The sequence below is a fragment of the Mytilus trossulus genome, chromosome 2, assembly GCF_036588685.1.
Source record: "Mytilus trossulus isolate FHL-02 chromosome 2, PNRI_Mtr1.1.1.hap1, whole genome shotgun sequence".
NCBI lineage: Eukaryota > Metazoa > Mollusca > Bivalvia > Mytilida > Mytilidae > Mytilus > Mytilus trossulus.
Genome location: NC_086374.1, coordinates 81,988,034 through 82,052,364, shown reverse-complemented (window position 1 = coordinate 82,052,364; position 64,331 = coordinate 81,988,034). Strand labels below are relative to the sequence as shown.

The 64,331-nt window shown below is 33.4% G+C and overlaps 4 protein-coding genes across 5 annotated transcripts in view; all 4 read left to right on the top strand.

Annotated features, from left to right (window-relative positions):
- The first annotated feature begins 3,813 nt into the window (after positions 1–3,813).
- On the top strand, positions 3,814–14,540 carry LOC134708132 (uncharacterized). Its single transcript, XM_063568440.1, has 2 exons — positions 3,814–9,279; positions 11,362–14,540. Exons 1-2 carry the CDS (start codon positions 4,875–4,877, stop codon positions 11,373–11,375), a joined length of 4,419 nt encoding a protein of 1,472 aa, XP_063424510.1. The 5' UTR covers positions 3,814–4,874; the 3' UTR covers positions 11,376–14,540.
- A 5,679-nt stretch (positions 14,541–20,219) lies between these two features.
- On the top strand, positions 20,220–23,218 carry LOC134708131 (5-hydroxytryptamine receptor 4-like). Of its 2 annotated transcripts, none has more exons than XM_063568438.1 (2): positions 20,220–20,355; positions 21,983–23,218. In XM_063568438.1, exon 2 carries the CDS (start codon positions 21,983–21,985, stop codon positions 23,018–23,020), a length of 1,038 nt encoding a protein of 345 aa, XP_063424508.1. In that variant the 5' UTR covers positions 20,220–20,355; the 3' UTR covers positions 23,021–23,218. The 2 variants fall into 2 exon arrangements, with proteins under 2 accessions (XP_063424508.1, XP_063424509.1); XM_063568439.1 differs by lacking the exon at positions 20,220–20,355 and adding an exon at positions 21,282–21,351.
- A 7,489-nt stretch (positions 23,219–30,707) lies between these two features.
- On the top strand, positions 30,708–46,756 carry LOC134708130 (transcription initiation factor IIB-like). Its single transcript, XM_063568437.1, has 10 exons — positions 30,708–30,817; positions 38,113–38,223; positions 38,718–38,805; positions 40,547–40,651; positions 40,859–40,945; positions 41,772–41,901; positions 42,924–43,033; positions 43,872–43,966; positions 44,401–44,477; positions 44,914–46,756. Exons 1-10 carry the CDS (start codon positions 30,798–30,800, stop codon positions 45,045–45,047), a joined length of 957 nt encoding a protein of 318 aa, XP_063424507.1. The 5' UTR covers positions 30,708–30,797; the 3' UTR covers positions 45,048–46,756.
- Positions 46,757–58,499: 11,743 nt separating this feature from the next.
- Positions 58,500–64,331, top strand: part of LOC134708129 (uncharacterized) — an 11,665-nt gene continuing 5,833 nt past the window's right edge. Inside the window, exons 1-2 of the mRNA XM_063568435.1 lie at positions 58,500–58,682; positions 62,012–62,183. Of these exons, the coding sequence (XP_063424505.1) occupies positions 58,665–58,682; positions 62,012–62,183 (190 nt within the window). The 5' untranslated portion in view covers positions 58,500–58,664. The remainder of the gene's footprint in view (positions 58,683–62,011; positions 62,184–64,331) is intronic.

The following is a 64,331-nucleotide window of genomic DNA, read 5'->3' as shown; positions in this document are numbered from 1 at the left end:
ATGTATATAGGAGTGATTCCAGAACAATAGCGTGCACATGTTAACTGTGAGGAATAAGCCTGAAATCGAAGTGAAATTGATGATTTACCCCCATTTACCTTCTGGAGACAAAACGCATTCGGAAAAAATAGTATATCAAACTTGCTTGAATGAAAAATACTATATCAAACTTGCTTGGATGCATTATTTTCAAGTTATTATACTACAACGGAGATATATGAACATACTGATATGCCTTGACTGTGAATAAGACACCAGGGTTGGGGTACACCCCTTTTTTTTCTGTTGTATCTAATACACATTTTTTTTCTAAAACTATCTTATCGAAAACAAAATCCTACTTTTGGGGACAGGTTACACGTGCCTGCCCTTTTCTCTAATTTCCTATGAATTAAAAATCGCCGAACAATTTAAATGAAGAATCGTGTATAATCATATGGGGACCTTCCTTTAACCAAACTTCACAGAAACAATAAATTCAGGATCTTTTGGAATCATAGATAAAGCCAATAATGATTGGCCCGACTATTTACCTTACATGAAATTCATAGGCAGAACTACAAAAGAGAGAATCATCCCCCCTCCTACACAAAATCCTTTAGAATCTTAGAATAAAAAATTCTGAATCAAATGTATAGTTTTTTGTTTTTTTTGTTAGAATGAGTTCTTTTTCATAAAACGATGTTTGACAAAAAAAATTAAATCAACTCGTGCTTTATTTAAAACCTTCAAAACACAAAGCTTCATCTTCATCATTATGTTTTTGGCCGGACAAATAGCGAAAAACCGTAAAAATGCTATTTGTCCGGCTTGACGGATGAATAGACATTTTTGACTATTTGTCCGGCTAGCCGGACGAATAGCCACTGCCTATAATATATATAGCGAAGTTTTAGGATGATTCTCTATTCAGTTTTCAGTTTATAATTGATTTTCGTTTCGAGTTGTGTAAAGATTACTTTGATAATTTCTAAATACGATGCCATCAATTTAAGATTGCGTCCCAACAAGTTTGGAGATTTTTAACGTATAAATCAGCAAGTATAAAAAGAAATATGTGGTTGAACAGTGAAAACTGTCATTCCCAATAACTTTATAGAAATAGCATCTGCGCTCGTTGCTAATTGGTTAACTTGAAGTCCTACTTATTTCTGCGCTATATGCAAAACAAGTATACAAAATAACGAGTCTAAAATTTAATGATAAGTGACTTATTCCGTGAAAGATATAAAGTGACCATCATAGATTCAACAGCCTGAAATCATCCATTTAAAACATTTCATTTGATATAGTTTGATCAAAATATCTCTGCTGTACCCGTTTTCTGTTATCGGGAATTTGTTTTCATTTAATTAAAGTGAATGTTATCAGTCTTGTAAACCTTCCTTGCTACCATCATCGTTTCTTATCGCCTTTTAATGTAAATCATGTTAACAATCAGATTCTCGTCATCCCCTGGGATCTCCATAGATCATGATAGATATTAACGATGTTAAAACCATTATCACGGCGGACGTCGGAGAAGAACATAAGTGTTGAGTTGATGAGGACGTGCGCGTGACACCTTCTAATAATGTGTGTCTGCAGATGTGTATTCTTCTTATATCTGAGGGACGTCAGGCCCGACTGAGATATGAGAAGGCTACATTTGATGTAGATGTAATATATTCTTCTTATATCTGAGGGCAGGCTCGAAGATATGAGAAGGCTACATTTGATTTACACAGAAGTATAAATACAAAAATATTTTATGTTCCCTTTTGTTTTAAAAAGAGCAATAAAAAGGAATAATGTCATATTTTTTCCAGATGCAGTAACACTTTTAGAATATGTTTTATAGTTATGTATGAATGAAATACTTATTGGGTCTATTTTCTGTCACCAAATTGATATATTTTCACTGCTTTAATATGGCATTATGAATCGATGTACTATCTTTTATTTTTTACTGGTTTAATAGGCAAAACCTGATTTTTTTGGCTGATGATAACACTTCTGAACTTTTGCTGATAAATGATAACACTTCTGAACTGTTTGCTGATAATTGATAACACTTCTATACATGTATACATGTATATGTAATACAATGGGGACTTGCGTCACTTTGGTATTGGGTGATTCGTGCATAACAGTGGAAGCTCACCCGGTGTAAAATCTGATTCGTTTTTTTTGTTAAAGGCCATTCTTTCTTCAGTGCATCAGTCCATGGAAGTACTGACTATGTAAATATAATATAATCCTTCAATTAGGTCTCGAAAGTTGCAATGCTACTTTACAAATAAGGACAAAGGACTATAAATAGTAACACACTCACTGGGTGACCAACCCTTTTTTTTTGTTTGAAAAATATATTAAGGTGTTATTTCAAGCCCCCCCCCCCCCCCCCCTAAAACGTCTAGGGAACGAAGCGCACAAGACTGTACAATGTTTCACGATTTCACGAATATGAAATACCCGAAGTTCACGTTTATTGATCTTGAACACATTGAATGTAGAGTGTCTCGCTCTTTCTCTCCATCCCAGATGATGTGTCACATATTGACTTGTACAGTAAAACCCTATGATATATCGTTATCTTTTGTTATCCGATTATACAGTAAGTATATTTATACCTATAAATCGATGAATTAACAGGTGTTGCATTGCATTGGGTTTCCTTGGTAAAATCGATTTAAATGTATATTTTTTTTTTTCATTGAGTAATATATAATGTTTAGATGTAGTAAGTTGACAGAGAAGTAACCGATCCATATCAAGCTCATTAAGCACAAAACCTTTTGTCATGTAATGGACGATCGTTAATTGTACCATTTGAGTTGCTTATAGTTCAATAAGACCATGCTTTGCCTGTGAAACATTCGAAATAGCAAACGACTCGGATAGTCAATATACAGCAAAAATCTTGTATGACACACCTAAATACTATTGACTTCGGATAACTTGAATTGTTTTGTTTAATAAGAGAGTTGTTCAATGCTTATTTCATCGATGAGAAACCGAATGATGAATCAGGAAACACGAATCTTGACTGAATACTGTTGACTTCGGATAGCTTGAACATGTTGAATTATTTTGCTTAACAATAGAGATCTTCAATGCTTATTTCATCTATGAAAAACTGGAGTAAGAATCAATAGAAGGCACAACCGAAATACGAAACTTGACTGCATACTGTTGACTTCGGATAACTTGAACATGTTGAATTATTTTGCTTAATAAGAGAGATCTTCAATGTGTATTTTATCTATGAAAAACTGAAGTAAGAATCAATAGAAGGCACAACCGAATTACGAAACTTGACTGAATACTATTGACTTCGGATAACTTGAATTATTGTGTTTATAAGAGAGATCGTCAATGTTAAATCATCGATGAAAACTATAAGGATGAATCCGTAGATGGCACAACCGAAATACGAATATTGACTGAATTCTATTGAAGATCGGATAACTTGAACTCTTTTGTTTATGAGAGATCTTAAATGGTTATTTCTAATCGATGAAAAACCGAAGGACACAACCGAAATACGAATCTTGACTGAATACTGTTGACTTCGGATAACTTGAATTATTTAGTTTCACAAGAGAGATGTCCGATAAACTTTGTCAACGAAAAACAAAGGATGAATCAGAAGAAGGCACAAACTAAATACGAAATTTTAATACTGACAACATGAATGAATTGTTTATGCATATCCGATTCTTCGCACGTGTTATGCATGTGAGGTGCACCTATAGATAACAAAGGAACTAGAATAGAAGTGACAAGTACTGAAATACTTTTTCATTAACATATGAGTCATAAATATAAGTTATGCGAAACATTAACATTTCGATAGGGTAACAGGGCGACACTGGCATAAAACTATTCTGTTTGATAGCGGATATACATATTTTCAAATCACTAAAATAAAAAAAATACAAATGATACTTCAAGAAAATATATATACATGCAACTGATTTAAGCTTTTAAGTTCGTGAGGATTAACACAAGAAGCATATACAGAGAGAAATGGAACTTGAATAGGTATCTTCTATATTTCGAATTTCGATACTAGCAAGTGCGCATAATTATTTAATTTCGTGTCCTTGCAACTGCAAGTAATATACGGACAATTAACTGATACCGCCTCCTCCTAACTGCAATTATGGATAGTTGATCAAATTACAATCAACTGCGACTTCTCTTCATTTTCGGACACCCTGTGGTCAAATTAACATGTGGCAGTTCACATTTGTAGCTGGAAAATACTGACCGTTTTTGTGAAGAGGAAATATTATATAGACAATCATATTGATTAGAGGAATTGGACTATGCAGCCACCAGACGTAAGAATTGACTGTTAATTGGATACCGCTAATGTTATTATAGTGTCAAAAGACATTAAATGAAATTACGGTTAGGTCAGTGAGGTGACAAATTGACCAATATAAACAAATTACTGTAATTGTATACAAAACGTCAATATTTCTATACAGAATGTTTATGTGTTAATATATAATTACACGGGAGATTTAAAGTCCAAAAATACTCGACATGCGACACGCCCAATGATCCGTAGAAGATTACGCCACATGACTGCAGTACACCTTTATGATTGGTCATTTATTGATTTAGGAATTTCACCGTGAGCTAAATTTGTCGTCTATACAGTTGTGTGGGATTTACCTGTGTGTTTTTGTTTACCTGTAAAAAGTAAAAATGGCGACACATCAAAATTAACCTTCAGATTTATGAATTATGCTCAAAACATGGATTATGTATGAATGTGAAAAATAATGGAATAACTTTTAATGGATTTTCGTTTATGAAAGGTATAGTAAACAATACACCTGTTCGACATAACCGGTAACTTCAGGTAGCCGTTATCATCTATGGAAGGCTCTGGATCGCTTCCTGACGGGGCATTTGAAAGATTTGTTACCTCAGCCCTCGCAGCTATAATAACTATCGTGTTTTCCTGGCGACTTCTAGCAGAAGGTCAGGAACTAACTGACGGAGACACCCGCCCAAGATTCCCCAGAGCTATAGAAGGGGTACGACCGCCCAATATTGACGATAAAGAAAAACAAGAAACTGCCGAAATACCCATTGATGAAAATATAACTTCAGTACAAAACAGCGAATTGAACTGTTCTCAAAAATATGCTTCTCTAGATAGTGAACCAAAGAAAGATGACGACGAAACTCCCACATGGGGAGACTATAGCTGGGAGGAGGATATGTATGATACAGTCCACACCCGACGGAATGTTAAAGATTTTACATTAAAAAGAACTTCAGACTCTTCGTCATCTGACGAAATGGATCCCGATATTCAGTTAAGTCCGATACCCGCATCCCACGAAATGTTAGAAAAATTGTATATGAATCAAGAATACCAAAGTATAGTCGATGACGGACAAACCGAAAGTAGTAGTAGTTCCGACGAAGATGAAATGATTGAAGGGATTTACGAGCCACCTAATATAGAAGAGGATATGTTTTATTCCGGTGGGGGTTTAGAACCTATTATGGAAGAGGATTCGGACGATTTTAGTGACGACGAAAACGATGATATTGTTGAAAATGTAAACATAACATTTAAAGTTCCTACCGACAATGAGCCCGAAGGAACAAGTCAAGATCTTGTCAAACATCAAAGTGATAAAAATCTAACTTGTACTAGTGACATATTGTGTCAAGCTGATTTAACAGACGATCATCAAACTTTACTAGATAATTACATAGATGAATGTTTCGATCAGTGTGACGAGGAAAACGTCGACGGTTATGATTCGGATAAAAGTTCCGACAGTACTGACAGTTTGCCACCATCGCCGATAATTCGAACTCGTGCAATTGATGAGGAATATGCAAATTTATCCGATGAATCTTGTAGTAGTGGGTCTGTTATTACGGTTGTAAGCGTAAAATCTTATTCGAGAGACACCCCTGAAATTCAAGTGGTCGAGGAATCAAACAAGCCGACGTCTTTCATTTATACCGACAACGAATCGAATATATCCGACAATCTAAATGGAAAAGATATTATTGCTTTTATTCACGGAAGTGATGAAAAACCAACAAACAATTACGATCTTAACAAAACGCCGGAAAATGATGTATTGGAAAAAGAAATTGAAAATTCGAAAACGCCAACAAATTTAAATTACGAGGATTTTATAAAAGACATAAAAGCAGTGAGCGAAACTAACATTGAAAACGATCATGAGACACATTCGGATGAGGGAAATAATGAAACAGACGCAATCATTTCAGAACAAATACCAAATCATGTTGTTGAAGAATTAATTTGTCAAACTACATTTGCAAATCAAAAAACAGAACTGCACATTTCTGATAACAGTCAGTTTGATGAAGTACCAGACAAACAATTCGAAGATAGATTCGGTGATGACGTCGGACCCCGTGAATACAATCCATACGAAGATGATTTCGCCGAATTTGACTACTGTGATTCTGATGACGATTCATTTTATCTTGTTGTTGGTGAATCAAACAATTTGCCTGATTTCGCGACATTCAACAAAGCAGATAACGGTAACTTGCGTAATTTCGATACTTTTGAAAATCTTGACTCTATTGGATTAGCTTCTCCTTCACTTCAAAGTCCCTGTGAATCTGGCTTATCAGATGACGGAAGATTCATATTTACACGTACAGAAGAAATAGGCACCGAATTCAGATCGCGAGTATTCGTGAAAGAAAGAGAACCTGGGCCGATTACTAGTAACATTACGTCACATGATGTAGAGGCGAATATTAAAGAAGTGCAAGTTGTAGATTCTGAAGTTGAAAACAAAAACTCTTATAACGAAAGCAAATTACGAATTCACGAAGACTTTACTGACGGAGATCCTATAATTTCAGATTTAGAGAATATTGAACTCTTCATAGACGAGAATGATTTTAAGGAAAATTGCAGCTTAGATCAAAATGAACAGAAACTTATTGATTCTAAAGAGGATTTACAAACAAATGAAACTGTACCTTCTGATTCAAGTTCTGACATTAATAATTCACCGCCTCATTTACTGAATGAAGCCTGTGGAATCGATTTATCAATAAATTTGGGTCTCAAATCAAATAACGTTTCATTACAGAACGAGGAAAAAGATATAAACGGAAATAGTAGAACGGAAAGTGAACAAAAGATAACCAAGGTTAACAAAAACGAAATCTCTGAGTTAATGGCTGTAAGTCAGTGTACAGTAACTAACACTACACCAGAACTAAACGTCATAGTTAATGGTTTAGCAATTAATAAATTAGAAAATGACAAATTGCAAGAAAAAGAGGAATTTGAAAAATCGTTAGAGCCTTGTATAGATATTTTATCCAGAGCACACGATTCAGGGATTGATTTAGACTCGGAACAAAGTAAATCTAACAGCACAGAAGATTGTAACAAAAGTCCTCAACAAAATAGCAAACTTCAAATTTTTGACCTTTTACATTCAGTTAAAGGACAAATTGATAGATCATCGGCTGCTAAACCGTCATTTTTCAAAGGAGGAACCAAAGCTAGAATTCAACAACAAAAGCAACGTAGCAAATCGTATGTGTCTGTTTTACAGCAACCAATGTCTCCAGAAGATACCCGAAGCGTAGCGGTTGTGCTTCCGGAAAAAGCGTTAAAATTGCCGAGGTCAAGACAGCAAATTATTGCTTCTAGGCAGAAATTTCTAAGTGAACAGAATCTGTTTTCCGATAAAATGCAAGAACAATTTCAGCAACATAAAACTTCATTTGAGGAAGTTGCACAACGGAAACCGCGATACGTAAGAAGGGGAAATAGCCTGCCAAGGTCTTCAAGAACTCATAAAAGCTATGACAAACTAGACTTTAACTCATTAAATTCTTCTAGGAGTTCTGTAGAAAAACCGGATATTTGTGCGTTACATGAAAATTGCATGTTCACTCCCCAAAAACATCAAGAAATTATGGATCGAACACTCTCTATTGATAATTTAGAAACAAGTTTAATGCGCTATGGATCTGTTACTTCTCTCGTTGAAACTGATATTGATTCAGGTGAAACAACTGAATATCAAATTTTTACTGATTTTGAAAATGATTTTGAATTTCAGTTCCCATTGCAGAGAACAGCAAGCATGAGTGAGATAGGATCATTATCAAAGGCAAAGACCAAGAAAGAAATTAAAAGTCGTTTTAGTGATCGTAATGTTCCGAAATCAAAAAGTTTATGTACTTTAGAAACTAATATTGACGATGATAACGATGAAGCCCCGCGTCCGGGAACACTTGGACGCGTTCCGTCAGTACACGAATTACGAGTAACAAAATCTTTGCAGAAGCTTAATATACCCGATTGGTATAAAAAGTCAAGCGTCTCAAGAAGCGGAAGTACATGGAGTTTGTATAGTTCACCGCGCAAAGATTCGATTTCGTCATCATCATATGCATACCCGCCTAGTATTACCTCTTCACCCTGCCCGTCAGTAAGCTTTGTTTCAAATTCTGTCGTGATCAGAACTCGCGTTACGCCTTCAAGCGCTAAATTATTTCGAGCGCCAAAATTACAAACCACTCCAGAAAAATCGCCAACACCGATAAGTGTTCAACTGCCAAGTGATAAACTGAGACAAAAAGACAAGGCTAAGGAACTCATGCCAATACCGATTGTGCCTTTTTCTAAACTGCGTCTTATGTTTGAGGAAAGTTCACGAAAAAGATTGCCCACAGCGCTAGCAAGTTCGCCAACTAGTCCGTCGTCTCCAACATCCATTACTGCAAAAAGTATCGAGTCTGCGACAACTCCTATATCTCCGACAACTCCTATATCTCCTACATCTGTCACTCCGATAACTTCGCAAATAAAATCTACAGCAGCGCCGGAAACATCAGCTACGAAACCAATTATTCCCGCGAAACCAATACTGAAGAAGACGACAGAAAATAAAAATGTCGGACGTGTCGAACCCGAACTACGCCAAACAGCACCAGTAAGTGTTCAGTCGATGTCGACGTCACCTCGCAGTGGACGACGCGTGCAGACAACTTTCAATGGAACTGTCGGACAAGCTGAGGTACGTAAACCGAAAGAAACGACTTTTGAAGGTGACAAACCAGTCCAAGTCGTAAGACCGGAAATACAAGATCAAAAAGTAACCCCTCAAATATCAAATACGGCAGAAAATCAAACTGAGCATAATTCAAAATCTGGCAGGTATAGTAGTCTGTCGAAGAGCCTAAAATCAGCATTTCGACGACCTCAGAAACCCTCAACTGTAGAGTCTGGTGGAAGCAAAGTCGGTAAGACCTTTAAAATCTAATATTATTAACCCACGACTACCATCATAACATGTCTGCATGGTGTAATATTGGTAATACTAACACTGTGGATAACATATATATAGCATGCCAACATATAAAGGTTCAGTCTCACGGTGGTCAAAAATATTTTTAAACATCAAGTATTTTGTCAAATCTTAGGAATATGGAAAAAAGTGTTTTTTTATGACCTTAAAACGAATCGAGGACTTAATCGCCAACATTTATAAAAAAAAAAAGAAGCTAAAGATAAGGGTATTTTTGCCTGCGACAATGCATGTAAATTATACAACATTATAACTTAATTATTTTTAACCTTCTTTTTTGTTATTTCTCTCGTCTTATTGTTGTCAGACGAAAATCGGATAACTCTTGAACTTTTTTCATTCTATTCCATGTGTTCGTAACTTTTGGCATTATTAAGAACTACATTGTAAATAGTCTAAAGTGAAACATTTTGTAAATGGATCTGTGCTAGGGTAATTACATTAGATTAATCATGTTAATAGAGAAATCCATTTCTTTTTAAAGAGATCGAAATTGATACTTCTAAACACGGGAGGCCATTTGAAAATATATTTTTATAGATTAAAAAGTCAAAGATACTGATGATTTTCCAGGTGACTGATGTCGTTTAAAGTTTTAAGTTTGATGCGTCACAGTAATTCTGTTTTCAAGATCAGGATAAAAAAAAGTTACATTTTTACAAAAAATTATACACAATCTTCAACAATGGGCCATTATACTGTACAACTATAAAGAATTAAAGATAAATGTTCTTAAGTTACAGAAATAACTATAACTGAACTTTAAATGGGATAACTATGTTTAATATGTTTGTACTAAAAGACTAATGTGCCAATGTAAACTGTATGAAGAAAAGCCGAAATCAATGATATGAAGACATTGACATGTACTTTTATTAAAACGAGATTGCCAAACCTATACCTTCATTCATGCTATTTTTATATCTCAAATATATCAATTATAAGTGACGTCTGAAAAATATCATCACTTATTCTAAATATCAGATTTAAGTTTTAAAAGACGTAACCGCGCATGACACTTTTCATAAATGTTCAAGTTAAATTTTAATAAGGAGTGTTAAACTGCATGGATTGATTGTTGATAACTATACGTCCAGTGACAAATATTTCATAATGTTTTGGACGATTACTGCACGCATGCATGGATGCATACTAACAAATGTTAATAATTGTTAATTATGTCTCCCCTAACCTACATGTTGTTTTTAATTCGTTTATTAATAGACTTGAATATGATCCACTACATGTTCTCACAACCGAATTCACATGAAAATAAACGCGTCAAATATGTCAAAACAAACACTTGCATTTGAAAGCAACCGAATGGATCCTGAAGGGAGTCTGTTTGGCTATGTGGATTGTATACATACATACCAATATATATGCTAAAACAATGCAACGTGTATTGAGTGGCCATGTTCCTATCATCGACTGAAAAAAAACAATAAAATTACTCCAGGGATTCCTGGTGGCGACCGAACATCCAATAATCTTTTCCTATAGTGACAGTCGATACTTTGCTCATCTCAAGAAAACTATGAACTATATGCAACGGGGCGTTCAGCAAAGTAAAACTCCTTCCTTAAGTTAATCAGTCAGAAAAATGTGTATTGGCAAAAACACAGTCGATATGTGTTATATCGATACTCTTGGTCAAAGAAGAATTTATTTGGTATTTTAAAAAGTAGGATAGTCGAAGGAAAAACTTGACAGAGAAAAAAAAAAAACTCTAAATTTTTTTAGATATTTTACATACACGTTTGACGACTGCAATCTAGCTGCAATAGATAAACAGAATACTAGGAATATATAGATATTTGTCCCTGTTATCATGTAATATTATATATTGTCATAAATGTATATGCACTATGCCCCTTGAGGGTACCTCTTATGGAAATAAAAGATATTCTATTCTAATTCTATTCTATTCTAATATTCTATTCTATTCTGTAATGTTATTATTAAAAGAATTATAAGTTTTCGCCTAAATTGTAATACATTTTGTTATTTTTTTTAGAAACCACAGTATAGCAGGAGTTTTGATGATGCTGTAAGTGAAATAGTGAAAGAATGTCCCATTTACACCGTTAGTTCTCAACATTCCGATATGGTAGGAAACCTGCTTACAGTGGACACGCCCAATACACATTGTCATAAAACATTTACTGGAATACACAATGAAAGAGAAAGTTTACATAAGAAATGTAAATCCTTAGAGGATGTAATAGATGGATTATTAGCCATAGAGAAGAGGTCTAGCTCCTCGGGCGATATATTATCGAGACGGAATAGTGTTCCGTATTCACGAGAACTGGACTATGATATAGAAATATACAAGAAACATAATACATTTAACTCTCATCACGAAATTAAACGATTGGTCATTTATAATGATAATTTAAACACTGCCGGACAAACAGTATTTTGTGAAAACTGCCGGGAAGCTACTTATCTTCAAAATGCTAAGGACTATTTCATAACTTGTCATTTTTGTTCATCATACTACTGTAGCCGTTTTTGTCGAGCGGAGGACTGGCATATTCACAAGATTTCATGTATATACGGAAGGATATCAGATTTGTGTAAGCGAGTGATTAAATATTGTAACAAAAATCCAGATATGCAGTTTCACCTCTCTCAAATAGCGCGAATAGGATTTTCAGAAAATGGAAAAGGTTGTGTAAAATTGACGTTCCGTGAAAGTTGGTCAGCTGAAAGTTTTTGTAGTTTTGGACATCCAAACATACAAGACCAACCGACTTATGTCACTCAAAAGTGTTTTAGAGACGATGAACATATTAGTCAGTCTTTCGCAGAAATGAATACAGCCGTGGAAAACTATAACCCTAATCTAAAGTATATCTTACTTGTTTCAGTTTCTAATCCTACACAAAGTTCGTTTAATAAAAGGGGAAATTATTCCTCCTTTCAAAGATGTGCCAAATTGAGACTTTGTGGACCAACTTATTTTTATCCCAAGCTGGGAACGGATATGCATTCTGTTTTAATCTTACATTTTGTAACGGAAGTCAATGCATATTCATCTGAAAGTCAAATGGATGATAGACATGCACGTGAGACATGCTTCATAAACATTCAAAGAATATTGCGCGAGAGAGGGGTCATTTTACGTCATGGTTATCCAAAAATTTATAGAAAACTGATTGATTTTGTTGCAGACGGCAAACATTTTTCTCCTATAACATTTTATCCTTTTGATACAAAGAAGAAAAAACATTATTTATGTATTATAATACCGGAAACAGATCCTGAAATAGAGTGGGTTCCTGATCAATATTTATGCAGTGAAAATGGTGTGATGGAAATGTTATACGAAGATTTTATTTATAATAGACATGATACTTAGAAAGTTATATTCATTCAACTGTTACCTCCTTGTTGAGTATACTTATTATAGTGCCAATATACATTTTGTAAAAGGTGCAATTTTTTCCACAATACAGAACTGTATGTTTAATTTTATTTGTCTTCTTGAATATTAGGGATGAAATTTTAACTTTATTTTTAACGTATTTTCCTAAATTGACACAAATATATACATAGACTCCTAAATATTAAAATGTGTCCAGTAACAGTTTTGATTGTTAACATTTTTAATATGAACAAAATCCTTAAAAATAAAAACATTTTTTTTAATCCAGATTATTAAATAATAATAAATTCTCAAGGAAAGGGAGAATCCACAGTTAGGTAGAGTAATCCCCCTCACCCCGAAAAATGACAGAGAGAATTTGCGACCAATATTATAAAAATATAAGATAAAATATTACCAGCATCATAATCTCTTATATATATATTTTATTTGGATCATCATCTCATATAAACTCATGTTTGAAAATAAATGAGTCAAATTTTCTTCTCAGCCATTTTGTGCTGCAGTGTCGTCCATTTTTCTTCTCAGCCATTTTGTGCTGCAGTGTCGTCCATTTTACAGCTTTTCTTGTTGTCTTCCCTTAAGTGCAATCAAGATGCCACCTTATAAAGCATTAGGATTTTATGAAATTTACATTGAACTTAGTCTGTTCTTGTACATTGTTAATTATTTGATAAAAACGTGAAAAAGAATTTGTTTTTAAATTGTGGAAACTAATTATTTTTCTACATATAACATGTTTAGTTGGTATAAACGTTGGTTAATTTATACATGTATTTCAAATATTACTTCCATGGTTATACGACGATTCTCCTTTACATGACCATAATTTTGTTAAAGAGGACAAATTATTACATTTATGATATGGACATGGTCCTTGTATACTTTAACCATGTTATCTATTACAAACCATAACATTGTAAGTTGTAACATATGCTTTTGATATAGATTTTAAACTTTGGCAAGGGCGTACGTATATCTGGGATAACTTATTGTGTTCAATAAGAATGTCTTGTTTATTAATAATGTTTCAAGAATCAATAAGGCCCTTCATCGAGTTTTTAATACCATATCATTTTTAAGGCTTAATATTGCTTCAACTTTATTACTTATTTTCCAAAATATTGTTCGTAACAGGGATTTTATAACAAAGCTTCAAATTAAGATGTTTATTACCACGAAAAACCACACGAAGGAGTATTTAATAGACTTTATATATATTTTTAGTCTGTGTTCTCACAGCAAGAGTTGCTTGTTTGTTATTACTAGAGCGGGGCCTTATCATAAGTGAAATGTACTTTGTTATAAATACAAGGGACAAGATATATAAATATAAATAAGTAAAACTGGAGGGGGCAACTAGTTAATCAAAATCAATTATTCTCTTATTCTGTATAATTATTTCTGTCAAAAATATATTTATAGAATCTGTCTGATTTAATCTGACAATTGTTTTTTGCTTCTGTTTGAATAAATCTGATATATAATGTATATACTGAATATGATAAAAAAAAAATCGGATAATTAATGCTGCACAGTGTTCAATTTTTTTAAATTTCAGGTAAAACTTGTTTGTGTTTTGTACTTTTTTCAAATATATTGTGCTTGTGTTGTTAAAAAATCTCTTTCAAAGAGACACCTACGTTAGTATTATTACCCCTTAAATATGCAAGGTCAGCATTTTGCTCAGTTGTGAAAGAAAATAGGCTAAATGGTATATTTGTATCATGTATGTATATATTTCAAGTAAACAATATTTATTTTCTGTAAATGAATACATTTTATATGTTCCATTGTTTAAAGAGAAATACCGTAAAATTGATCATATTCGAAATAAATTGTTACATACATACATAAACTGTTGTTTACACATCCCATGGGCCAACATAATAACGATGTTTGAAAACTTTGGTCTATCCTCGTATCGCTGTCTGTCCAAACACATGCATGTACTTTACCTTCCATGTAACGTCTAAGATTATCAACCTTTGACTCAGTGAGACAGCAACCCAAGTAGAAAAAAACAAGAAATGCATCTGAATTTCTTCAGAGAAAACATAATCTTCATCAAAAGAAAGTGGTATGCATGCATGTGGTTTGGAGTATGCATAAGTTGTCTTTGGGAATAGAACTTTAAAGTTAACCCTGCCAATTATAACTTATGTGCTCTGGTAATACATGATCAATATAGAAGAAGATTACTAAGCATTTTATTCCAAGGAAAGGCACCAAATGGCGTAAACTTTTGACATACCAATAACATCAATAATTTGAAAAAAACAAATAACAAATAACATTGCTTAAAAGTAAAACCAAGCTCACGAGAAATGATATTTTGATATTTTGATGCAGAGTGAAACATCGGTGTTGTGTTCAAATATGATTTTAAGTTATGTCATCACCACCATTAGCCTTGCATAAAACTTTACAATTGGTAGATAAGAAATTTTAGAAATGCATTACATTTTATGGACGAAACCACATGGTAAACAGATATGCCGGCGTTCAATCACAATGCAACTAGCGGAGCAGACAAGCGTCCAGTCTCTATAACTAGCGGACCGAGTAAGCGTCAAGTCTGTGTTACTAGCGGACCAGGTAATAGGCGTACAGTCTGTGTATGTAGCAAATGGAACAGGTAATAGGCGTACAGTCTGTATATGTAGCAGATGGAACAGGTAATAGGCGTACAGTCTGTGCATGTAGCAAATGGAACAGGTAATAGGCGTACAGTCTGTGTATGAAGCAAATGGAACAGGTAATAGGCGTAGTCTGTATATGTAGCAGATGGAACAGGTATTAGGCGTACAGTTTGTGTATGTAGCAAATGGAACAGGTAATAGGCGTACAGTCTGTGTATGTAGCAAATGGAACAGGTAATAGGCGTACAGTCTGTATATGTAGCAGATGGAACAGGTAATAGGCGTACAGTCTGTATATGTAGCAGATCGAACAGTTAATAGGCGTACAGTCTGCATGTGTAGCAGATGGAACAGGTAATAGGCGTACAGTCTGTGTATGTAGCAGATGGAACAGGTAATAGGCGTACAGTCTGTATATGTAGCAGATCGAACAGGTAATAGGCGTACAGTCTGCATGTGTAGCAGATGGAACAGGTAATAGGCGTACAGTCTGTATATGTAGCAGTTGGAACAGGTAATAGGCGTACAGTCTGTGTATGTAGCAAATGGAACAGGTAATATGCGTACAGTCTGTGTATGTAGCAAATGGAACAGGTAATATGCGTACAGTCTGTATATGTAGCAGATGGAACAGGTAATAGGCGTACAGTCTGTGTATGTAGCAAATGGAACAGGTAATAGGCGTAGTCTGTATATGTAGCAGATGGAACAGGTTATATGCGTAGTCTGTGTATGTAGCAAATGGAACAGGTAATATGCGTACAGTCTGTATATGTAGCAAATGGAACAGGTTATAGGCGTACAGTCTGTGTATGTAGCAAATGGAACAGGTAATAGGCGTACAGTCTGTATATGTAGCAGATGGAACAGGTAATAGGCGTACAGTCTGTGTATGTAGCAAATGGAACAGGTAATAGGCGTACAGTCTGTATATGTAGCAGATGGAACAGGTAATAGGCGTACAGTCTGTGTATGTAGCAAATGGAACAGGTAATAGGCGTACAGTCTGTATATGTAGCAGATGGAACAGGTAATAGGCGAACAGTCTGTGTATGTAGCAAATGGAACAGGTAATAGGCGTACAGTCTGTATATGTAGCAGATGGAACAGGTAAGTGTTCAGTTTCTGTTTAACAGAGCAGGTAAGAACCGTACAATATCTTTGTAGCAAACTGATCAGGTTCTTGGTAAAAGCGGGCAGCAGGATATCGCTCAGTCTCAATTAGCGGTCTAGTGGATCAAGTACGCGTTCAGTCTCTTTTTTAACTATCAGAGCAAGTAAAAAGCGTTCAATCTAGAGTATCAGGTGGCCTTACAGTCTTCTTGTTACTATCAAAGAAGGTAAGCGTTCAGTCTCTATAGCTAGAAGGGCAGGTCAATGTTAATTTCTGTTTAACTAGCGGAGCAGCTAAATAGCGTTCAGTCAGTGTAACTAGATGGGCAGATAAGAATTGAGTCTCAATTTCAGTTCTGGCGGAGTAGATGGGCATTCAGTATTTGTGTAACTAGCGGATCACATATATATGCAGGAGTTCAGTATCTGTATTAGTATATATCATTCAGGATCATTGCAACTAGCGGAGCAGTTAATGCTGACTTGTACGGAACACATCAGTTTATCCACAGTTAATGTTGACTTGTTCGGAACACATAAGTTTATCCACAGTTAATGTTGACTTGTACGGAACACATCAGTTTATCACAAGGAAGCTATTAAACCAAGAGTTCCAAATGGTGAAGTTGAAATCATCCCTTCGTAAATTTTACGGACGCCATCACGAGTTGGTTGACCGTTATGGAATAACCGTTTCACAAATGATATCGGATATGTTCCTTACGTCGTAACTACAATCCCATTCCCTTTCATGAATTTGACCTACCGAATTAGACTATTTACCGGATTTGTAATCACATAAGCAACACGACGGGTGCCGCATGTGGAGCAGGATCTGCTTACCCTTCCGGAGCACCTGAGATCACCCCTAGTTTTTGGTGGGGTTCGTGTTGTTTATTCTTTAGTTTTCTATGTTGTGTCATGTGTACTATTGTTTTTCTGTTTGTCTTTTTCATTTTTAGCCATGGCGTTGTCAGTTTGTTTTAGATTTACGAGTTTGACTGTCCCTTTGGTGTCTTTCGTCCCTCTTTTATCCACAGTTAATGTTGACTTGTACGGAACACATTAGTTACTAGTATCCACATTTAATGCGGACTTGTACGGAACACATAAGTTTATTCACAGTTAATGTTGACTCTTACGGAACACATCAGTTTATTCACAGTTAATGTTGACTTGTACGGAACACATCAGTTTATCCACAGTTAATGTTGACTTGTACGGAACACATCAGTTTATCCACAGTTAATGCGGACTTTTACAGAACACATCAGTTTATTCACGGTTAATGTTGACTTGTACGGAAAACATCAGTTTATTCACAGTTAATGTTGACTTGTACGGAACACATCAGTCTATCCACAGTAAATGCAGACTTTTACAGAACACATCAGTTTATTCACGGTTAATGCTGACTTGTACGGAACACATCAGTTTATCCACAGTTTTCGTGTTGTTCAATCTTTAATTTTCTTCGAAATGTTTTGTGAACATATAGTATACTGTCATTGTTTTTATTTCGGTTGTGGTGTCTGTTATACATCTTTCTATCTGCAACCTATGATCTCGGTCAGATAACCCCCTTTGTATCATCTACTCACGTTCAGACACTTCATAATAGTGAATAAAAAAATATATGACAATCTTGGACTGCACAATGTTTGCATGAAATTTGCATTTCGATGTACATTTGCAAAATTAGTTACCGGTTATAGGTCACTTTGACCTATTTGCACGTATATATTTCGATGTACATTTGCAAAATGAGTTACCGGTAATAGGTCACTTTGACCTAATTACATGTATACTACGCTTTTGTTAGTAGGTTCTGACATCTAAAACATGGTAAATGAAAGTTAAAAGAAGCAAACAAAATTACAATTTTCTTCTTAATTACGACTTGTTTTATTTTAAAAACACCATTTGCATAAGTTTTCATTTTATCTAGTACATAGTTAAGCAGAACAATTAGATATCAAGTCGACGACATGGTATCTTTCAAGTTGGATGAAGAAAATGCATAACCCTCCATTTTTTGAAAAAAAATACCATGGACGGAAAACATATCAATCTATTAGTTCAGTAATTTTTGTGTCTGCCCTTCCATAATGTAACTCAAGAAAAAATTCCAAAAAATGGGTAACAATTGTATCGAAAAGATGAAATTGAGTGCACCTTTTTATGGTAGGGTGTGTTTGAGTTGAATATTTTGTCTTGATATCTTACACAATAAGAATATTTCATACATCGTCTCGCTTCAGATTCTATCGTTTTTATACATCAAAGCTACAGGTTGACTTTATAACACTAAAATATCACAGTTTTAAAAGATGAAACATATGGGTCCAGTGAAAAACCTATCTAATGAGTCACAAAAATAGAGAAGGTGTGTTCGAATAGCTACTTTTTTTACTGAAAGTACTTGACGACAGTCTTTCAAGTTGGATGATGAAAATGCATATCTTTGAAAAATTATAATTTTTTGTGTGTGATAACTAGGGTTTATAGTCTTCATACACTAAAAAAATCTAGTCTGCCCTTCCACGAAATATTTAATTATATTTTTTTTTAAATGTTTATGAATTTTCGAAAATTCCACCTGACAACCGATCAGACAATAGTTTTAAGTTGAATCAATGCAGACAAGATCATTAGCGGATGCTCACTAGCTAGTAGATACATTTGTCTTTTAAAATACAACTGACATATAAGAATCGTAATGGTGCAATGTGGATAAATTTATCGTTTTCCAAGAGCAAAATTGGTAGCGCGTCCTCCCTACAATGGCTTCCATTTCTACGATTGTGAAAATGAACTGGCGTAATGGGGAGATAATTTTGACAAAGTAGAGTCCTGACTGTTAAAAAGGTATTTTGGATAGGGTTAAAAATTTAGCATTGAGACTTACCATATACGGAAAATTAAATCAGTTGTTGCAAGTAAGGTGCTCTTGAATTGAAAAAAAAAACAACGTGGTACAGTACTCTCAGATAAAACTAACGAATTTATGAGTTTACAAAAAAGTCTTTATTTCCTGGTAAGTAATTTTTAGGGTCACCTTTCTAGTGCAAAAATTTGATCACAATTAATTTGCTTCTGGTGTATTCGTTCGACAGTTAAATCGGTTGTAACCATGGATTTAGATGTAAATTTCTATAGGGTAAAACTCGATCCGGTATTAATTTTAAAAACAATTAAAAAAGTTACATGTATCAGATTTAAAACATATCAATTCACAGAATGTTTAGCAAGACATTGACTTTCAAAGCTTAGACAGACAAGCATTTATATAAAAACATACACAGAATATTGTACGAGGAAAGCTTATTATTTACGTTGAATAGCAGAGGAAATATTCCAAATAGGACAGTCAGGTTCTAGTAGGCCACTTTACGGCTTCAACATTTATCAAAAACATACTACTAGGTCATTTGGTCTTTGGAAGTGAGTTGTCTCATATCGCATCTTCTTATTGTATTGATTTTGAAACGTATTTACAGATCAGCATATATATATATGTCTTAAAAACCATTCACAATAAGAATAAAAAAAAACTTATAATAACAAATAATAATGGTCATAAATTAAGACTAAACTGAAAAACAATTAACATAAAACTTGGCTAATATGTCATAATAAATACATAAGCAAATCATAAAAACACATATACATATATTTTTTCTCAGAAAACTATTGTTAAAAGCGTTAGCATCAACAGCCCCACATACTCCTGCTATCGATTATGGTTTCTGCAGCTGTATTTCAAAAGCGCATGCGTACCTAAATATTTAGAATTGTATTAGCATTATAAAGAAACATGGTATGTGAAGAGTAAAAGACAAAAGAGGAAAAACAAGCAAATGTGAGTAAATTATATTTTTAATACGATAATGGAGAATCATATTTCAATATTGCAGGATAAAGCCTCCTTGGCATTTAGGGAGTCTTATATTTAATACCATACGTCTACACTATCACGCACAATATTTAAGATTGATACTGCAAGTTCCAACCAAAACACATTCGACTTGGAACAGAGCCAATATCATTTTGTAGTTATATTATAAATGAGATATGAGTTGTGTTGTGTTTTCAGGTTATTTTAACAAAAAGAATTCCAAGGCCTATTAATATATATGATTTGATTATCTATAGTAGTGGTCTCGCAGCATTTTGCTACTGTATATGATATGGTTAATATTAATTTGTTATAATTGTGGTACAAGCATTCTTTTTGCATAGACAATCAGTGTCTGTTCATTGCACTAAAGTTTGTATGTGCTATAAATAAAACGAATGACCTGCAATTTGAATAGACGTTATAAATTTAAAAATGTAAATCAGGTCTACTAGAAGAAATATTCTGTAATGCTATTTTTCCCGGGAACACTTATTACCGTATTTGTTTCTAACAGAATAAAGGGTACAGAATATGTGTTCCAGCAGGAACAGATGGTCACATATATTATGGCATTGTTTATGACAAGGTTTCCAGGGGAACTTATGATAGACGGAATACAAATATACGTTGAAACCACCAATTAAGCTCAATTTAGTTTTAATTTCACATTTTTAAAATATAGACAAAATTTTCAAGTTTAGATGTTTCCTACTTTCCACTTTACATGCTAGCCGTTAAATTTTAGTCTTTTCCTGTAAACACCGAATTTATTAACGTGTTGACAGCTGAATTTCAATGTTTTTAACGTGAGGTCATAAGGTCAATAAAAAATATCGTCCTGTCAAAAAACTAATTTCGCGTTTACATGAATTCCCCTTAAGCGACATATCTAAGACATGAAACATTTTATTATAAGGTAGTTTTAATTTACTTACACTGACAAGCGGTTTTGAAAAGGTAGGCTATAATATTTCTTTTTATGTAAAAAACAAGAAAAAGACACAAAGGATACAAAAAAAAACCAACCGGAGACGCGACTGATGCTGCTGGGTTATTGATCAAAGACAGACAACTCTGATGAAATACTGAAAATTAACTAGTATGTTTTATAACCTAGCGGAATAAAACATCCGATCTAGCAATAGTCACACATGACTATATTCAGCTCAATATTCCGTCTACAAATTAAAGATTGGGAGTGCTCAACAATCCCCCTTAAATGCTTGTATGCTAGACAATTGTTTCATTTACAAAAGACTGACTCGCTATTGACGCTCGAAAAAAAAGATAAGACGGCAAAACAGAGTAATGGATTAATATTCAGACAAGCATTACATGGGGATGACCCTTCCAGTTTCGGTATTCATACGAGCAAGGCCTTTCCAAACTTTTTGTATAGTCTACTAAATCATTACACAAACACGCGATAAGCGTACTTTTAAAATCGTTTACATACGTTTACTATACTAGTACTCCATTACATTATTTTCTGTTAAAGATATAACAAGTGTTCTACTACTTAGCATTGTTTTACTATACTTGTCCTACTTCAGATCTCTGTGTTATCTATTTGCTGTTATTGTTTCAGATGCTTCCAATGGAGGGGATTAACTTTGCCATTAACTATACTGAAAGCGATGACTTAACCATAGATGCCTCCCCTGAAATGGGGGACAAAGATACACTGTTGATTATAATGGACTGTTTAGTTAATGTATTTGTTCTACTACTAAATATCTCTCTTGCAGTATTAATTCTCTGTCACTCAAAGATACGACAACAACTATTCTATTGGAGGGTTTTAAATTTGTGTTTGTCTGACCTTATCGTTGGGGTATTAGTACTGCCGTTCGGAATAAGTTACACGCACAACTATGCTTGGCTACATGGTCATGTACTTTGTCAAACGTATGTTATTCTGGATGTTACACATTTTGGATTTTCTTCTTTAGTCATTACAACGATGTGCGCGGACAGATTCTTGTCGAAACTTTTGGAGCTGTATCCGGATAAACTACGGATTATAAAGTTTGTGCAACTGTTTCTGTTCATCATGCCTTGGTTTTTCACATTATGTCTTTTTCTGCCATTACTTTTATCTAGCGTAAAAACAATGGGTGTAGTGTTCCGCCATACTTGTGGCTTTATATTACACGACGATATGCTAGTTCCGACAGCCGTTGTTGCATACTTGATACCAAATTTACTGTTAATCTTAACCACTGTTATCATGTTGATTATCTTCAAAGTAAAACGGCCTGTATGGTATAGACTGGACGAACCAGAGGCTCCTGGGAGTCACATCACTCCACATCTTAGATCCTCCACCATTGCAACATTAATTGTTAGTTGTATTACCATGTTGTTTTGGTTCCCTTATTTGGTCAATATGTTCATAATGGTAACCTGTAGATCTCATCGGTGCTTTCCAGGTTTAGAAGTATTCAAAGCAACATTAATACTGTGTACTCTGACATCACTATTTACACCTTGCCTCTGGTTAAGTGACGATGAGATCAGAACGGCTGCGAAACAGTCCGTTCGGAGGATACGGGCCTTTTGTCTGAAACCATTGGTTGTGCGGGAACAACAGTATAATGAACATATAAACGAAGAAGATTTATAATCATCCAATGATCTTTTGCTCTGACAGTTTATATATCTTAAAATAAGCTTTTAATGTCAATATGTCTATACAGAAAAAGTTGTTTGTCTACTTAACTGATTATGTGTTCAAGCTATGTGCGTAACTGCTTATAAAATGTGAAATGTTACCTATAACTTTATGTTTCAGTTTTACAAAAATAAATCTTTCAGGTTTATAGTTTTAAGTAGTAAATGAAAAAAATAGTACGCTAAACAGTAGGATTGTTACTAAACAGCAATACAATATATTCAAGTACATAAACAATACAACCATGTAACATAGACAAAAAATCTACTGATGGCAATTATATCTGGGGTAATAACATCGCCATCAGACTAAGATATCTCACGTAATACATCCATTGGCCAAAGATATCGTATCATAGCACCTCCATCGGCCAAAAATATCGTATTATAGCATCTCCATCGGACAAAGATATCGTATTATAGCACCTCCATCAAACAAAGATATCGTATTATAGCACCTCTATCGGACAAAGATATCGTATTATAGCTTCTTCATCAAACAAAGATATCGTATTATAGCACCTCCATCGGACAAAGATATCGTCTTATAGCACCTCCATCAAACAAATATATCGTATTATAGCACCTCCATCGGACAAATATATCGTCTCATAGCACCTCCATCAAACAAATATATCGTATTATAGCACTTCCATCAAACAAATATATCGTATTATAGCACATCCATCGGACAAAGATATCGTATTATAGCACCTCCATCAAACAAAGATATCGTATTATAGCAATTTCATCAAACAAAGATATCGAAGTATAGCACCTCCATCGGACAAAGATATCGTATTATAGCACATCCATCGGACAAAGATATCGTATTATAGCACCTCCATCGGACAAAGATATCGTATTATAGCATCTCCATCGGACAAAAATATCGTATTATAGCATCTCCATCGGACAAAAATATCGTATTATAGCATCTCCATCGGACAAAGATATCGTATTATAGCACCTTCATCAAACAAAGATATCGTATTATAGCACCGCCATCGGACAAAGATATCGTCTTATAGCACCTCCATCAAACAAATATATCGTATTATAGCACCTCCATCGGACAAATATATCGTCTTATAGCACCTCCATCAAACAAATATATCGTATTATAGCACTTCCATCAAACAAATATATCATATTATAGCACATCCATCGGACAAAGATATCGTATTATAGCACCTCCATCAAACAAAGATATCGTATGATAGCAACTTCATCAAACAAAGATATCGTAGTATAGCACCTCCATCGGACAAAGATATCGTATTATAGCACATCCATCGGACAAAGATATCGTATTATAGCACCTCCATCGGACAAAGATGTCGTATTATAGCATCTCCATCGGACAAAGATATCGTATTATAGCACCTTCATCAAACAAAGATATCGTAATATAGCACCTCCATCGGACAAAGATATCGTCTTATAGCACCTCCATCAAACAAATATATCGTATTATAGCACCTCCATCGGACAAATATATCGTCTTATAGCACCTCCATCAAACAAATATATCGTATTATAGCACTTCCATCAAACAAATATATCGTATTATAGCACATCCATCGGACAAAGATATCGTATTATAGCACCTCCATCAAACAAAGATATCGTATTATAGCAACTTCATCAAACAAAGATATCGTAGTATAGCACCTCCATCGGACAAAGATATCGTATTATAGCACATCCATCGGACAAAGATATCGTATTATAGCACCTCCATCGGACAAAGATATCGTATTATAGCATCTCCATCGGACAAAGATATCGTATTATAGCCGATTGAGAGTTGTCTCATTGGCACTCACACCACATCTTCCTATATCTAAAGATATCTTAGATTGTAGAATCTCCATCGTACAAAGATATATAATGTGTTAACACCTCCGACAGATTAAAATATATCAGGTGTAAACACTCCATCGTACAGATATCTAAGCTGCTAACACTGCAATCAAACAAATATATTTTATGTGTTAACACCTCATACAGACTAAAATATCTTAGGTGTAAACATTCCAGCGTATATTTATCTTAGCTACTACACACAAATCAGACAAAGATATCCAAGGTATTAATATCTCAAGCAGACAAAGATATATAAGGTGTTTTAAGGTGTTAAGATCTTCATCAAACTAAGGTATCTAAAGTGTTAACATCTCGATTAGACAAAGATGTATAAGGCGTTACAGAGGCGGATTAAGGGGGGGGGGGGCAGGGGGCCCGGCCCCCCTCCTTTTTGGGAAAAAAATTGGTTGGTTATATAGGGAATCACTGAAGCGTGACTGGAGCGGGCCCCCTCTTAGATCAGTCAGTGGGCCCCCACTTATGAAAATTCCTGGATCCGCCACTGCGTTACCACCTCCACCAGACAAAGATATCTTAAAGGTTTATATATCTCCATTGTTAAAAAATATCTAATATGTTAACACCTCCTAAAAAAAATCTAATGTGTTCACTCCACCGAACAGATATATCAGCTGTTAACACCTCAATCGGACAAAGTTGCATAAGGTGTTGAATCTCCAGCAGACAAATATTTTAAGGTGTTGATATCAGACTAAGATATATAAAGTGTTAACATCCCAATCAGACAAAGATATCTAAGATTGTAACATCTCCATCAGACAAATATCTGTAGGTTGTTTACACTCCATTGTTCAGATATCTAAGCTGTGAACACCATTTTCAGACAAAGATGTATATTGTTAACACTTCTATCACTATAAATTGTTAATACTTCTATCAGACAAAGATATCTAAGATTTTGGCATTTCCATCGTGAAAAGATATCTAATGTGTTCACACCTTCGACAGATTAAAATATAACATGTGTAAACACTCCATCGTACAGATATCTAAGCTGTTTTAACACATTAATCAGACAAAGATGTATAAGGTGTTAACACATCAATCAAAGATATCTTTAGTGGTAACATCTACATCGTACAAAGATATCTAACTAAGTAACATTTCCGTCATACATATTATCTAAGGGGTTACCACCGCCATCATATAAATATATATAATAGGGTAAAACCTCAACCAGACAAAGATGTATACAGTGTTAATACTTTCATTAGACAAAGATATCTTAGCATGTAACATATCCATCTTGCAAAGATATCTAAAGTGTTAACACCTCCAACAGACTAAAATATTTAAGGTGTAAACATGTCTATCGTACAGATATCTAAGGGGTTAACACCTCCATCATACAGCTATATATATTATAGTTATTCTAGGTAATTACTCCACAGACAAAGATATGTAAAATTGTTATCACTCCACAGATAAAGTTATTACCGGTTTTATTCATCAGGCGAGTTCTAAGGTAGCAACTCGATCAATCATAAATATTTTAGGTTGAAGCAACTCCATCAGACACAGATATCTTATATCACTTCTTCATCAGACAAAGATATCTAAAGTGGTAACTCCATCATACAAATATATAAGGAGACTACTCCGTCTGGCAAATTATAAGGTGTCAACTCAAACTTACAAACATCTCAATCAGACGAAGACATCTGAGGTAAGACTTCCGTCAAACAAATATAAAAATATATATATATATACGAGTGGGCATGTGTTACCTTTCCACGTCAGTTTTAATCTAGCGGCGAACTACAGTACATGATATATAAGGCATGAAGATGTTATTGTTACAGATCAGCTAAATTATCTACAGTAAAGGATCCTACAAATTAATGTAAGATACAGTCACAGAAAATAATTATATTCATAAGTACGTCTGAGTCAGTGACAACCCTACAACAGATGCATCCATCGGATCGCCATCAATGATAGTGATACATGGTTGTGTACATAATGTATATACAACTCGTCTTAACATCAACCCAACAATGTTAGATCTGTAATTTTGCTTTCGCTCTTAGCAAAAGCTCTTGAAACATGCCAGGCTCCATCCACATGAATTCAACGAAATCACCGGCAGATTACCGTTCCAACTCTTACTAACAGGACTATATTTTGCTCTTGTTGGTGTCCGGCAAGGCGCCTATTCAAAAGGGCAGAACATAATTGTTCTGGTGGAAAAGCCATCCTCTTTAACGATCGACGGTATGTTTTTTTCCAAACATTCATTCTCGCCGAATTGTATTCTTCTAATTAAACGTAAATATGTGATGCACGACGAACGTACCACTGTCGTACTACAGATAATCAATGCTGTGTGAGCATCGTACCAAATTTGGTTTTCGTGAGACAATTGTGCGACTGTATCGCGAGTGTCTTGCGACAGTCGTGAGATTGTCGTACGGCAGTCCTGCAACGATTGTTTTATCAAAATGGTTTATGTTGGTACCCACGACAATGTGTTTATCACATATAACAGTCGCACGACTGTGTTATTACACTCCCAAGAAAGTCATAAAACAAAAACAATCGTATAGAGCAAAAAAGATGCATGTCCGATTTTCGTCCCACGACACACGACAGCGCCACGATGCTAAAAAAATCGTGCGACTGTCGCGCGATTGTCGTACGACGATCGCAAATGACCCGTGATTTAACCAAATTTCATGTCATGGAGCTACATAGATGTGTCGTTGGTGCGTTGTGACCAGGGCTTAAGTTATCTAAAGGAAGAGAATGTCAACATTGAAAGTGAAACAAAGGTAAATCATTTGATTGACAGATTCGATCTACGAAAAAAACATTCCAATACAGGTAAAACGATGACAAACATTTTTTTTAATCTGTAATATGAAATTAAAAAGACCTAGAAAAATTCAACAGCACGTGTTTGCTTATAATCTATTTATATCTATATTTATGTTTACATCGCTTATATGGTCATCGGATGACTATAGAGGTCAACTCGATAAATAATTAGATGGCGTCTAGACTAAAATTTAAACACACTAAATAAAGCGACGTATTTTCATGCATGTGCCTTGTTTATTGTTTTATTTAGACTTTTTATAGTTTGGATAAATGTTTTACATGGTTATAAATCAAATATGAGAATTTGATTAGAATCGGTGAACATGAATTTGACAGCTAGTGCCCCTTTTAAAGACAAACAAGAAACAAAACACTTGATCTGAAAAAGGGGAGATCATATACTAATAGGGGACCAAACATCGTATATTATAGAAAAACAATTAGCAGTCATACCACGAAAAAAATGAAATGCCGAATACTGTTTATTCATTTATTTTCGTGGGTACCAATTTTCGTTGATTCAGTAAAATTGCATGTTCGTGGATATCTAACTTGTGGTTTTACCGAGCTCTGCGTACTATTCAATATAAGATACGTCTTTCGTTGAATACTTAATTTTGTGGTTCACTTAAACCCACGAAATTCACGAAAATTGGTATCCAACGAATAATAATGAATCCACAGTATATAAAAACTATGCCACTAAACATTCCGTTTACTCGTTATTTGTTCTATATAGTAAATGTCTCATTTTATATAAGGAACCAAACCAAATATCGGGGGTAAAACGGAAGGGTCATCCACTAGTGACACCAACAGCGCTATTGCTGTTAAATATATATTGATAAGTCAATGCGGCAGTCATGTTTGCAGGAAGGCTAGAACACGCGAATTCTATGTACACTTCATTCTTCATTGTTCTGTAAATGACAATAGCAATCATTTGTTTAACCATTTTTTTTTATCTATGTGATGGCTCTTTTGGCTGACATTTTCAATAACATTTATATATCGAATAGAGCGAAAAAGACACACTCTTAATATCTTAAAAAGCTTAAAAGCAATTCCATCAGGAATGTAAGAACTTGAACAACACTATTTTGCTACTGATCCATGATCAACCATTAGGTATGGTGCAATAGTATGAGACAAAGATAGGTACAAAAGATCAACCATTAGAGATGGTGCAATAGTATGAGACAAAGATAGGTACAAAAGATCAACCATTAGGTATGGTGCAATAGTATGAGACAAAGATAGGTGCAAAAGATCAACCATTAGGTATGGTGCAATAGTATAAGACAAAGATAGGTACAAAAGATCAACCATTAGGTATGGTGCAATAGTATGAGACAAAGATAGGTACAAAAGATCAACCATTAGGTATGATGCAATAGTATGAGACAAAGATAGGTACAAAAGATCAACCATTAGGTATGGTGCAATAGTATAAGACAAAGATAGGTACAAAAGATCAACCATTAGGTATGGTGCAATAGTATGAGACAAAGATAGGTACAAAAGATCAACCATTAGGTATGGTGCAATAGTATGAGACAAAGATAGGTACAAAAGATCAACCATTAGGTATGGTGCAATAGTATGAGACAAAGATAGGTACAAAAGATCAACCATTAGGTATGGTGCAATAGTATGAGACAAAGATAGGTACAAAAGATCAACCATTAGGTATGGTGCAATAGTATGAGACAAAGATAGGTACAAAAGATCAACCATTAGGTATGGTGCAATAGTATGAGACAAAGATAGGTACAAAAGATCAACCATTAGAGATGGTGCAATAGTATGAGACAAAGATAGGTACAAAAGATCAACCATTAGAGATGGTGCAATAGTATGAGACAAAGATATGTACAAAAGATCAACCATTAGGTATGATGCAATAGTATGAGACAAAGATAGGTACAAAAGATCAACCATTAGGTATGGTGCAATAGTATGAGACAAAGATATGTACAAAAGATCAACCATTAGGTATGGTGCAATAGTATGAGACAAAGATATGTACAAAAGATCAACCATTAGGTATGGTGCAATAGTATGAGACAAAGATATGTACAAAAGATCAACCATTAGAGATGGTGCAATAGTATGAGACAAAGATATGTACAAAAGATCAACCATTAGGTATGATGCAATAGTATGAGACAAAGATAGGTACAAAAGATCAACCATTAGGTATGGTGCAATAGTATGAGACAAAGATAGGTACAAAAGATCAACCATTAGAGATGGTGCAATAGTATGAGACAAAGATATGTACAAAAGATCAACCATTAGAGATGGTGCAATAGTATGAGACAAAGATAGGTACAAAAGATCAACCATTAGAGATGGTGCAATAGTATGAGACAAAGATAGGTACAAAAGATCAACCATTAGAGATGGTGCAATAGTATGAGACAAAGATAGGTACAAAAGATCAACCATTAGAGATGGTGCAATAGTATGAGACAAAGATAGGTACAAAAGATCAAACTATATATAAACTATATAAGATATCTTATAAACTATATAAGATATCTTATAAATTATACAAGATATCTCATAAACTATATTAGATATCTTATAAACTATTTAAGATATCTTAGAAAGTTTATGAGATATCTTGAAGTAAGAATAAATAACAAAACGGCTTGCCATAATTCATTCTAGTACCAATCTAAAAGAAATTAATGATCCAATAAGACGTCTCTGGTTCTAAATTTGAAAGCAATCCTTTGAAATTAAAACAAAACTATTTAATTTTAATCGATTTAATTTGCATTCCTGTTTTTTTTATCAGCATGTGGAAATATATCAAAGATGTAATGTAGATCACATCGAATAAAAATAGGTATTGGAAAGACATTGCGAAAGTCAATGTGTATTGGTCGTGGCATATGTCAGGGCATTAGTGTCAGGGTATTAGTGAAACCCGGAATCCGGGAAGGTTTCCGTTATATATAAATTAATTTTATCGTCAGAAATCAGAAATCGCCGAATCGTCATTTCGAATCATGGCATCAACAAGCAGAGGGTAAGAAACATATAGTATACGTCAATAAAAACCCAACAATTTTAGATTATATAGAGACTTTTAGAAAAATTGAAATATCCCCCTATAGGCCTGTTACCTACGAGGGAGGTCTACAGAGTTCGCGAAAAGTGTCAGTCCTCAGGATTTCACCACCAAAATTTTGCATAGGCTATAGCCATAGGACTGACACAATTTTAGTATTTTTCAATAGATTAATAGTGAGGAACAGCAGATTTTCTTTAAGGATCACCAAAGGGAAAAATATTTCGCGTACTCTGGGTCTAAATCTGAGTAAATCATCCTACTTTAATCCCCTTTCATTGCTTTCAAGTTTTTTTTTATTGAGTTGTTTGGGAAAAATCCTCAGAAACAGTCTGTGAAAACCCCTTCAAATGAGGGGTAACCCCTCAATGTAAAGACTTTTATGAGGGGTACATTTCAAATGATAATTTTTTTGTTGTTAAATTTAAAACCACTCTGAGGCACTCTTAAAGTCTTTCTACATCTACATCATGCGGCGATCATAAGCACATTGAAGACTATAGTCGCTGTCAGCTGAAATTCCTAGCGGTTATACGTAAAAATAATCTTAACTATCAATCGTATTCACTCGAGATATAGTTTTTCACATTCCATTCTGTCAAACTCCAAAAGGTGACATGTAAACATGGTAAACAAAGAATCCTCATAGAACCGAAGATGGTGGAATTACTATGGAAAACATTCTGGAAAATGTGATGGTCAGGATTATTACAGTGCGATCACATAAGTTAAAAAGTAGGTCAGTACCATACCTGCCAAGTTTTCAAAATGACCATGGGGGTTTTGGGTGCAAGATGGCTGCCATTATGTGACTTATAAAAAACCTTCAAGGGGGCCTTCAAATACTGTGTATTGTTTTTTTTTGGCTTCTTCATACTTTTATAAGCCTCAATTCATTAGCCTCTATGGGGAAATCCCCCGCAAATAGTAACAGTTGGAAGGTATGCAGTACTGGTTTTTCTTATGATGATTTATGAATGGAATGTGAAAATCTACATTTATATCTCGAGTGAACGCGATTGATAGTAATTTTTACCGATAACCGCTACGAATTTCAGCTGACGGCAACTATACACATTAGTGGGCCCCTGAAAAAAATATCTGAGAAGCCCAGAACAGTTAAGTTCAGTCCCTGCAAGCTGTCAAGTGAAGCCATATAATTATATATCTTCTTTGATTTACAGGTAAAATTTAACACAGGTGTCAATTACACCTGTACAGTACATGTAGTAAGAAATTATCAAATATGGCGGCTGAAAATTTTCATTCATGAAATATTTCATACACAGGAGTTTTTTCTCCTAAACAGGAGGATGGGAGGAGACCCCTGAAAACGGGATTATTGTACTCCCATTGGGAGGTTCAAATGTATGCAAATGAGCACATATTTATTATATTAATAATTTTATTTGAAGAAACTATTCCCAAAGAACTATAAAATTGAGAATGGAAATGGGGAATGTGTCAAAGAGACAACAACCCGACCATACATGTATAAAAAACAATAATAACAGCAGAAGGTCACCAACAGGTCTTCAATGTAGCGAGAAATTCCCGCACCTGGAGGCGTCCTTCAGCTGGCCCCTAATAAATATATACTAGTTCAGTGATAATGAACGCCTTACTCATTTCCTAATTGTACACAAGAAATTAAAATTAAAAAAATACAAGACTAACAAAGGCCAGAGGCTCCTGACTTGGGACAGGCGCAAAAATGTGGCAGGGTTAAACATGTTAATGAGATCTCAACCCTCCCCCTATACCTCTAGCCAATGTAGAAAAGTAAATGCATAACAATACGCACATTTAAGGGGACTCGCGGGTCTAAATCATTTTTAGCTCACCTGGCCCAAAGGGCCAAGTGAGCTTTTCCCATCACTTTGCGTCCGTCGTCCGTCGTCTGTCGTCGTCTGTCGTCGTCCGTCGTCGTCCGTCGTCGTTAACTTTTACAAAAATCTTCTCCTCTGAAACTACTGGGCCAAATCAAACCAAACTTGGCCACAATCATCATTGGGGTATCTAGTTTAAAAAATGTGTGGCGTGACCCGGTCAACCAACCAAGATGGCCGCCACGGCTAAAAATAGAACATAGGGGTAAAATGCAGTTTTTGGCTTATAACTCAAAAACCAAAGCATTTAGAGCAAATCTGAAATGGGGTAAAAATGTTTATCAGGTCAAGATCTATCTGCCCTGAAATTTTCAGATGAATCGGTCAATCGGTTGTTGGGTTGCTGCCCCTGAATTGGTAATTTTGAAGAAATTTTGCTGTTTTTGGTTATTATCTTGAATATTATTATAGTTAGAGATAAACTGTAAACAGCAATAATGTTCAGCAAAGTAAGATCTACAAATAAGTCAACATGACCAAAATGGTCAGTTGACCCGTTTAGGAGTTATTGCCCTTTATAGTCAATTTTTAACCATTTTTCGTTAATTAAAGTAATCTTTTACAAAAATCTTCTCCTCTGAAACTACTTGGCCAAATTAATCCAAACTTGGCCACAATCATCTTTGGGGTATCTAGTTTAAAAAATGTGTGGCGTGACCTGGTCAACCAACCAAGATGGCCGCCACGGCTAAAAATAGAACAAAGGGGTAAAATGCAGTTTTTGGCTTATAACTCAAAAACCAAAGCATTTTGAGGAAATCTGACATGGGGTAAAAATGTTTATCAGGTCAAGATCTATCTGCCCTGAAATTTTCAGATGAATCGGTCAATCGGTTGTTGGGTTGCTGCCCCTGAATTGGTAATTTTGAGGAAATTTTGCTGTTTTTGGTTATTATCTTGAATATTATTATAGATAGAGATAAACTGTAACAGCAATAATGTTCAGCAAAGTAAGATCTACAAATAAGTCAACATGACCAAAATGGTCAGTTGACCCTTTTAGGAGTTATTGCCCTTTATAGTCAATTTTTAACCATTTTTCGTAAATTAAATTAATCTTTTACAAAAATCTTCTCCTCTGAAACTACTGGGCCAAATTAATCCAAACTTGGCCACAATCATCTTTGGGGTATCTAGTTTAAAAAATGTGTGGCGTGACCTGGTCAACCAACCAAGATGGCCGCCACCGCTAAAAATAGAACATAGGGGTAAAATGCAGTTTTTGGCTTATAACTCAAAAACCAAAGCATTTTGAGAAAATCTGACATGGAATAAAAATGTTTATCAGGTCAAGAACTATCTGCCCTGAAATTTTCAGATGAATTGGACAACTGGTTGTTGGGTTGCTGCCCTCCAATTGGTAATTTTTAAAGAAATTTTGCCGTTTTTGGTTATCTTGAATACTATTATAGATAGCGATAAACTGTAAACAGCAATAATGTTCAGCAAAGTAAGATCTACAAATAAGTCAACATGACCTAAATGGTCAATTGACCCCTTAAGGAGTTATTGCCCTTTATAGTCAATTTTTAACAATTTTCATTAATTTGGTAAATTTATGTAAATTTTTACCAAATATAGTTCTCTGTTACTAATGGGCAAAGTTCATGATAGATATAATTGTAAGAAGCAAAATCGTTCAGTAAAGTAGGAACTTCAAACACATCACCATCACCAAAATACAATTTTGTCATGAATCCATTTGTGCCCTTTGTTTAATATGCACATAGACCAAGGTGAGCGACACAGGCTCTTTAGAGCCTCTAGTTTTTATTTAATATAGGATTTCCCTTTATTTTTCTATGAACGAACTTTATCTTATTCTTAATAGAAAAATGAAATAAAAAAATGGGGTCACCGTTCATTTACGCTCACTATCTGCCTTCGAAAGAAGCATACATTTTTGTTAATGTCCTTTTTTTCTGTTGAACTAATAGGAGAAATATCGGTAATATCGAAATAAAAAAAGAACTAAATTACAGAAATCGCTTAAATTTTACAATTATTTAGTTTATGTACAGCTTATTTGAAAACAACAATAAAAAATATAGGTCACCGATGAGTTAAAAAAGATATTTCAATTTTAATGCCAAAAAATGGCATTTTTTAACCAAAGGGAGATAATTTGGAGCTTTTTCAGTGATATCAACATTTTAAAGTCACCTGGGGCCAACACGAATTGATTTTTTGGAATGATTTTTGAATCATGTGATAAAGTAACAACTACTTAAGGTAGTAAATAAAATTTGTAATGAAAAATTAAAGTTTATTTTTTTTCGGAAAATCTTATACCCGCGAGCCTCCTTAAAATTAAATTCAAGAGAAGTCCGAGTCTGAAGTCAGAAGATGTAACCAAAGAAAATAAACAAAATGACAATAATACATAAATAACAACAGACTACTAGCAGTTAACTGACATGCCAGCTCCAGACTTCAGTTAAACTGATTGAAAGATTATGATTTTATCATATGAATATCAGGCACAATCCTTCCCATTAGGGGTTTAGTATCATACCATCATAACATATATGAGAAGAACATAACCCTTGTCATGCCAACAACTGGTTTTTTAATAAATGTGTTTAGTTACGATGCAAAGACCCTATAAGTGAATCAATATTAACGCCAAAATAAGCAATCTCTAATGACCTGACAACAGTATTGTAACTATATATAAAAATGTATATCCCTTCTTGATAAGTCTATTTAAAGGTTTTGTTTGTTTCTGAGGTGAATACTGACATTTTTGTGCTTGATGAAGAATATTTCCATAAAAAATTGGATGTGAAATACGTATAAGAAGTCTGCATGTTGAGCTATATTTACGAATGATGTCCTTATACCTTAGTAAATGTTTTGACTAGTTTGTGATATCGAAAACCCTGGTGTAATAATTTTTCAGTAATACATAAATTTTTCTCGTTTAAATCTAAAACATTGTTACATACACAAGCCAATCGTAAAAGTTGACATATATAAACACTGTAAGATGGTGACAAGGGAATCGAACATCACCATCTAAAAATGGGTAATTAACAATAGGAAATGAAAAATCATCTCTTATCATAAATTTTAGTATTTAACTTTCCGTTAGTGATATAGATATCAAGATCAAGGAAAGGGCAGTGGTCATTGTTAGTATTAGCTTTATTTAAAGTAAGTTCAACAGGATAAATTTCTTTAGTATACATACTGAAGTTGTCATTATTGAGAATCAAAATATCATCCAAATATCTAAAAGTATTATTAAATTTGTTTAGGAGATGTTAGGGGTTACATCTATCTGGCATTATATGGTTCAAATACATGTAACATGTGTAAGTCCAAGAATTTTGTTACATTTATATTACTGGAAATATATCTTCTTTTTAGCTCACCTGGCCTAAAAGGCCATGTGAGCTTTTCTCATCACTTGGCGTCCGTCGTCGTCTGTCGTCGTTAACAATTTTTCAAACATCTTCTCCTCTGAAACTACTGAATGGATTTGAATGAAACTTAGCATGATTGTTCCTTAGTATATTCTGCACAAAGTGTGTGCTTCGATTTTTGATCCGTCAAAAAACATGGCCGCCGTTACTTAAAATAGAACATAGGGGTCAAATGCATTTTTTGGCTTATATCTCAAAAACAAAAGCATTTAGAGCAAATCTGACATGGGGTAAAAATGTTCATTAGGTCAAGATCTATCAGCCCTGAAATTTTCAGATGAATCAAACAAACCATTGTTGGGTTGCTGCCACTTAATTGGTAATTTTAAGGAAATTTTACAGTTTTTGGTCATTATCTTGAATATTATTATAGATAAAGATAAACTGTAAACAGCAAAAATGATCAGCAAAATAAGATCTACAAATAAGTTGAAATGACCAAAATTGTCAATTGACCCCTTAAGGGGTTATTGTCCTTTAATAACAATTTTTCACAATTTGTTCATCATATTTGCTAAGTTTAAAAAATCTTCTCCTCTGAAACTACTGAATGGATTTGAATGAAACTTAGCATGATTGTTCCTTAGTATATCCTGCACAAAGTATGTGCTTCAATTTTTGATCCGTCAAAAAACATGGCCGCCGTTACTTTTAAAAAATAGAACATAGGGGTCAAATGCAGTTTTTGGCTTATATCTCAAAAACGAAAGCATTTAGAGCAAATCTGACATGGGGAAAAATGTTCACTTGGTCAAGATCTATCAGCCCTGAAATTTTCAGATGAATCAAACAACCCGTTGTTGGGTTGCTGCCACTTAATTGGTAATTTTAAGGACATTTTGCAGTTTTTGGTCATTATCTTGAATATTATTATAGATAAAGATAAACTTTAAACAGCAAAAATGATCAGCAAAGTAAGATCTACAAATAAGTTAAATATGACCAAAATTGTCAATTATTCCCTTAAGGGGTTATTTTCCTTTAATGACAATTTTTCACAATTTGTTCATCATATTTGCTAACTTTAAAAAATCTTCTCCTCATAAACTACTCAACCAAATTCAACCAAACTTCAACTGAATCATCAGTAGGGTGTATAAAATAAAGTTTGTGCTTTATTTTTTATTTTGTCAAAAAACATGGCTGTCATGGATAAAAATAGAACACAGGGTAAAATGCAGTTTTTGGCTTATATCTCAAAAACTCCAGCATTTAGAGCAAATAAAACAAGATGTTAAAGTATTTATTAGGTCAAAGTCTACCAGTCCTGAATACAGATACAGATAAACTGTTTATAGCAAAAATGTTAAGCAAAGTAAGATCTACAAATAAGTCAATTTGACCAAAATTGTCAATAGGAGTTATTGCCCTTTAAAGACTTTTTTTCACAATTTGTTCATCATGTTGACTTTCTTTAAAAAATCTTCTCCTTTGAAACTGCTCTATCAATTTCAGCCAAACTTAGGCTAAATAATTTTCAGAGTATCTAGTATGAATTTTATATTTCATTACCTTGTGTATGTCAAGAAACATAGCTCCTATGGCTAAAATAGAACATAGGAGAAAATTATTTTTTTTGCTTTTGAAGAAAATAGGATGATTCAAAGAACATTTAAATAAATTGAAAAGCCAAAATTATTATTGATGAGAGATTTAACCAAAAAAATTCAGGTGAGTGATTCAGGCTCTTGAGAGCCTCTTGTTTATAATTAAAAATAATTGGCCCCCTCTTTTAGAAAAGTTTTTCCAAATAAAATGAACCTTTTAAGTTAAAAAGTCTGAAGTTTTTCTTTTCTACAACAGTAAAATTTCACCTTGTCTGAGGGACAGTCCCTCATTTAAGGGATATCCTTCATTAAGGGGGTTGTTCCCATTCCCATTAATGGGTATTATATGCAAAATCAGGTATCAATTTACAAAATCTTTTATTTTTCAGACCAAAGGCCAAACAGATATGTTGTCCAGAACATCCTTACGCTAACTTAATAGAAGATTATCATGCTGGAGACATGATCTGTCCTGAGTGTGGACTTGTGGTTGGAGATCGGTAAAGTTACTCCTTGTTGTAGTCATTAATATTTTACTCTATCTTTGAGGGTTCCAAGAGTATGGTATTCTTGATTATAAGTCTGTTTGTTTTTCCATCACATTTTTGATCAGACATTCCACAGCTATAACGGGGTCTTAGTTGATTATAAAAATATTTTTGTGTTTAATCTCACTTTGAGTACAGTCTTGAATATATAATGGTTTTTATTGATGAAGGAAGCCAGAAAACCATCGGTATTGGTCATCCAAGTTGAATTAGATTAGACGAACCTTGTCAATGGCATTGTAGGAAATCGCAATGTCAGTGTTGACATGACATATGTAAATCTGTACTACACCATGCAAACATTTACATTTACATAATGTGAGATAAGTTCAATTGAAAGCTGGTTTGTTGTAAGATTCAAAAGTCTCAAAAACTGAATTAATATTAGCTTATTAGTTTGATATATTACAAAAATGTACAAATGTATGTTTATTTTTTGTTGGCAGTGTTGTAGATGTTGGTACAGAATGGAGAACTTTCAGCAATGAGAAAAGTACGGGAAACAAGGATCCATCTCGTGTGGGAGCAGCAGAGGTCAGATTCTTTAAAAATTAAACAGAATGTGATGTAGATCAAATACCGTGAGATATGCATAAGTTGACCTCATTTTCTTGCACTGTCCGAAGTATGAATCTTCTGACATCAGACTTCTCTTGAACTTAATTTTAATGTGCGTATTGTTATTCGTTTACTTTTCTGCATTGGATAGAAGTATAGGAGGAGGGTTGAGATCTCACAAACATGTTTAACCCAGCCGCATGTTTGCGCCTGTCCCAAGTCAGGAGCCTCTGGCCTTTGTTAGTCTTGTATTGTTTTAACTTTTTGTTTCTTGTGTACAATTTGGAGTTTAGTATGGCGTTCATTATCTCTGAACTATTATATATTTGTTTAGGGGCCAGCTAAAGGACGCCTCCAGGTGCGGGAATTTCTCGTTGCATTGAAGACCTGTTAGTGACCTTCTGCTGTTGTCTGCTCTATGGTCGGTTCGTTGTCTCTTTGGCACATTCCCCATTTCCATTCTCAATTTTATTGGTTTGTTGCAAGGTTGGCAAAAACCCGGATTTTATGAATATTGCCCAGCCAAGTAGGAAATAAACCTCGATTTTGGGGGCTTATACAAATGTGTCAAACCAATTCATTAATTGATGAATTGTTGTTTTTTGAACATCCTGTACTTCTTATGTATAAACGGAGAGGAGAGTATATGTAAATGGGCAGTAACATAGTATATTTGTAAACCCTCAGACTCTCTGTACCATTGTACTTTGGTTTATCAGAATAAAGATATATGTAGACATTGAAGGTTCAATATACATCCAGTAGAACATGTTTTCTTAATCTTTCAGAGTGAAAGAAACTGTTACGGGTGATTTGTATGATTTTATAAAATTTGCAAACTACACTTCACATAAAATAATAACAGTTCATTGAAATATTATCGCTGTCACTTTCATACTCTCTGGCAATCTTCAGGCAACGATTAAACAATGTCCTTGACAACACAACAGTTGATAACGTTCATATATATATAATAATTTGTGAATTCTAAAAAATTATGTTCATGTTTAACTTATGAAATCTGAAAACTTAAGATTAATCATGTTAATAAAACAATTAAAATTGAAAAAAAAAAATAACAAACATTTTTGGTTGTAAAATGAGTTCAAAGTATTCTTTCTTTAATCTACAAAGGAGTAGGTTCAGTAAGACCCCTTTTTGGCCCCAAAATATAGCAGTTTTACAAAATTGTGAAAATGTAGTCTTTTATCTATTTATTGGAAAGTAGAATGCTAATATGCTATATAAATATGGGCTGTTTTTGACAATGCAATGGACATATATCGGGTACTAGCATCATTAAGTTGTGCTAAATTACTGAAATCTTCACAAGTTTAGCATTTTAGTAAAAATGAAAGTGGCCGCATTTGTGTTCATTCATAATATTGAAATATAAGTTGTATTTGATGATAATACATGTACATAACATATATATAGGTTTTTAATGACTAAATTAGTTAAAATCTTTCATATAAACTAATTGAATCAATTGCAATAGACACTTAAGTGTTTCAAAAGTGTTCAACATCTTACGTTAGATGAACCTGAAATTTTAGGCCAATATCAGCCCTTACCGGACCTACTCCTTTGAATGGATTAAAACAAATGAAAACAACTTTTGTCCGGATATTGTACATTGTAGTTCTGAAAATGTCTTGAATTGCATATTTCTTGTTTGTTTAAATATTATAACATTTTACCACATTTTGTTTTACAGAATCCTTTGTTAGATGGAGGAGACTTGAGTACAATGATACAAGTAGACCCGACCAGTATGTCCTATGACGAACATGGAAAACCAATGTATAAAAACAGACGTACGGTAAGTAATTTATTGTATAAAATTAATGATCATGTCACTGTCTTATTGTTAAAGGAAAAATTGTATCACCATCAAGTACATTAATTTCATATTTAATCCTTGGTGAAAATGACATATTGTTGTACTTGAATTGCAATTAACTTGATGATTTCTGTAATGTTCAGCAAAGTTGCTTTTTATTTTAAAATCGTAATTTGTATTTTCTAGATGAGTAGTGCTGACAGAGCTTTGATAAATGCCTTCAGAGAAATAGGAAACATGGGGGACAGACTTAACCTCCCTAAAATGATAGCAGTAAGTATAAGAACACAGATTTCATTCTATTAAGAGTTATGTGTTTAGATTTAGGTTAGATTAACATTATTTGTTAACTAACGTATAATCCTTCCTGTAAGAAATTATTGCATGCATTTATTATTGCATTTTTTGCATTTATTATTGCAATTTTGGACAAACATGTTTGTATAGAGATAATATATGTATCAGATTGCAACTTATCACTATTGCGATAATCATGAAGTCACATAATTTGCATTGATAAAACCATGCAATAATTTCTGAATTTAAGGTGGTACCCAACACTTGCACTAAAATTGATTTGGCTCGTTTATTTTTCATTAAATTTTGTCAAAGTACTTACTTTGACACTTTAAACAAAAATATAAAAATTTCAAAAATTTTGAACCAACCGTTTTGTCAGAAAAATTACACTGGTTATATAGCAGTTTGACAAACACCAATTTTGATCATTGAGAGCTTAATATTCCTTTTACAACACAACGTAATTAAAACATTTAGCTGACTTTACAGAGTTATCTCCCTATAGTGTTAGGTACCACTTTAAAGTAACATAAAGATGATGGCAATTAAAAGCTTTTTAAGTAAGAGCATATTGCAAAAAGAATGTTTTTCCAAAAAAAAAATGATAAGTTACATGTATCTAGATCTTGAAAACATAAAAAGTATTTTGCAGTTGACAGGTTCTTGTTATGTAGAGAGAAAAAAAGACACTACTGGCTAAATTTGGATTTCACTTTGACAAAATTGATTAAAGGGGCAAAGTAATATGTAAAACTTACAGTCATGTTTGGCCAAGTAAATTTAAATGTTTGTTTTGTAGGATAGAGCTAATAATTTATTTAAACAAGTTAATGATGGAAAAGCTTTGAAAGGCAGAAGTAATGACGCAATTGCAGCAGCTTGTATGTACATTGCTTGTAGACAGGAGGGTGTTCCTAGGACGTTCAAAGGTAAATATCATGTATGTACATTGCTTGTAGACAGGAGGGTGTTCCTAGGACGTTCAAAGGTAAATAGAAACAAAACGTATATTTATAGTAAATTTTACATCCAGTCAAAATAAGTATGGAGAACATTATCAGGGCCTTTTATAGCTGACTATGCGATATGGGCTTTGCTCATTGTTGAAGGCCGTACGGTTACCTATAGTTGTTAATGTTTGTGTCATTTAGGTCTTTTGTGGATAGTTGTCTCATTGGCAATACTACAACATCTTCTTTTTTATACATATTATCTTGATAATGGTTTTTTTCAGAAATATTTCACCAGAGCATTTGATTTGGACATACTATTTGTACTATTCAAGGCACATGTTTGCTAAAAAGAGAAGTCATTTTTTTAACTATCTAATTTTAGTTTATTTTTGATACCAGTTGAATTTGATAAAAAAATAAGCAACAGTTAATATTGTAAGCTTTCAATCTGAACACTGATAAAGCATGATATAAATATGATTCATACTTTTAATTCTATTTTATTATTGCCATGATTTATATTTATTTTATTTTCAAGTTAGTGTATGAACTTGATTTTGTTGCATTAGGGTACAATAATATACTGTGGATTCACCTATTTTCGTGGGTACCAATTTTCGTGGATTAAGAAAAAACGTACATGTTTGTGGATATCTAATTTCGACATCTTGCCCAAGTCTGCATTCAAGCCTATAGAAAATTGATAATCTTTAAAAATTTGAACATTCTGGTTTGCCTGTATCTATGAAGTCCACGAAAATGTGTATGCAACAAATAATAATGAATAGATACCAGGACTAAATTTAGTATATACTTCAGACATGCTGTTTGTCTACTAAAGACTCATCAGTGACGCTTAAATCCACAAAAGTAAGTTTAAAATGCCAAATGATCCACAGTACAAAAGGAATGGTTAAAGCTGTTGTGAATTACATGTTTAGTTAAATATATACAAATTTTATTTAATTTGATAAATTATAATTTGATTTTTTTTGTAGAAATCTGTGCTGTGTCCAAGATATCTAAGAAAGAGATTGGTAGAGTGTTCAAACTGATCCTGAAGAATCTGGAGACAAATGTGGAACTGATTACTACAGGAGATTTTATGGTAAGATTTGATCAGTTCTTAATGTTTGTTTTTGTATGTAATAAGAAGGCTTATATGATTAAGAATAAGAATATTTCTTATTCCAATGAAGGGCCATCGATGGGCAGCATGACAAGTACACATGAAACAATACATCATGATTTGTAACGGAAAAGCATTTTTATATATTAAAATGAAACATTAAAAAGTTCAGACTGATGTTATTAAATGTCTTATGTTTGGAGTTGTGAAGTTTATCTATTATTCTAGTGACAAGTCAGTGGGTTTAATTCTTCCTAGGCAATTTTCTTATTTCTATTGTGTTCATAGAACTAAGTGTAGAGTGGTAAACATTTTATACAATCAAATCTATGCCAAGCAAAAACAGGTACTGTGGATTCATTATTATTCGTTGGATACCAATTTTCATGGGTTTCGTGGGTACAGGTGAACCACGAATTCATATGTTCAACGAATTACAAATTTTCTATAGGCTTTGTACATAGAAATCAGCAAACCACGAATTCAGATATCCATGAAAATGTAGATTTTCTTTAATCCACGAAAATTGATATCCATGAATATAAATGAATCCACAGTGCTCAATTTTCAATTTTACTGAAAAAGGGAGATAATACTATTTCAAATATTGTTGTGTTTTGGACTCTAAATTTAAATTTTGAATTGTCAGTACAAATTCATGTGAAATAAACATTGGATTTATAGTAATATTATATACAGTAAAACTGAAGCTTAGAATCATCACATACTATATTCTTGGAATTAGGCAAATTGGTGAGCCAGAAAATATATATAGTGTATCAATATTAAAAGCAAGCAATTTTATTTTTAATTTCAGTCAAGATTCTGTTCCAATTTGGGTCTGCCAACATCAGTACAGAAGGCAGCCACACATATAGCTAGGAAAGCTGTAGAAATGGATCTTGTTGCAGGGTAGATATAATTAGTTAATTTACAATATAGAATTAACTAGGACAACTTTTGATCTTCCTTATGGTACTGAGAAATACAAATAACTCTCAAGAAGCTTAGAAACAATAATATGTTTCAGGTTATTTCATTTCAATTAGTGTGTTTTGGTGACAACCACATTGATAAGTTTTTAGTCCTGAATTTCTGACTGAAAAGCATTATTAGTTTACTAGATTTTACCCAGTTGTTTGATTACTCTGTTCACAGAATACCTGAAATAAAATTTAATATAGGTGAACTAAAATACTGGCATATATATCTATGAAAAGATTAACATTCAAAGGGTAGCAAGTTTTAAATCAAAGCATCTGTTATTATTACATACTTGAGTCACTTTGAACTTAACAGTTGTTTGAAATATTGATAATGTAAACACAACTGAATCTGTTTTGTAGGAGGAGTCCCATCTCTGTAGCTGCGTCAGCTATTTATATGGCTTCTCAGGCCTCAGCTGATAAAAAGAACCAAAAAGGTATTGAGTGTGATTGTACTGTATGGCTTCTTATCATAGTCAACATAAATGAACTTTATATTTAGAATTTTACTTGAATATTAGATTTTATTTATACACAATTTTTTCCTGAATTGTAAAAATACTCAATCATGGATAATTTCATATTTTATTTAAGCTGCGACATTTACATGCTTTGTTGCTGTTTTTTTCATGATGATTGCATTGGGTATTGTTGTTGACCTAAAAATCTGTGCAAGATTTAAAAAAAAATGCCAAATAATGATACATTGTTTAGGATTACATGCCTGCCAAATTTAATGATTAAGGCAATGAACTACAAGATTATGACCCAATGTCAACATTGCACGATCATGATTGTGACAAAAGCTCTACAACATTTTTGGGGAATTCTACACTAAAAAACAACAATATTGATTGTTGATTTATATTGCAGAGATTGGTGACATTGCTGGGGTAGCAGAAGTAACAATCAGACAGGCCTATAAACAGATGTATCCCAGAGCACATGACTTGTTCCCTGCTGACTATAAGTTCTTTACACCAGTAGAACAGTTACCAACACAGTGAGCCAACCCTAGCCAGAATGATGTGGATGGAATTGACTTCCTGTGGGAACCAGATATTTATCTGGTGTGTAACAGGAATATTTTATTTTACATCTATCTGTGATAGTTGTAACAGAGCAAACATTAAAAACAAATATATAATTCTGTCGATCAGAGAATTTTTCATCATAAAGGTTGGATTCTGTCACAGTGTTAGCGTGCAGAAAATCAGCCATTATTAGCGTAATTTATGTTGTTTAGTATCTGAACATAGGACTGCATTGATCTCAGTTTAAATAATATTATACTGACAGTGAAACAAAGGATCAATGATTAAATGTTTGTTATACTTGATGGTAGTGCAATACAACCTGAATGAAATATTTTTAATGATATTTTTCTTTGAATATTGAATTGAATATTTTGTCATCACTTGATATTGTTAATCATTTAACATCTGTGACGTAATTTAGGCTTTTTTACTAGCAAATTCTGTAATCTAATTTTTTTCAATAGCAGTTTATTTTCATGGCTTGTGGAGTTAAATATAAATCTCCTTGTATTAAGATAATGGAAAGTAAGAATTAAAATGGCCACAAAAATTGTGGAGTTAAAAATAAATCTCCTTGTATTAAGATAATGGAAAGCAAGAATTAAAATGGCCACTATGTCAGACAACTAAAAAAGTGTGAAAAATAATTGAGTTACTTTTATTGAAATGGGGCTCATTGAAAAAATATGCATTATTATTAAATATGAAAAAATATGGTTGTCAACACTGAAATGGAAATGAAAAAATAGAAAGAAGTAAACAATTTACTTTATATTATTGAGTTATATTATGTTATGTTTTCTGTAGTATTGTAAGTGTTGTATTGCATATTTTTCATGATTATTGTAGTACAGTTAAACATTTGTCAATATACATATGTATGTCAGATTCTGTCAGCATGGAAATGTTTTTGGAATTACTCAGTTGCTGTTCATGAAATGCATTATATTCTGCAAATACAGTTCATTTGATTTCTCACTAAACAGGGAATCTGGAGTAGAAACATGGTTTTGTTATATGTTACAAATTTATTGTTTTGTAGATCTTTGTGTTGTTTTTTCCCCCCTTTTTCATCCATAATTAGTTGGCCTCTTTTTAACCTATAAGTTTTGATTCTACCTTTGGTACCTTTCTGCATTTTTTTTTATCTTCATATAATCATCAATGAGAGGATTTTTTTGAAAATCTGAGGAAAATATTTTTTGTTTCACAGACTTTATAGGAGTATTATTTTCTACTATAAATACCAATCGAGCAAAGACTTGCAATTAAACACAGACTTTATTGTCATCCACTGAGTTGGAATAAGAGGAGGTTTTTAGGTTTATAGGTCAATAAGACCAACACTTAATAGTGACTTAACACAATAAAACCAGAAAAGACCTTTGGAGGTAAAAACAGCATTTTTTCATGTAACATTAAAACTCAAATAAAATATGTTCTTATATGAAAACTTAATTTATGCAGTGCTTCAATTTTTCATATTTTCACATTTTATTCTTGTTGCTGGAAAGCAAGGCTTTGTATTCATACCCGTCAGTAAGATAAAAAAATTCAGCTGGTATAAATTTTGTAGTATCCATAAATATTATTGCCAAACAAATATTTGTTTGGTGGCTTTAACACTTTATGTAATTTTGAAATTATTTTTTATGGAAAATAAAACAGTTGTTTTGTTATATCTTGTTTTTATAAAAGTTCAACTAGTATAACTGCCTGCATTTAATGAAGAACTGCTGTATGCAACCTTTTTTTATACGACCGCAAAAATTTTAATTTTTTGGTCGTATATTGGTATCAGGTTGGCCTCGTCGTCTGAATACTTTTGGTTTTTGCACTATAACTTTAGTTTAAGTTAATAGAAATATATGAAATTAAAACACAAGGTTTATGACCTCAAAAGGAAGGTTGAGATTGATTTTGTAGGATTTGGTCCCAATAGTTTAGGAATTAGAGGCCAAAAAGGGCCCAAATAAGCATTTTCTTGGTTCAGCACTATAACTTAAGTTTAAGTAAATAAAAATCTATGAAATTTTGACGCAAGGTTTCTGACCACAAAAGGCAGGTTGGGATTGATTTTGGGAGTTTTGGTTCTAACTGTTTAGGAATTAGGGGCCAAAAAAGGGCTCAAATAAGCATTAATCTTGGTTTTTGCACAATAACTTTAGTATAAGTGAATAGAAATCAAAGAAATTTAAACACAAGGCTTACAAAAGGAAGGTTGGGATTGATTTTGGGAGTTGAGATCCCAACAGTTTAGGAATTAGGGGCCCAAATAAGCATTTTTCTTGGTTTTTGCACCACAACTTTAGTATAAGTAAATAGAAATATATGAAATTTAAACACAAGGTTTATGACCATAATAGGAAGGTTGGGATTGATTTTGGGAGTTTTGGTCCCAACAGTTTGGGAATAAGGGGCCCAAAGGGTCCTAAACTAAACTTTGTTTGATTTCATCAAAAATTGAATAATTGGGGTTCTTTGATATGCCGAATCTAACTGTGTATGTAGATTCTTAATATATTTGGTCCCATTATTAAATTGGTCTACATTAGAGGAGTGTACCACATGACAAAGGTGGATTTTAATGAGATTGATGAATTATTTCATAGTTTTGTTCTTGCAAGAGACAACTAAATAACTTGTGGAGATAGTTTGAATAAGGATTAAATGTGTTAAAGTTCAGCTTATACCCCTCTTTTCCAACACTGATATCACTCAAAGGACAAACAAGGGTAAATTCCAATTGCCAAAAATTGGTTGTGTATAATTGTTTTGTAGCTCTTCATCATAATTACAATACTAGTAACTAAATTATGGAAAACAAAAATAAGATATGAAAACTTAATATACATGACCATTATGTGTAGAAATGCAAGTATTCTGTAAACAGCAAGTTGATTTTTGTGTACAATTCTAGGCCGCTGTACAGGTAACACGATAGCGAATGACATTACTCCACGAGTTATCGTTCCTGACGTTGGGGAATAAAGTCCACACATACAAACCAATGCAGCAGGCTCTGCAATTACAAAGTGCTTAATGTTTTTAACGGTTACTTTGCCTAGGTGCATAGTCCAGAGAGTTTTGATGCAAGACGTAATGGTTATTTGACAAAATTGATTTATCGTTTTCCGGCAATTCTTCTGCTAATGGTTAACCTTTACAAATGTATTACTATACTTTTTATACGACCGCAAAATTTGAAAATTTTCGTCGTATATTGCTATCACGTGGCGTCGTTGTCTGCGTCGTCGTCGTCGTCCGAATACTTTTAGTTTTCGCACTCTAACTTAAGTAAAAGTGAATAGAAATCTATGAAATTTTAACACAAGGTTTATGACCACAAAAGGCAGGTTGGGATTGATTTTGGGAGTTTTGGTTCTAACTGTTTAGGAATTAGGGGCCAAAAAAGGGCTCAAATAAGCATTAATCTTGGTTTTTGCACAATAACTTTAGTATAAGTGAATAGAAATCAAAGAAATTTAAACACAAGGCTTACAAAAGGAAGGTTGGGATTGATTTTGGGAGTTGAGATCCCAACAGTTTAGGAATTAGGGGCCCAAATAAGCATTTTTCTTGGTTTTTGCACCACAACTTTAGTATAAGTAAATAGAAATATATGAAATTTAAATACAAGGTTTATGACCATAAAAGGAAGGTTGGGATTAATTTTGGGAGTTTTGGTCCCAACAGTTTGCGAATAAGGGGCCCGAAGGGTCCTAAACTAAACTTTGTTTGATTTCATCAAAAATTGAATAATTGGGGTTCTTTGATATGCCGAATCTAACTGTGTATGTAGATTCTTAATATATTTGGTCCCGTTATTAAATTGGTCTACATTTAGGTCCAAAGGGTCCAAAACTAAACTTAGTTTGATTTTAATAAAAATTGAATCCTTGGGGTTCTTTGATATGCTGAATCTAAAAATGTACTTAGATTTTTGATTATGGGCCCAGTTTACTAGTTGGTCCAAATCAGGATTCAAAATTATTGTATTAAGTATTGTGCAATAGCAAGAAATTTTCAATTGCACAGTATTCGGCAATAGCAAGAAATCTTCAATTGTACAGTATTGTTCTATAGCAAGAAATCTTCAATTGCACAGTATTGTTCTATAGCAAGAAATCTTCAATTGCACAGTATTGTGCGAAAGCAAGTATTTTCAATTGCTCAGTATTGCGCAATTGCAAGAAATATCTAATTGCACAATATTGTGCAATAGCAAGAAATTTTCAATTGGAGTTATCTTTCTTTGTCCAGAATAGTAGTTGAATCAACTTAAATCATTGTTTTATACAATAAACAATGTATTTTCACTTTTACTACCAACTGATAAATAAAAACAATCTTTACCATTCAGTGATTACAAGCACTTTTTTTTTTACATTTTAACATTTTATGGTGTATTTAAATGAGCAGTTATTGTTGCAAACTCCATTAGAAATTTGAATTGAGATCAGTTTTGGAATAAGGGAAAGGGGGATGTTAAAAAAAAGGTGGGTCAATTTTTCTCATTTCAGATTTCATTAATAAAAAGAAAATTTCTTCAAACATTTTTTTGAGAGGGTTAATATTCAACAGCATAGTGAATTGCTCAAAGGCAAAAAAAATTTTTATAGTTCATTAGACCACATTCATTCTTTGTCATTTCATGTTCTATTAAGTTAGTTCAATGGAATGAAGGATGGCGTTTAATGGACTGCCTCTGTAAAAATATGGTCTGATGAATTAGCAATCTGATTTAAATCAGCTGTTGGATTCCAACCGTAACATTAGAGGAGTGTACCACATGACAAAGGTGGATTTTAATGAGATTGATGAATTATTTCATAGTTTTGTTCTTGCAAGAGACAACTAAATAACTTGTGGAGATAGTTTGAATAAGGATTAAATGTGTTAAAGTTCAGCTTATACCCCTCTTTTCCAACACTGATATCACTCAAAGGACAAACAAGGGTAAATTCCAATTGCCAAAAATTGGTTGTGTATAATTGTTTTGTAGCTCTTCATCATAATTACAATACTAGTAACTAAATTATGGAAAACAAAAATAAGATATGAAAACTTAATATACATGACCATTATGTGTAGAAATGCAAGTATTCTGTAAACAGCAAGTTGATTTTTGTGTACAATTCTAGGCCGCTGTACAGGTAACACGATAGCGAATGACATTACTCCACGAGTTATCGTTCCTGACGTTGGGAAATAAAGTCCACACATACAAACCAATGCAGCAGGCTCTGCAATTACAAAGTGCTTAATGTTTTTAACGGTTACTTTGCCTAGGTGCATAGTCCAGAGAGTTTTGATGCAAGACGTAATGGTTATTTGACAAAATTGATTTATCGTTTTCCGGCAATTCTTCTGCTAATGGTTAACCTTTACAAATGTATTACTATACTTTTTATACGACCGCAAAATTTGAAAATTTTCGTCGTATATTGCTATCACGTGGCGTCGTTGTCTGCGTCGTCGTCGTCGTCGTCCGAATACTTTTAGTTTTCGCACTCTAACTTAAGTAAAAGTGAATAGAAATCTATGAAATTTTAACACAAGGTTTATGACCACAAAAGGAAGGTTGGGATTGATTTTGGGAGTTTTGATCCCAACATTTTAGGAATTAGGGGCCAAAAAGGGCCCAAATAAGCATTTTCTTGTTTTTCGCACATTAACTTTAGTAAAAGTAAATAGAAATCTATGAAATTTTGACACAAGGTTTGTGACCACAAAATGAAGGTTGGGATTGATTTTGGGAGTTTTTGTTCAAATAGTTTAGGAATCAGGGGCGAAATAAGCATTTTCTTGGTTTTTGCACCATAACTTTAGTATAAGTTAATAGAAATCTATGATATTTAAACATAAGGTTTATGACCACATAAGGAAGGTTGGTATTGATTTTGGAAGTTTTGGTGCTAGAAGATTAGGAATTAAGGGCCAAAAAGGGGTCCAAATTAGCATTTTTCTTGGTTTTCACACCATAACTTTAGTATAAGTTAATAGAAATCTATGGAATTTAAACACAACGTTTATGACCATAAAAGGAAGGTTGGTATTGATTTTGGGAGTTTTGGTCCTAACAGTTTGGGAAAAAGGGGCTCCAAGGGTCCAATTAAACTTTGTTTGATTTCATCAAGAATTGAATAATTAAGGTTCTTTGATATGCTGAATCTAACTGTGTATGTAGATTCTTAATTTTTGGTCCTGTTTTCAAATTGGTCTACATTAAAGTCCAAAGGGTCCAAAATTAAATTTAGTTTGATTTTAACAAAAATTGAATTCTTGCGATTCTTTGATATACTGAATCCAAACATGTACTTAGATCTTTGATTATGGGCCCAGTTTTTAAATTGGTCCAAATCAGGATCCAAAATTATTATATTAAGTATTGTGCAATAGCAAGAAATTTTCCATTGCACAGTATTGAGCAATAGCAAGAAATCTTCAATTGCACAGTATTGTGCAATAGCAAGTCTTTTCAATTGCACAGTATTGGGCAATAGCAAGAAATATCTAATTGCACAATATTGTGCAATAGCAGCATTTTTTTTGTAATTAGAGTTATCTTTCTTTGTCCAGAATAGTAAGCAAGAAATATCTAATTGCACAATATTGTGAAATAGCAAGAAATTTTTTAATTGGAGTTATCTATCTTTGTCCAGAATCAACTTAAATCTTTTTTATATACAATATACAATGTATATTCACTTTTACTACCAACTGATAAATTAAAACAATCTTTACCATTCAGTGATAACAAGCAGTTTTTTACATCTTAATATTTTATGATGTATTTAAATGAGTGGTTATTGTTGCAAACTCCATTAGAAATTTTAATTGAGATCAGTTTTGGAATAAGGGAAAGTGGGATGTGAAAAAAAAAATTGGGTGTGGTGGTTCAGTTTTTCTCATTTGAAATTTCATAAATAAAAAGAAAATTTCTTCAAACATTTTTTTGAGAGGATTAATATTCAACAACATAGTGAATTGCTCTAAGAGAAAACAAAAATTTTAAGTTCATGAGAACACATTCATTCTGTGTCAGAAACCTATGCTGTGTCAACTATTTAATCACAATCCAAATTTAGAGCTGGATTCAGCTTGAATGTTGTGTCCATACTTGCCCCAACCGTTCAGGGTTCAACCTCTGCGGTCGTATAAAGCTGCGCCCTGCGGAGCATCTGGTTGAATATTCTTAGTTTTTTTATATTTAAACATCTGCAGTATTTATTTATATATATGTTCTTTTGTATAACATTTTTAGCTCACCTGGCCCATAGGGCCATGTAAGCTTTTCTCATCACTTGGCGTCCGTTGTCCGTTGTCTGTCGTCGTTATCTGTTACAAAAATCTTCTTCTCTGAAACGACTGTGCCAAAGTGAACCAAACTTGGCCACAGCCATTATTGGGGTATCCAGTTTAAAAAATGTGTCCAGTGACCCGGCCAACCAACCAAGATGGCCGCCATGGCTAAAAATAGAACATAGGGGTAAAATTTAGATTTTGACTTATATCCCTGAAACAAAAGCATTAAGAGCAAATCTGACATGGGGTAAAATTGTTTATCAGGTCAAAATCTATTTGCCCTGAAATTTTCAGATAGATAGGAGAACCTTTTGTTGGGTTGCTGCCCCTTAATTGGTAATTTTAAGGAGAAATTTTGTGGTTTTGGGTTATTATCTTGAATGTTATTATAGATAGAAATAATATGTAAACAGCAATAATGTTCAGAAAAGTGTGATCTACAAACAAGTCAACTTGACCTAAATTGTCAGTTGGCCCTTAGTGAGTTCCTTTGACAATTTGTAAAAATGTTCAGGTTAAGATCTATCTGTTCTAAAATGGTCAGACAACCCTTGGGATGCTGCCCCTGAATTAGTAATTTTAAGGAAATTTTGCAGTTTTTATGCCCCACCTATGAAAGTAGAGGGTCATTATGTTTTCTGGTCTATGGGTTCGTTCAGTCTTTTGTCCGTCCTTTCGTCCCGCTTCAGGTTAAAGTTTTTGGTCAAGGTAATTTTTATACGACCGCAAAATTTGAAAAAAATTTCGTCGTATATTGCTATCACGTGGCGTCGTCGTCTGTGTCGTCGTCGTCGTCCGAATACTTTTAGTTTTCGCACTCTAACATAGTAAAAGTGAATAGAAATCTATGAAATTTTAACACAAGGTTTATGACCACAAAAGGAAGGTTGGGATTGATTTTGGGAGTTTTGATCCCAACGTTTTAGGAATTAGGGGCCAAAAAGGGCCCAAATAAGCATTTTCTTGTTTTTCGCACAGTAAATTTAGTAAAAGTAAATAGAAATCTATGAAATTTTGACAAAAGGTTTATGACCACAAAGGGAAGGTTGGGATTGATTTTGGGAGTTTTGGTTCTAACAGTTTAGAAATTAGGGGCCAAAAAGGGGTCCAAATAAGCATTTTTCTTGGTATTCGCACCATAACTCTAGTACAAGTAAATAGAAACCTATGAAATTTAAACATAAGGTTTATGACCACATAAGGAAGGTTGGTATTGGTTTTGGCAGTTTTGGTCCTAACAGTTTAGGAATTAAGGGCCAAAAAGGGGTCCAAATAAGCATTTTTCTTGGTTTTCGCACCATAACTAAAGTAAAAGTAAATAGAAATCTATGAAATTGAAACAAAAGGTTTATGACCATAAAAGGAAGGTTGGTATTGATTTTGGGAGTTTTGGTCCTAACAGTTTAGGAAAAAGGGGCCCAAGGGTCCAAAATTAAACTTTGTTTGATTTCATAAAAAAATGAATAATTGGGGTTCTTTGATATGCCGAATCTAACTGTGTATGTAGATTCCTAATTTTTGGTCTGGTTCTTGAATTAGTCTACATTAAGGTCCTAAGGGTCCAAAATTAAACTTAGTTTGATTTTGACAAAAAATGAATCCTTTGGGTTCTTTGATATGCTGAATCTAAAAATGAACTTAGATTTTTGATTATTGGCCCAGTTTTCAAGTTGGTCCAAAGGGTCCAAAATTAAAATTAGTTTGATTTTAACAAAAAATGAATTCTTGGGGTTCTTTGATATGCTGAATTCAAACATGTACTTAGATTTTTGATTATGGGCCCAGTTTTCAAGTTGGTCCAAATCAGGATCTAAAATAATTATATTAAGTATTGTGCAATATCAAGAAATTTTCCATTGCATAGTATTGCGCAATAGCAAGAAATCTTTAATTGCACAGTATTGTGCAATAGCAAGTATTTTCAATTCCACAGTATTGCGCAATAGCAAGAAATATCTAATTGCACAATATTGTGAAATAGCATTTTTTTTTTATTAGAGTTATCTTTCTTTGTCCAGAATAGTAAGCAAGAAATATCTAATTGCACAATATTGTGCAACAGCAAATTTTTTAATTGGAGTTATCTTTCTTTATCCAGAATCAATTTAAATCTTTGTTATATACAATATACAATGTATATTCACTTTTTACTACCAACTGATAAATTAAAACAATCTTTACCATTCAGTGATAACAAGCAGTTTTTTTTACATCTTAATATTTTATGATGTATTTAAATGAGTAGTTATTGTTGCAAACTCCATTAGAAATTTTAATTCAGATCAGTTTTGGAATAAGGGAAAGGGGGATGTGAAAAAAAATTGGGTTCAATTTTTCTCATTTGAAATTTCATAAATAAAAAGAAATTTCTTCAAACATTTGAGAGGATTAATATTCAACAGCATAGTGAATTGCTCTAAGAGAAAACAAAAAATTTAAGTTCATTAGAACACATTCATTCTGTGTCAGAAACCTATGCTGTGTCAACTATTTCATCACAATCCAATTTTAGAGCTGAATTCAGCTTGAATGTTGTGTCCATACTTGCCCCAACCGTTCAGGGTTCAACCTCTGCGGTCGTATAAAGCTGCGCCCTGCGGAGCATCTGGATGATAATGTTGAAATCCAATCAACTTGAAACTTAGTACACATGTTCCCCATGATATGATCTTTCTTATTTTTATTCCAAATTAAATTTTTTACCCTATTTTCACGGCCCACTTAACATAGAAAATGATAGTGTGAAGTTCAGGTTAAAGTTTTGGTAAAAGTTTTTGGTCAAGGTAGTTTTTGATGAAGTTGAAGTCACATCAATTTGTAACTTAGTATACATGTTCCTTATGATATAATCTTTCTAATTTTAATTCCAAATTAAAGTTTTGACCCAATTTTCCGGCCCATTGAACATGGAAAATGATAGTGCAAGAGGGGCATCCGTGTACTGTGGACACATTTGCTCTTTAGTCGAGATTCACGTTTATAGTAAACAAGCATATTTAGAGTAAAAATATGGTATAGTAGTATATATATGGTACAAATAAGTGGTATGTATCGGAAAAATCTGAGATTTATGATGATAAGGGGGAGCGACTATATGTCTCACACAGGATCCTGTCCTCAAGCACCTGTGATTGAAATCATTAATTGACATCTTTTATGTATTATTTCAATTGGAAGGATATGTTTATGCCCCACCTACGATAGAAGAGTGGCCTTATGTTTTCTGGTCTATACGTCCGTTCGTCCGTCTGTGCGTCCGTTCATCCGGATTTAGGTTAAAGTTTTTGGTCAAGGTAGTTTTTGATGAAGTTGAAGTCCAATCAACTTTAAACTTAGTACATATGTTCCTTATGATATGATCTTTCTAATTTTAGTGCCAAATTAAAGTTTTGACACCCATTTCACGGTCCACTGAACATAGAAAATGATAGTGCGAAGTTCAGTTTAACGTTTTGGTCAAGTTGATTTTTGGTGAAGTTGAAGTGCAATCAACTTGAAGCTAAGTGCACATGTTCACTATGATAAATTATGATCTTTCTAATTTTTATTCCAAATTAAAGTTTTGACCCCCATTTCACGGTCCACTGAACATAGAAAATGATAGTGCGAAGTTCAGTTTAACGTTTTGGTCAAGTTGATTTTTGGTGAAGTTGAAGTGCAATCAACTTGAAGCTAAGTGCACATGTTCACTATGATGAATTATGATCTTTCTAATTTTTATTCCAAATTAAAGTTTTGACCCCATTTTCACGGTCCACTGAACATGGAAAATGATAGTGCGAGTGGGGCATCCGTGTACTATATGGATACATTCTTGTTTTCAATTTAAACTTTCAAAGGAATGATAAGAGATAAAGAGAATCTGTAAATTATAAAAATGGTTAGCATAATAAGATTAACATAAAATTTCATAAGGCCAAAATGGTCAACTGACCCCCTAAAATAGTTCTTGCCTGATATTTTTACCAAGTGATCAATTTAGGCTCGTGGTAGGGAGCTATTAGTTTTGACGCAGTATGAAGCATTTATCACCACTCATTTTAAAGTATTATTAAAAAAATTAGCGTTTGGGAGGAAAATATTTGTGCCGACTTTCAACAAATTTATATATGCTTGTACATGTATTAGTGGTTAAACAAATCTATGTATACTACAAGTACTGTCCAGTCGTATATAAAAAAAACAAGAAAATATGTAATCATGTCAGATGTTACACATGACTTACAAAAATATACTGTCTTAATTATTTACAGAGACATAAATAACTATTATGATTACAGAAAACATTATTTTGCATGTACTTCAACAGCGTTCTCGTAAATTAATTTCATATTAAAAATAACATCGCTAAAGTGTCACTGAGGTGGACTCCCACTGGCAAGAGGAAAAGGGGAAGACCTAAAGAAACATAGATGAAAATCGAATAATAGGTACATATAGGTTAAATGACTAACTTTTCTTTCGCGTGTTTATTCGCCGTCTTAAACATACGTGCATTGCCTTTATTTTAAAAGGTCAAACTAAGGGAAACACAAAATTTGGTTGGGTTGGCTTCAATTATTTTTTTAAATATGAAGTGTATCCGGTATTTTGGAATACCCAAACATTTGCATCCAGTACCAGTTTGAATATAACTTCACTAATATCTGATGGTGCCTCGAAATAATGGAGTTGACTTGACATCCGATTTGGTCTTTGCTTAATCGATGTGCAGTCGGGGATTTATGTTCCCAAACATGAAAATGCGAAAAAGGCAATGTTTTTTGCACATGAACTTGGTATCGGAATGCACTGGGCGTGGAGGTATGTGTCAGCATCAAACCAAATGTGTACTCTTCAATTATTGACCAATTAAACTACAATTAACTCATATGATGTGTATCATGTAAATCTTCATTTGAAAATATAATGCTGATAAGAAAGCAAATACGTTTTAGAAGTGTCCTTTTATCCTTCTTATACGCAATGTAAATTCTATGACAAAGATTATACTAGTACTACTAGTATCTAGTTATACTACTGTAGTTATAATTTTGCGTCTTGTATTTTTCTTTGGCACTCATACACTGTTGATCACTGTTGAAATTTCCACTTGGGAAAAAGTACAGATTTCCGCGCTGCATATAAACCTCTATTCTTGTATTATTACATGGATAAGACAAGAACACATTTCAAATGCAATTGTTGAGTTGCTGATAGGTCATATTGACATTTACACAATATTATAGGGTTATTGCATGAATATCAGTGGGGAATATTGTTCCGAGTAGAATTTTATATTTCACGAGCTTGCGAGTGCAATATATGTTCTACGAGGGACTATATTCCCCAATATTATTATTATTATTATTATTATTATTATATTGATGTTTTGGGAGGCGACTTTTCTGCTATGGAACTTGCGCCCTAATTTCACTTATCGTTACTGTTTTTGAAGAATAAAAAAAACCTTAGTGTTTCGTGTTTTGTTCACTACACATGAGTTCTTAAGTTGTGAAATAACCCTTTTATAATATTGTATAGCAATATAATTTGATTTTTGATGTAACGCGTCTTCTGATTGGCTGACGTTATTTTGCTATCAGCCCATAGACATAATTTGGTCATGTGACCGTGACGTCATCAACGTTTTTTCATGATTTTCTACGGTTTAAAATGGAATTTAGAATTAAATTATAAGAAATTACTGTAATATTTGTTATGTCTATTCGAAATTCGTGCTACGCGCGTTATTCAGTGTGCACCAATTTTTCAAGTTATGTTATTTCTTCATAGACATAAAAAAAATATCCTTGATTAATATTTGAAAGTAAAAAATGGTTTTAACTAAGATTTTGTCGTTGATGACGTCATGTATTTTGAAGATTTATAGCACTACTGCAATATTGGAGTTTATTGCAAGCTAACTTTTGGTTACTTTCTGTGGGAAATATTATATTGCTATGCATATAAATGGCATATTCATTGAATCATATTTTTAAATTCTTAAAGTCGATTTTTTCTTGTAATTTGACCCTGGTGATAAGAACAAAGTAAATCATTATATTTTTTGTATACATTGCCTGAGGTTGTTCCGAATGTCGGAAAATAAGAGGTCATGTATGAAGAAAACACCTGTTTGATCCTGTTCGTCCCTCACTTCACAGCATATGGCATAACACTACATGTTATATTGTTTTATTGTCACTTGTCATCTTTGGCAAGGTTGGTGAATATATCAACGGTAAATAAAAAACTACATCATCTGTTCACAACATACCGGTGCGTGGAGGGTCAGTCATGGATATTAAAATTGTGGTAAGTTGTTAGTAACTAAAAAGGTTCAGATTTTATTGTGATTTTTTTTTATTACTCAATTGATTTTTCTAACTATGGATTCAAACAAGAGTAGGCCTTCAATAATGGTTAATGGAAACAAACAAATAAATCGAAACAATTTTTTTTTTAAATTTCATTGAATACGTTTTTTTTTTGCTTTTTTCAACACCATCTCTTTCGATAAAAAGATTACTCTAACTAAGATGCTCAAATTTAAAATTTCCGATTTAAATAAGAATTATGATTGAAAAAAAACTTAAAATAGTCATGATAAAAAGTAAGTTATTTTTATATAAATGTACCACGATTTTATTATCAGAATGTGTTTCAAAAAACTTTTATCATAACATTCAAATCAGCTTTGCAATCTATGCAAAGTTCATGAAGACGTGAAACATTTCCTTTTGGAGTGTAATATATTAAGTTACTTCCAAAAGACCCTCTCTAAAAAAGATTAAATGGTTTAACTCTATATAGATCTATATAGCTATAGCAAATGAAAATCAAACATCTCAGTTAAAGCAAACACACTTCTAGTGGCAGCCTAAATTTTCCAATCCTTCATCTTGGTCATCCCATTTAACACAACCAAAAGATACATATTGGATCAATTGTCAATTTGTTCTAGTAGTAAAAATGCTTGAAATGTTACCCACTGTACATTACACTTATAACAATAGATTCAAAACTAAATGACTAATTGTTGCGGTCAGTGCTGATAATTTTGGTAGAACGTAGAGCCTCCTGTTGAATTTTGATAGAACGTCGCTGTCGAATCTCGATTTCGTTTAATTTGGTCATATCTGAATTGGATGTAGCTTGTTTAAAACTGCACTAGCTTTCAAAATTATGTTCACCAATTTGACTCATATTAGATTTATAACAATCAAAAACATGTCGTATTGTATATATTTTCATCTTTGTAACTATGTTATTTAGTTACTGAGAATAAAGATCTATCTATCTATCTACAATGTAAAACATTTATCCAAATTATAAAAAAGTAAAAAATAAACAATTTACAGGGCATGGGCTTTATGATATGTAGATTAGTTTCGTGTGTATTTTAGTCTAGACGCCATCTTATAACCTATCGAGATGACCCCATAAATAAACGACGGTCACATGTTACGATAGAAACATAAAAATTAATATAAATAGATATAAATATATGGACCTCGTGCAAATGGATTTTTCTATGTTTGTTTGATTTCAATTTCAAGGTCTAAAAAATAAGTTAATTTTCGATTTTACCTGTATTCGAATGATTTTTTGTGGATCGAATCAGTCCACCAAATGATTCACCTTTTTTTTCAAGGTTCACATTTTTTTCTCTTAAAAGCCTAATACGCATCAATCATGCATAATCCATCTATAGCTAAGGGTTTACATTAAAGTTCACATGAATACGAATTCAATGAGGTCGAATTATTCACTTGGAGTGAATAATTCATCATCGATGTTTCAATTTGACAGTATTTAACCATATTAGCTGATAATAGCAAATTATCATCTCACAAAGATATTTCCCTTTCATTAATGATTCAAATCCTAATCTATTTTTTTATGTGTCTTGTAGCTAGTGCCCCCTTAACGTCGAGTTGCAATTAGTTCACTGCGAACACAAGCTAAGCAAGAACAAATACAAAAAAAAAAACAATGAAATGAAATAGGTTCTTAAAGGGACGAAGGGCAGGATAGACTGAGGGGGTGTGTTAGACTGGGGGAGAAATTAAGAATTGCAAACGACCACCTATACTAACTCTTTATGGTTTTTTGACATGAAGTGCGTGACAATCCCACGGGATATAAAGACTAATCTTTTGTAGAAGAATATTAATCCTTCATTTCTGAGACAGTGCAATGAACATTTTATTGTCATTGAGGGGGGTATTGTGTAGTAATAAGTTCGCACGATTACGGTCGAAATTGTTCCTGTCATACATAACCCGAGGGGTTGCTAGGAATGAATGTATGGTACACGAGACAGCAGTTAAAATACGACCAAGACAACGCTATTACAATCAGACGCTTTTACTGCTTTTCTTGTCTTTCTAATGACTGGAAGGCTTAAGAACTCACACCTAGCGTCCAGTTCAAGTTGACCACTAGGGTCGATTTAAACTTGAAACTACTACCGATCTTATTGTAATCGGAATGTATATTACATAAGTTAATTACAGTTACAAGTAGTGCGTTTTATACTTGTAACTGAACTATGATATACTTTTTTATTGTAAATACATGATTTCATTTTATTCACTGGCCGACATATCACCATAAATATTACACCAGTGGACAAATCATTGGACAGGTAGTCTGCTTGTAACGTCAATCACTGTCCGTCAACCTGTCACCTACTCACAAGAAAAAAGAAATAGTATATCATACCAGGGGCTGGACTGCTGATGTTTAATTAAAGAAACATCACGAAAGTTCGTGAACAATGTATCAACTTAACACCTTAAGAAATGAAAAAGAGTATGTTTTGTTCCGCCCGTATTAATTTGTCAGCCACAGAGATAGGCAAAATTTGGTTAGATGAAAAAAAAATGTTGTGTTTTTGCGAATTAGTGTTTTAAATGATGCCTTATTTTCGTCCTTACACTGGTTATAATAATTACGTAAACGTCTTTTAATCATAAACATGTGTTATTAAAGCGGTCAGGCTGTCTTTATAACCAATACGAATGGAGCATCAACAGCAGTGCATATGATGCTTAAAATTGTAAAATTTCATTCCATTTCAAGCAATAGTGGCTGAAAAATATTCCGTCTCGGTGTTTTGTTTTCTGGAGAAAATTAAAATAACATTAACTCATATATTCTTCTTTCCAGCTAAATCAAACGAAATAAAATCATATACATTGCTTTGAATGTAGTATTTATTTTCTCTTAATTGCTCTGAGATTTTGCTATAAATTGCTCTAAATGTGCTGTTACGTGTGTAAATTAAGCTACACATTATATTGGTGCATACATTTAGCGCTTTTATGGATGTCCCCATTCCGAAACGCTTAAAGTCAAAAGTTTGGAAGTGAAGGAAACGAATCATACTTGAGGAACTATGTGACCCAAGCGTGACCTTCAAAGAACAGACAAATAAAATACACCAAATTTGAAATTTGTCTCAATTAAATTTGAAATTTACTTTCTTTATAATTTCTATGTTTTGCCATCGAAAATTTAAGAATTATAAGTCATAAAAATGTCAGTGGCCCTTACCCATTATATATTATCTGGTTTGTAGCATTACTTGAAGGACTACAACTGCTGTATTGTAAAAGTTTCATTTTCCTTTTTTTCAGATATGGTCGTACGTCCTTTGCTGTTTAGCAAATATTGTGAAATCCTTTCACTCCAACCCCAGGAATAGATTTACGGGGCAGATAAAACAACCACGTGCAGGTTCATTCCATGCTGGTCCATTACCACAACACAGACCAAATCAAGGCAGAGTTTATGTTTTCACAAATCCTCGTAAGTTATTGTTATGCCTCATTGATGGGCATTATGTTTTCTAGTCTGTGCGTCCGTTCGTCCGTCCGTCTGTCCCTCTTCAGGTAAACGGTTTATGGTTACAGTATTTGGTCAAGGCAGTTATTGATGAAGTTGAAGCTTAGTACACATGTCCCCTGTGAAATGAGCTTCTAATTTTGATGTCAAATTACACTTTTTACAACAATTTTTCGGTCCACTGAACATAGAAAATAATAGTGCGAGTTGGGCATCCGTGTACTATGGACACATTCTTGTTCACTCTGAAAAGTAATAATACATTCACTTCATTTTTAACTTAAGTCGACAGTTGTCTCATTGACACTCATACTACATCTTATTATTTTCATATTAAAAGTGAAATAAAGAATTTGTTTTGCTTCTGAGCAAACTAGACTTTTTTGGGGAGGGTTTGAGTATGTATACATTTTTGAAGGAAAGAAATGTCAATTGACAAAAGTGCCATACTTTCTAATGAAATTGCTGTAAAATTATCAAGATTTTGCCAGAGAAATACTTGTTTGTAGAACATTTAAAAATCAGGTGATTTCTTTCTTTTTAAGGTATAACTGTTTACTTTTTACACATTGTGACTTGGATGGAGAGTTTTGTCATTGGCACTCATAGCACATCTTCTTATTTCTATACACTCTTATTATCAGATACTAATGAAATAATGGTACACTTGAGATTTTTCTCCTTCCACTATTTTATGTATGATTGGATTAAATACCAACCTGAGTTGTAACATAAGTGATAGAAGGCTTACATAATATATATGCATGTTATTTGTGTCAAATTTCAACATGATATCAAACAAGATGTGACAAGACAATAAAACAACAGAAAATCAGAATTATTTAGATAATTAACGACATGACGACATATAGACCGCGAGATCACGTCTACGTTACCTGTTGCTACGGTTTGTTAATAAAGTTCGTTATTTTCTTATTCGTGCCCTCAAACGCAAAAAGTATTTATGAACAAAAACTCAAACACATATCTATCGGAAACAGCTCGCCTAGACGAGTGCAGCAAAGTTTTATTATCAAATAATTCAACTGTCCTCAAATCACTTTGCCAACACACTAAGACCGCTGCAGCATACATGTCTTACAAACATATCTACAATGAGAAATAATGAAATAGAATCTTTCATATCACAAAAACATAATTCCATAATGTTCTTATAACATTATAAGCTTATACAAAAACATGTACACAGGGGGAGGGGGTGGGGGGAAACTTCACTGCACTAAGACTGAGCTTCGAATGGTCAAGCTATGAAAATGTATTTTCAATGTTAACTTTTACCGCGACTGACCAGTCCGTGCTATCATACAAAGAACTTTAAACTCTTAACTTTGTTAAGGTGACTTATTGTTATGCTAAAATAATTTAAATATTATTGTAAACATAAACACATGTTCCCAACATAACAACAAAGCCATGTGCTATCGATAGTTAATAAATACATTTACGTCTTCGAATCGTTATTACATTTCCTTAATTAAAGATACTGATGACGAAATTCATTTCTTCTTTCATTGCAATAGGAATACAAAAGTAAGAAACAATAAATTGTCTGAAAATGTTTCTTACAATATTGACGTGATGAGTTTTACTAACAAACAAAAAAATAATCAATCCCACAATTTTTCAACAAGTACAACATCTCTAGGCTCCCTTTTAAAACGGTCTGTGGAACTGAGGACAAGGGACGCTTCGGTTAGTTGATTGTTATAAAATTTGCTGTATATAATGTTGTAATTTGCATTTTATTTGTCACAAGCCTGAAGCTTTATTTAAGTACCTAGTTAAGAATATGATAGTTGTTATCCATTTGTTTGATGTGTTTGAGCTTTTGATTTTGCAATTTGATTATGGACGTTTCTCGGAGTTCGGTATTTTTTCTACTTTACTTTTAACATGCTTTTCCACAATAGGATATCCGTTTTGCAGATGATATGTTCCACTTGTCAAACCTACAATCCAAGCCCTTTTTCCCCGAATGTGACCTACCGAATTAGACAGACTTAATACCGGATTTTCTCTAACATGAGAAATACGACGGCTGCTACATGGGGAGCAGGATCTGCTTATCATTGTGGAGCTCCTGGGATAACC

Bases quoted from the DNA above. Each gene is read 5' to 3' on its own strand.
- LOC134708130 (XM_063568437.1), top strand. From the start codon at position 30,798: ATGGCATCAACAAGCAGAGG. The intron at 40,946-41,771 runs GTAAGTATAAGA...TTTGTTTTGTAG, and splicing joins ACCTCCCTAAAATGATAGCA to GATAGAGCTAATAATTTATT. The intron at 43,967-44,400 runs GTAGATATAATT...TCTGTTTTGTAG, and splicing joins GAAATGGATCTTGTTGCAGG to GAGGAGTCCCATCTCTGTAG.
- LOC134708132 (XM_063568440.1), top strand. From the start codon at position 4,875: ATGGAAGGCTCTGGATCGCTTCCTGACGGGGCATTTGAAAGATTTGTT.
- LOC134708131 (XM_063568438.1), top strand. From the start codon at position 21,983: ATGCTTCCAATGGAGGGGATTAACTTTGCCATTAACTATACTGAAAGC.